Raw genomic sequence first — 72089 nt, forward strand, 5'->3', positions numbered from 1 at the left:
TTGAATCGCAATTTAAAAATCTGGGGTAAATCTGCAAATAAATAAAAGTAAAAGGACTAATTTGAACGCGCGAATTACATAGAGGGGCTGGAAGGGAAATTTTCCCTTCTCCTCTAAAATAGCGCCGTTCAAATGGATCTGATTGGAATTTAAAATAAATTAAAGGCCAAATTAAAAAAATAAGAGTACTTAATTGGAAATATATAAAAAGGCAGAGGGGCTAAAAGCGCAATTTGCCCCTCCGCTCAAAAAACACGCGGATCCTAAAGTGGATTGGGTCAGAGTCGGGTCGGGTACTCAAAACGACGCCGTGTTGGGCGTCTGAGGGCTTTCCAAAACGACGCCGTTTTGGTGCCCTATAAATACCCCCATTTCTCCAAAAAAAAAATTCATTTGAACCCATTTTAAAAAAAAAACAAAAAAAACTTTCAGAAGCTCTCTCCCCTTTCAGTTCGTCCGGCCAGAGGTCCGGCCGTCGGCCACCGCGCCGGCCACCGGCCACCGGTGGCGGCGCCACCATGTGTGGTGGTCGGAGAGCCGAAAATTTTAGATCTGACCCTTCCAAAGCCCTTAAAACCGAATCTAGCCTCAAAATTGCCAAAATCTTGACGGAGAGGACCCAAATCTCAATAAACTCTTCGGCCTCCGACCGTCTATCCTCGAGATTTGTTACCTCAATCGCCTGCATTTGTTTGTATAAATCGTGGTGAGCATTTTACATTTTATTTCGATTTATTTTAGTAAGTAAAAAAATAGAAAAAAAAGTAGATAAGAAAACGAAGAAATATCAACCTTTTGATTTCTTGATTGATTTTTGGACTCTCTTAGTATTTGGTTGTCTATGAAACTATTTGTGTTTTTTTTATTGATTTCTCAAAAAAATCCCCCGCTGTTACAGTGTGTTTTTGGCTTTTTATAGCCGAAATAGTAAATCAAAGAAAGGAAAAAAAATCTGATTCGCAAATACATGATTTTTCCTTCCATATACTGTTTGATTTCTTTCCTTGTTTTGCAGGTGAAGATCGCACGGGGATTCGGCTCTTGACTGCTTGGTGGCTGCGGCGCGAGGCTCCCTCAGAAACCCTAGGGTTTCTGAAACTGCTTTGGGCCTGGGTCTAATTCTGCTTATTTCAGTTTGGGCCTTGTTGCCCGTTTGTAATAAATTTTTTTCTTTTACCCAGGCCAAAATCGAGTATTACAGTTATATTATTAAATTTCATAAAATAAAACATTTTTGTGATTCCAAACTCTTCTCTCTATTCTTTTCTAAAATTTTCCTGCTAAATCTGTTGATAAGTTTTTCAATTCCACCAGTAATTTATGAGGCAATTTGTTTATTTATCGTTATATCGTGCGTTCGGGTGAACTCAATAAATATGGTTGATTAAGGTTTTTTTTTTCTTTGAAAAAAACAAAGACATTTCATTATTTCATAAAAGAACAAAAATGTGAAACACAAGGGATCGACTTTCACGTAAGTGACAAGCAAAACATTAGATTAACGATCACAAAGAAGATATAAACATTGACATATAAAATAAAAATAATACCAACAAGATTCGGGTTTTTTTAAAAAGGGGTCTAATTTCTATTTTAGTACTCCCGCTTTTAAACTTTCATGCAATTTCGTCCTGTGTTATTTTTATTTTGTTTTTTTACCCCTTTATTTTACTTTCTTATCATTTAGTCCCCCGATTTGCCAAAAGAACGGTGCGTATAATGGGGTTTGGGATAATTCCCAATTTGAGCCCTTTTTATTTTCTCATTTCTTATTTTAGTCCTTTATTTACTTGTTTATTTATTTTATTACAATTTATTCTTTTAATTTCATTTTAATTCTGATTCAGTCCTTGGCTCATTTTAATTTCAACCTTTTATGAGTTTTTTTATTTATCGATTTGTTTATTTATTTATTTACTATTTCTTTACCTTTTTTAATATTCAAAATTCATGTTATTTATATTTCTTTTTATTGTGCATTTTCACCCTTATTATTATTATTATTATTATTATTATTATTATTATTATTATTATTATTATATGATTATCGCTATTATTACTATCATTATAGTTGTATTATCGTTACTCACTAGCATAGCATTTTCATTTTTTATTTTTTATTTAATTATTTGTTCATTTGTTTACTTACTTATCATTTTAATATCATGATTTCATTTTTACCCGTTACTATGTTACTTTATTTTGCTAACATCCGTGTCGTGTATCACATTAAAACGTATTCGTCCATTTTGTTACTAGGCCTAGACAAATTAAAGAGCATATTGTTAAAAGGTTGCATTCGTTTTACCATATGAATAGAAAATATTTTAAAGGAAAAAAACCAAGACAATATTCATTATTTTTGGAATTAAAGGAATCGTGCTCCTAACTTACGGAGTATGGCCTCTTTCTAAAACCGAAATAGTTGAATATCTATTTTTAAAAAAATATAAAAATGGGATTTAAGTAATGATCAAATGACGATTATTCTTGTTTTCGAGGATTTGAGGCATCGTGTCGTAATTTATAGGGCATGACCTTTTCTTCTCGATTAACTTGAAATAAGGCATTTTCGTGAAAATTAATTTAGTTAAGCGATATTTTAATATCATGCAAAGAGGGATTATATTTTAAATTTACTTCGAATTTTCAATTTTCGACATCAAAACATTGAGTAACCAACTAGATACCAATTTTGGGCGTTATGAGGGTGCTAATCCATCTTCATACATAACCGACTCCCGAACCTACATTCTTGGATTTTGTAGACTAAAAATTATTGTTTTAGAAAAATCTAACATTTTATTAAGATAGTTAAAATTTGAGGTGACCCGGTTACATCTAATAAAAAAGATCGGCGGCGACTCCATTTTTGTTTTTTTAAATAAAAAGTCGATTTAGAAAAAAAAAGGTTTTGACAGCTTGGCGACTCCACTGGGGACAAAATAAGAGAGTCAAGCCGCGAGCTGATTACTTTTTGGTCTTTTTGTCGAAAGTTGATGATTTAGTTTAAATTATCGATCTCTTCATTGCATTTCATCCTTCACGTTTTGTCTTTGATATCTCGAGTTACATGGCGATCTAGTACATCTGTTTTATTGGTTTGAGAGTTTCTCTTTGAATGTTTTTACATATATTGCATTGCATAATTGTTCTATTTTACCCTTTTTGATATAATGTATATCAAAATTATGTTGAAATTGAAATATATTCATTTAATAAAAAAATATTTATAAATATTATTAAATGTGATATACCAGGTTTGCTGATGAAGTGTATTCAACTAAAGATGCCAACGTCACTTTTGTAAAATGAGATTAACGTGGGAGCCAAAAATAAAAAATAAAAAGGTTGGATATTATATGAAAATATAATAGCTATTCATGGTCATGTCGGGTCACCACTTGAAAGCTTCTTTCTTTTACTTAGGTTAAGTTTTAACCTTGCCAATTTAAATATATAAAACATTTGATTTAGGGGTTAAAGAATTTAAATTGCAAGAAGTCTCTGTTTTAAGTGTGTGGTGATGTTTTAAGCCTATCATCATCATCATCATCATCATCGTGAGTCCAACCATGAAATCCTAATATTTTGAATAAAGAAAACACAACCTACCAAAATAGTTTACTCCACCCAAAGCAAGCATGGTGCAGACAGAAAGTGACTGCGAAACTGATTCTTTTTAGTTTTCTAAGGCATCAATGGTGGAAAAAAGCTAATATATGAAAGCAAAAGCTACCTACAGTTACATAGATTCTAACAATGTTTCAAATTAGAATCTTTGACGCGAGATTGAATCTTATCCTACAAACCTCTCATGTTTATCCACTTGTAAATCACCATGATTTATTATATTCAAGATTCTACTCTCATGTTTTCTTCATAAGTTTTTAATCTAAAAGGTATCTTTACCATGAAAAGCTGGTGCCATTGGGATTATTATTATTATTTTCTTGAAAATATCCATGTTTGATGGATGTCCTATCATAATTTATTTTACCATAGGTTAGGATTAGGTTAAGAGAGAGGAAAGAAAATAAAGATAATAAAAAACTTAGATAGAAATTTTTTATTTAAGCAAGGGAAATTAACAATCTATTTTATGGTTGTGTTTGGTATAGAGGTGATCAGCCGCCCGGCCCGACGACACACCTAAAATATGGGAGGGTTTGAGTAAAAATATAAGCCTGAAATATAAGTTTGGGTAAAAAAAAGAGGCCCGTTTAGAAAACGGGCCGGGCCTCGGGCATCACTTTTTTGGCCTGGGCCCGACCCGGCCTGGCCCGACCCGGCCTAAATATATAATAAATATATATTTTTATTTTAAAATACTTTTTTTTATTTTTTTATTTAATTTTTTATATTTATTAAAAATGGGCCGGGTCGGGCCGGGCCGAGTTGGGCTCGGGCTTAAGACTTTTTCCCGGGCCAAGCCTGGACAAAATTTTAGGCCCATATTTTGGGCCGGGCCGGACCTAGGATGCGGGCCGAAATTTTTTTCTGGGCTCGATTCGGCCTGGCCCATGTGCACCTCTAATTTGGTATGATGAAAAATAATTATTATTATTTTTTAAGTTTAGTTAACTGAAAAGTGATTTCAATGTTTGGTACGTTAAATTTTATTTACTCTATTTAAAATCTTTCCTTTTCCGTAAAAAAAAGTTATTACCTCCTACTAAATAAAGTAAGCTTTTTCTCCTGATTTTATTTTTTTCTCAACTACAAATTGGATTTATCACTTGTATTTGTATGAAATATTTATTAATTTTTGTAGAATATGGACAGAATTGTTCCATTTAATATTTGCAGAATCGTAGCTTAGACCGCCTATAGTTTTATATTCTTATGATTTAATTATTTGTAGTTTTACTTGGAGCAATACTGAATCAATTTTTTTATATTCCTATGGGTTAGCTTTTAGCTAGAATCAAACGTGGTTTCAAGTCTTTTTTTCATTTATTCTAAAATAAGTTTTATATATCCATAATTTATATATGTAGTATTATATTTAGAAAATATATGCAAGATAAAATTTGAAATAATTTTGCTTTCAATTAAAATTATAAATTAAAAATAATTTAAGAATTATTGATTAATTTTATTATTAAATATTTAATTCAAATATTATTTAAGAATAAAGTTTATTATAAGAATTAAATACATGAATATTTTATTTTATTTAATAAGGGTAAATTTGTAAATTATCATTACATTCCCATTAAAGTACTTAGTGAAACAAAAGTAATAATGTAACTTTCTTAAGATTTTAATCAATATTTTCAATATATATCAAACATTGTAAAGTAATTTTTTTGGTGATCACATTCCAAGACATCACATTCTATTGAAATCATAATACAGGAAAACACCAAATGATACGTATGTTTGAATTGAAAAAAAACAAGAGCAAGGAAAGAAAAGTAAGGGAGTTAAATATCCTTCACTTTCCTTTTAAATTTTTATTAATTTAATCCAATCTAGAGGAATGCCCTCAACTAAATGAAGTCTCTCATTTTTGTCAAAAGCCAACTTAGCAATACAATCTGCTTCAACATTTTCTTCGCGAGGAATATGTTCGAACTTCCAACGACCAATATTAGTCAAGAGCTATTGAATATGCTTGATAAGCGTAGAAGAAGAATTTTTTGAGAAGGGGTCATCAATAGCCTTAAGCGCTTCTTGGCTATCTGATCTAATCACCACTCCATCATACTTCCGACTCTATATAATCATCAATCCATCAAGAACACCCCTAATTTAGCGTTGAAGACTGAACAGTGCCCCTAAGCTCTTGTTAAACCCAAGTATTCAACCCCCATGTCGATCTCTCAGCACACCTCTAGAAGCGGTCATTTCGAAATCTAACTTCACAGCACCATCAGAATTAAGATAAATCCAATAACCTTCTTCATTAGCAAACATTTTAGTCTTTTGTCTCAAGGGATGAGAAGCCTTAAGGGAAGAGTTCCATTGTAAGTTCCAATTGTATGATCCTTTAATAACATCATCAACACTCCATGATCTCCTTGAAAAATGAATAGATTCTTGTTCTTCCAAATACGTCACAGAATTATGCCGAAGAAACACTGCCATTCCACTCCCTTTAAGGAGAAGTTGTAACGATTCCTCAAATTGGATTCCATCCAATTCTGAAGATTACCTGAGAAGAAGCTATCTTGTTTTTCCACTGGTATCCTTTTGCAGTGAAACAATTCCTACCTCAAATTGGGAAAAGATAGGGAAAGAAAAGTGATTTTTCCTTTAAGATGCAAAATATCAATTTTATCCTATTAACTTTACATAAATTATTTTATATGAAGGATATAATTGAGAAAATTTATTATAAGTGATCATTCCCCTAACTTTTCATAAAAATATCATTCACTTTCCTTTGCTTTATGAATTTTAACTATCCAAAACATGTATCATTCTCTTCCCTTAACTATCCCTTCTTTTCCTTTCCTTTCCTTTCTTTTACAATTATTTACCCAAATATATTGTTACTATGGCGAAATTTTGAAAAACACAAGTAAAAAAAATAGTAAATTAAAAAAATAGTCATCTAACTATGCTTTTAATTTTATTTTGGTCACTAAATTATTAATTTTTTTCTATTTAGTCATTCAACTTTTCAAAATCAAATATTTTAACCACTCTCTCATTTATTGCCACTAGACGAGTGACGGAAAGCTGACATAGGCCTTTTTTTATTAGCCTAATAACAAATTTAGCCCTCCAATATTTACACATTCTATCAATTTGATCCTAAATTTAAAAATTTTACAAATTCACCCCTTAATGTTTACAAAAATTATCATTTTTTAGCTCTAAGTCTAAAAAATTCAACAAATTTAACATTGATCAACATTTACATTATTTATTAATTTAGTTCTAAATCAAAAAGTTTTAAAAAAGGAAAAATATTTAAAATAATTCATATGAGAGAGAAACTCATAAAATCTTCATGTTGAAAACTCCAAGGACCCAAATTGAAATCTGGGTTTTCCATACCACCAGTTAGTCGTTGCAAAAGGCAAATCCAGTTATTCTCCATGTAGAAGTTAGTCATCATCAACAAAGATTTATAATAATAAGAAAGAAGAAAGGGTAGCGCTGACTTTAGATGTGTGTTAGAGAATTGTGAGATGAAGAGATGGATGAATATATGAGAGGGAATACCATTGTTTATGTATCGATTCAACAGTTTTTTTACAGTTTTCACTTCAGGAAATAAATCATATATGATTTCTTACTCTGTTTTTTTTAATTTTTAGAATTGGAACTAAATTGATAAATTTTGTAAATGTTGAGGGCTAAATTTATTGAATTTTTAAGATTTGAATTAAAATAACAAATTTTGTAAATATTGAGGATTAAATTTGTTTAGTATTTTAGATTTAGAGTCAAATTGATAGAATGTGTAAATATTGAAATACTAAATTAATTATTAGACCAAATAAAAATTGCCCACATCAGCTTTTCATCACTCATTTAACCACAACTAAGATGGCTAAAATATTTTATTTCCGAAAGTTGAGTGATTAAATCAAACAAGTTAATAATTGAGTGATCAAAATAGAACCAAAGGCATAGTTGGGTGACTCTTTTTGTAATTTACCCAAAAATTAAGAGATGCAAATTTTGTTTTCAAATTTTAATAATTTATCTTATGAAAAGTTATAATTATAAAAAATTTTATAATAAATCTTTTCATTTTCTTATAAAATGTTATTATTTTTATTATTAATTTTAATAAAATATTTTCTAATCTTCCCTTGCTTTAACCGTCCATTCTTTTAGTTTACCCTATATTTGATAAATATTATTAAGAGAAAAGAACCTTATAAAAGAAAGGATATATATATATATATATATATATATATATATTTGCTTGGATAGTTAAAATTAATAAAGGGAAGGAATTTTAATATTTTTATTTGAATAAGTTATTGAAAGAAAAATATTTATTTTGAGTAAAAATTTTATATTTTCCTTTTCATAAATAATAGATAATAATAAAGTTAAATTAAAAATTATAAAAACACTAATATTATTAAAGTGATAACATTTTTCTTATTTAAAACAAGTTGATTTCATCAAATTAAAATAATCAAAGCATTTTATTTCAATATATAAAAATATATTTTATGGATGAAATTAATCTGGACTGCACAATCCATGTGATCATATATATATATATATATATATATATATATATATATATATATTATGGTTTGGGCCTTTAGGGATTGGTGTTGCTGATAGTTGATTCAACTGTCTTGGATATAGTGAATTTATCCCTGATCCATAAAATTTAAACGGATAAATATCACAATTATATATCAACATTGATTCAATGTGTAATTTGATACATGAATTTTAATTTGGTGCATTTATACACATAAAACTTTGATTATAGTTCAAACATATGTATGAAACTTTAATTTTGATTCAATCAAGCACATTTAAATAAATAAATACATCAATTTATTATTATACCAAATAAATATAATGATTTTTGGGCAAATATACAAACATAAAATGATGCAATATCAACAATATTGTTAATAATTTGTAAGGATTGGATCAAATAAAAATGTAATGCCCAGAACTCTAATTTCTGATTTCTTAAATTTTATAATAAATAAGTATTTGTTTTAGTGGTTAAGTGTCTTGATTGTGTGTTTAAGGTTTGGGTTCAAGTTGCATTTTTTAGGAAAATTCAATTATTTTTGTTCTTAAGCCTATTTCTGTTCGTTGGGTTTAAATATTATTTTCGGTCAAATTGTGCTAGAATGAACCCCGTTGGTTTAATGATAAGGTGTTAGCTTACCCTTTAATCCCGTGTTTAAGTCCCTATTTAAGAAAAATTGACATTATTTTGTTAGTCCTCAAAGGTCAAATTGAATTAAAACTCTTGAAAAAGATGATAAGTTATAAAGGGGTTAATTGGTTAAGATTTTGTTTTACTTTAAATTTATAATAGTATAATTATATTAAAGATTATTATTTTTTATTTAAAAAATCTGCTCCTATCTTCTCACGTTTTTCCCCACGTATCCCCATTTTGTTTTTCTTCAGGTTCTGTTTTTTTTTTTTTCTTTCCCTTTTGTTTGTTCTTTCGTTTCTTGCTATCTTCTTCAATTTTTCTTGATTCTTGTCCCATTGCTCCCAATTGCGTTCTTGCGTTTTGGTGTGGATCATCTTCTACTCTCTCTTACGATTTTATTTTTCCGGGTATTCGTAAGTGTTTTCTGTAGATTTTTGTAAGGGCTTTTGATTAATGGCTTCATTATTCTTTTGGAGCATGAGTTAACCTCGTGAATCTTTCGTTCTTAGGCGTTAATCAAGAAGGCCAGAATTTTCCTTCTACAATTTAGTGGTTCTAGGACTACCGTGTCTGTTCGGGTAAGTGGTTGAGCAATAGAAGGCTTAATTTCGGTTTATTAAGGTGTAATACCACCGGTTGTGATTGGATGAATTATTGGAAATTGGTGATTCAATGCTAAATTGATCGTTTGTATGACTTTTTTAGGTACTGAAAATTTCGTAGTTGATTATTTGTCAAAATCGGATTAGGTGTGTAACGAAAATTTGAGAAAATAGAGAACCACGAAAGCTGAAAATTTAAACTGTCGACGCCATACGGCCGTGTGTTGGACTGTGTGTCTCACACAGTCTGAGCCAATTGGGCCGTGTGGGCCACACGGGCATGTGAACCCAAAATCTGAAAGATTTTCCTAAGGTCATAAACGTCATTCGGATTGAATGTAGGTCTTCTGTAGGGTCTGTATGTTATAAATTAGACTATAAAACATGATCTCTGTTAATATGTTAGCATAAAACTTAACATAAATACGTGTAAAGTAGTGTAATTAATATGTAGTGATACAATATGTATTATCTGTTATACAATTTGTCTGATCTATTATTCATCAAGCATGATTTGCATCTGTTATATAAACATGTATGATATGTAAATTTTGACATTTGCTATTTTTGTATGTGCATTAGGGTTAGGGGTGAGCAAAATCCGATTCAATTCGAAAACTCGATAAAAATTTTAAATTTTGAATTAAATAGTTTGAGTTATTTGAGTTAATTGAGTTATTCAGATCAACTCAAATAAAAAAAATCAAGTTTTTCGGTTTAACTTGAATATGAATTACACAATTCGTATTATCCGAAAATTCGAATAAGAAAAGGCAAAACCACGTCGTTTTAATAAATATTTACCTTTTCTAAAGTTAAAAGTCAAAACCATTAAGTTAAAAGGTAACATTTTGATAAATATTTACCTATTAAATTAAAAGGAAAAATCATTATATTGTTTATGTAGTTAAATAATCTTGTATTTCGTCTACTAGTTAAATAATTGGTTCATGTAAATGTAACATTGAGTATAAATAATAAGATTCGTTAACACGACTGGACTTGGCTCAAAATTTTTTGACTTGATTCGATTCGATTCGAAAAAATTCAAATTGAGTTCGGTTGCTAAAATAGGATTCGTCAACTCAACTAACTTAAAATTTTTTGACTTGATTTGATTCGACTCGATCGAATACTCACCTCTAATTGGGGTGGGATATGTGTTATGGAGGAATGGGCAATATAATTGCCTACCAATTTTGGTGGCTCAGCCATGTGTATCTCTATATTTGGCGATAATTCGCCTATTGATCAGGCAACTAAGCTGCAAATATTTTGAAAAGTGTCATACTGACACTAAGCGGTGTGTAGGGCTGGATGTGTATTTAATGCCCTGTATAGTGTGTAGGGATGGTTAGAGATGGTGTGTAGCAAATGGGGGTAGAAATATAAATCTGTATCTTATATGTTCTGACACTGTTTCTGTATTTGAGATATGTCTGAAATTATTTCTGTTGATTTTATGATATGTTACACACTAAGTTTCGAAACTCATTCTCTGTTTGTCTATTACTTTCAGGTAATCGCCAGACTTAAGACGGGTCGGTGCAATGGGAGCTCAGTTTAACGATTTAATTCAGTATTAATTAAAAAAAGTTGATTTATTCTGTTTTGGTAATTTTTGGACTGTTTTTGAGGTTGGATGTTATTTTGATTTTCGTTTTAAATTACTTCGACATAATTTCTGTAATACTCATAGGATTTGCAAAATTATGATTTTTTTTTCCAAAAACAAATTAAATTAAGAATTCCGTTGCAAATTTAAATGTTTTAAAAGTAAGAATAATCAATGGCTTTATCGAATTGGTTAAGAAAGAAATTTTTGCTAATAGTCTGAATTTTTACTTAGTACGTAAGAGTTAGCGTCCACCTTATAAATCAAACTGTTCTGGGGCTTTCAAATGTTTTACAATAACATTTTCGGATCTAGTCGAGGTCATGTTTTGGGTGTTACAAAATAATTTATGTATAAAATCACATAAAATCAAAATTTATGTATATAACTAAAATTTATATATAATTTTGATATTTATCGAATGAAAGTTGTAGCTATTGAGACAAATTAAATGAGCTCTATCATTGTTGGGTAGAATTCAAAATTTTAAGCTAAGGAATGAACTCAATTCGAGTGTTGTAATGATTGGTTTGTTGGTTATAAGTTTAATGATTTAATGCATTTTATTTTAATATATATTTTATATTCACTTAAATTCAAACTTAAACACAAATAATTAAATTTAAAATTCAACATGAGATTTTAGTTATATTTAAACCAACTTAAAAGTTCATATTTATCTCTTAACGTGCTTAAGTAATTTGAGCTATTGAGCATCTAATGCTTAATCCTCGAAAATAATTTTTATTCACCTAATTATTAACATATTTCTGTTTTGATCATTCAATTATAAAAAATTCAATTTTATCACTAACGTAATCATTTAATTCTGTTTTGGTCACCTGTTAAATTATTAATGAAAATATTGTGGTGTTTTATAATTAGTACATTTAGTCTTCAATACTTACATATTTGATTAAATTGGTCTTAATTCTAAATTATTCAACAAATTTAATTTATCATATTTACAAATTCTATTAATTTAACTCTACATGTTTACCACTAGAGGATTTCAACATCAATGTGTTCTAAATGTGGAAGCCAAATGAACCTTAGTTCATTATCTTTTGGAAGGATAATACGAGAAGGGAGATGGAGAGATGGAGGTGGGCACGGTTAATAGAATGGTTTATTAAGGTGGAACCATGGTCAAGTTTATTTTTTATGTCAGGAAGACCAACTTGGCTCGTGGTATTACAAGCTTGGAACCAATCTATTTTCAAAAGAACTGCACGAGTATGAGAGGAAGTAGTCTGCTATGGTGCTGATATATTGAAAATGAATGATTTTAGTCATGGGTGCAATTTGATAATCACCGATAAACTGAAACTTGTTTAAGGAAACAATCATTGTTGAGTGTGGAGATGAAAACTTTCCTATCCATGTATGGGAGTTAATGTGGGAGTTGAGTTGAGTTGAGTTGAGTTTTTATATAACTCATATATTATAAAATATTAAAAGAATATATAATTTTTTGGATAATAATAGTTGATTGAGTTTATTGAGGAAAAGAGGGGTTCAAAACAAATTTTCAGTCCTTAGAAATAGAACCTTGAAAAATCGAAAAGTAAAATAGTATTCAAGAACATAATAAAAATTGTAGAGAAATGAACTGACTATCCCCTTTTTTTAGCAAAACTTAAGTTCAATCGGCACTAATCTCCTTGGCCAGCATCATAAAACGTTGAAGAAAACCAGAAAAGAAACGAGGAAAACAGATTAAAGATTATTCCCCAAAAACTTCACATGTACAATTGATCATCAAGGTGAGTCCATATATTGACGATCGGTTGCAGCACGATTCAAGATTAGTGATGACGCATCTTCTACCAAGAAAGCCTCCCCTTGCCTAAGCATCCTCTCTGATGCCATTGCATGTGCAGTTTGGTTACCATTTCTGGTGATAAACTCAAATCGACAAGAAATGAAGCGTTTTAAGAGTCTCTTCACATAACAAGTAAATGAGTTTATCTTCGATAAGTCAATTTCCTGCGAGTTTAATTTCGAAACAATTGATAATAAGTCACTTTCTATTATCATAAGATGGAAGCCTAAGTCAATAACAAATTGTAGCCCCAATAAAATACTTCTTGTAGAATATCAATAGATATTTCAACCCATTGTTTTCTATTACAAAAAAAATGAAACACTCCATTAGCTCATAAATCATGACACGGATTAAATCTCTCTATATCTATGAAAGAAAGAATAATAATAAAAAAAGATTTCTTTTTTATTCTTTATTGTTTCTTTTTCGTTCCTACTCTGCTTTCAGATCTGATAAAACCACGAATGGGGCTTAAACTAAAAAATAGTAAAGGATTATTTCGTTCCTGATAGTCATTACTTTAATCGGCAGATAGGAGGATACTCTAGACCAGAATCATGGGAAGTACTGCCTAATCATTTCTACGAATTTAAAGCCCTAATTAGTATTCTTTTTATGTTATCCAGAAGCATATTTTTATATAATTTGCATAATCTCCATTATTAATCCTTTATGTATTTCGGTGCACCACCGCTAAAGCCTCTGTCGCAAAGGTGGAGCAAATACAGTAGTTTTTTCTCCAACAAGAGACTAAAATTTGGCCCTCGTTATCCTAGATAATCACTCCTAAGCATGATAGTTTGTTTCTAAGGACAAAGTTACATCTACATTAACTTTGACATACTGTGATATCGGTGGAAACCAATAAATTTCAACTTAAATTTTTTTATGCCATCATTTTTTAATACAATTAACAAACAAATTATTTTATTTCACCATGGGTATATAAAATAATAATTAAAAAAGAATTAATGCTGATATGTTTTCAAGATTAAATTTAAACAAAAATATTTTAAATTCAAATTAAATAGAATCAATTTAAAATTTAGAAGAAAAAAAACATGTCAAAAACCCGACCCATACGGACTGGGGCAGGCAAACCATCCGGCCCATGTCTAGTCGCAAGGTGCATCAATATGATGTATTTCTAAGGGTCACGTCAGGGGTGCAAGCAAGCGCCCTATCCCCTTAAAATAGGAAAAATTTCCTTTGGCCCCACTAAAATTCATAAAGTTTAAGTTTGTACTTGTTACTTCAAGAATAATAAAATTATGGTTTAGCCCCTAAAAATAGTACAATCATAAGTTAATATGATGATAAAATTATATTTTAAATCTCATAAAATTTTTAATTTAACTTTAACCCTTTGTTCCTATATATTTTTAAATATTTTTTTTGTCGTAATCTTCTATTAATAACAATGATTAATCTCTTCGCTACATGTGTTCTATGAAGAGATAAACAGTTAATTATGAAATATGTTTGATTTTTATGAACGGAAATCAAATCCCCAACCACATAGATAAAATGAGCAGCCACCATATGATTTATATATTTTGGAAGACATAAGCCGTATAACCATCCGGCAAAACTACCACCGTAAAATGACACAGGACGCTCTAGAAACGGCAAAGTGTGTACAGTAGACGTAAACACAATTTTATCTCACCACCAACCCAAATCAACTGGCCACGTCAACACAAAGATTCGTAATCTGTGAATATCCAACAAATTGCCACCTCAATCTACACGTCTTATGATCCTGGCTTCTTTAATTTTTAAGATTTTAGGGGTAGTCGTTGAGATCTTGGCATGTTGCCCCAATAACCCACAAATCTTTCACTTTTTCTATTCTCTCAATATTTACAGACACGTGGCATAAGAATAAGGCAGATAGGATGAAGGAGAGAGGGCTGCCCGAATTGGGTAAGCTACTTCTCCCACGTGGGCCAATCAAAACTACCCACGTATAAGACATTGAAATGGTTGACTTTTCTCTTCTTTTTGTCTGCCAGGTTGATTATATTTATATTTCCCTCAAGTGCACGTCTAAGTAGTGCATGATATTATTCAAAAAAATAAAATAAAATTGCATGATATCTAAGGTCATGGGACAATGTTTGACTTATTCATTTTCTTCCTCTTTAAATTTCGTAAAGACAACGAAAATTGAATTAATGTTTTAAATCTCTCTAAAATTAATGTTGGACATAAAAAATCTTTCTAAAAAATTAATGTTTTGAATCTATAACCCCAACTAATCTTTTTCATTTTACAAATAATTTTAAAATGGTCATATACCTCTTTTTTAAAATTTTTATTTTAATATTTTATTATACCATTATAGGATATTTATTAACCCCTAACATTGTTTGTGGAGTCTAAAAACTCTACTAGCAATGTATCAAATAATTTTCCATATATACAATGTCTTTTCTTTCATTATTCCATAAGTTACCTCGGCTAAATTTATTTACTTTTTAGTTAAGAATATTTTCGTTTAAAATATTTAAAACATTAACAATATAAAATATATTGTTAAACTATTTGAATAAGGTGTTTTAAATTTGAGATAATCTTAATCACTAAAATTTAAGAAAAATAAAACAAATTAAATGTTCAATTTGTATTAGATATTATAATTATTTAAGTTTATTTTTTACCTAATTAATGTTTGATATTGTAATTATTAAACTTTATTTTATCATTAAAAATTATAAATCCTATAAAAGAAATCAACTTTGAAAAACTTTTGGGCGCCAAACACTAAATTTTACTTTTTTAAACACTAATTCTAATATTAAAATAAAAAAGTTTAAAATTCAAAGGGGCCTAAATTTTTTTTTACAAAATTTAGGGGCTGATGCCCTCCAATCCCCCTATATCCGCCTCTTGCTAAGAGGTCAAGCCATATGTGCTTTTGACCTTCTTCTTTCTTTTCTTTTTTTTTTTTGTCAATAGGATCTAATCCATAAATACTTTTAAATACATCTTCTAAATATATGGGTTAGTAGTATACTTTTTTATTCCACAAACAATATTAAAAATTGACTTGTGTCCCTTTTTTATATATTTATATATTAATATTTTACTATATTCTTATAATACACTTATCATTATCACCACGACTTTACTTACCAGGCTTAAAAACTTTTAGGGAAATATACTGAATAATTTTTTCGTCAATATAACTACCTTAAAATAAAAATCCAAAAATTGTTTCCTTTATATAAGGTTCTCTTATTGCAATTCGATATGGAAGGTTGGTTCCTCATATACGCAGCACATTTCAAGTAAATTCAATATATAATATCAATATTTTCTTTTTTTTAAAAGAGAGAAATAGAAATAAAGGCTAAGGGCTTATATGCATTAACGGTGTTAAACCAAACCGATAATGTCATCTCATTACTAGGTTTTAGCCTGTTTATTTAATGGGGTGAAATCATGATTTACTCATATTATATAAATTTATGAACAATAACGGTATAAGGACTCAAATAGTTCTCAAGTGGTTAACAAATGTATGGTAATATATGGAGGATAAACTGTAAAACCAAAGGAATAAATGCAATGGAAGAGTGGTTGACTTTTGACTTTCAAACCTTAAGAAGATATCGATTTATGAAATGCACGAGCTTCATCACTTTGCATCGTTCAAAAGCAAAAACTCCCCATTGTCCACCGCACCAAGTTGTACCCTATGACCCAGCTAGCAAATATATTTTGAGTCGGTCCCAGTACCCTATTTAAAGCCACCCCCTCTCCCTCCCCTTTCAAAACTATCTTCAATACCAACGATGTCTACTACCACTCTTTTCTTCATGTTTTTGCTCTACTTCTCCCTTCTTTTATCTCCCCCCTCTCGGATGACTGGACCGAGTTCTGGGACAATCGTTGCGGGTGCCATGAGGCCGTTGGCGTCCAAGGCTCAAGACCTGGTCATGTTCAAGCCGGAAACCAGTACGAAACATGGTTTCCAGAAACAAGACGTGAAGGGTTGCTTGCCTAAAGGGTTTCATCGTACGTCCGCGCCTAGCCGGTACATAAACGGTCATACTTTTGGTTCGACAATGTGTTCGACGACCTCGGATGTCTCGACCAAGCCATGAGAAGGTTGATCAATTTAGATCGAAGATGAAGAATATAAGCTTTGTTTGTGTTATATATACAGTTTCCTTCAAAGTAGATATGTGATATATGAAGATATATAATGAAGAAATGAATGCAGATGTAAGTAGATATATATATAACGAATATTTGATGAATTATATGATAAGGAATTTAAAACGAAGTTCCTTTTGATTTTATTTTTCTCCTCTGCTAATCTAGAGATGTCATGACTTTATTTAGGATACTCTTTTGTGTTGAATTTCTATTTTCACTATACATTAATCAAAAGTTATATAAAACCCTTGCTTTATCTTAAAGTCATTTATATAGATAAAATTGTATGAAAAGTCTCATGAATTTTCAAAATACAATTTTCCCATTATTTTATACAAGTTTTCTTTTGTAATGTACAAAAAATAAAATCGAGAGTGTATATATATGCCATGTCATTGCATTTATAAAAATAAACCATGTCAAATTATTTGATAGAGTTAATGGAAAAGTTTGAACTAATGAGTGAAAATAAACATTCCGAAAATAGAAAAACTAGAAATGACCAAATTGTAATAGAGAAACTAAATTTGTTAAAACTAAATAGTAGAAGGACTTTATGTAGAAATTGCCCAAATATATATTGGTTGGGGAGGGATGTTTGAACTCTAGTGTTAGAATATACCACCAAAAATTTAACCATTACTTCCTTATACTATTGGATATATATATATACATACATTGAATTGAGCTAGGATGAAAATATTTCCAATTCAGCTCAAAAGTATTGCAATTAATCAATAATTATAACATTAAATAAATATTTTGTAATATTTCAAAAAACATATATTAATATTTTAAAACTTTTCAAACAATGGGTGTTGGTGTTGAACATAAGTATTTTAAGATGAAATAAAAAGTTAGGATGGTAATAAGTCCTCTACTGAAAAAACCAAAAGGACAAAACAAAAAATTTATGCTTCAATAGATTTAATAATTCGATTACTTTTGTATTTATATTTTTGGCTTCATATTATCATATTTAATGTAGTATATATAAACAAATTTTAATACATTAATTATCATATTTTGTATTATATTTTTAGTTTATTTTTCTTGCCAATATTTTAATTAAAACTTCAACAAAAGATAAATAAGACTTTCACAACATTTTGCATATATAGAGGTATACTTAAGCAGAGGTCAGCCCTACACTTAGAACTTTAACTTTTCAATTTTATAAATTATAAAATTTAAGTTAGAATATAATAAAATTGTACTTTAATTTTTAAAATAATAAAATTTTAAATTTTAAAAAAATTATAAAAATATAAAATATTAAAATATTAAATTGCATTTTAACTTTTATACAAATATAAAATTAAAAGATGATTTTATATTTGATATATCATGGGTGCATAAATTTGTACACTATTAGTGAATAGAAATTATTATTGGTCGAGTTAAGTTCGGGCCTACCTATACAATATTAATACATTTTATGGCTATCCAAGTCAAGTCTTATATTAAATATGGGTCTTAAATTTTGTCAAACTTATTTAAATTTGTAAATGACTAACTCAAATCCACTTTAAGCTTACTCAAATTATTTTTATAAAAAAATATACTATAAAAATATTATAATATTAGGAAGAAGAAAAACTCCTCTAAAGAACTCTTCCACCTATTTATATATAGCCTTAACTCACTGTAATTCGACAAGTGTCATTTTAATTAAGAGTTTTTCTTACTTAATAGTCTACAAATTCTAAGAGTCAGTGACGGAGCCAAAGGGTGCAGGTAGGGGCCCCAGCCCCCTAAAATGGAATTTTTTTTCATTTAAGTCCTTTTATAACTTATAAAATTTTAGAGATATAGAACTTAATTTCACCCCTCTAAAAATATTTTTTTGGCTCTGCCACTGCTAAGAGTAACATTAATGAAAATAAAAAATAAAAAATAATATCAAATTATTCTACCAAGTTGATTCCTAACCAAAATATTTACAATGTAACTACCATAGTAACTCAGACAAACATGGTGTTCAATACCCTTCGCGCTGTCTCCAATCATCATTGTCCCTTTACAATCACCAAAATCTTCCTTTTTGCATAACAACGCATTATGATATAAGTCTTGTAACACCCATTACCTGTATTCGACACCAAAATAGGGTACGAGATATTACCGGAGTTTGCTAATTAATTTTCAGACATATCATTTTTATCTAGCATTCATATTTATAACAAATCAAAATCAAAACATTAATGAGCTAACGTTAACCAATTTAACTTATACATGCCATTATAACCAGAATCAAATCATCCAAAATTACCGATAGAACCAATGGATACTATGATATATCTCCAACAAGCTTCCAACTCAATTGAGCTTCCGATAATCATCTAAATGCATCAAATAATTATACATATTACCAATAATAATTCAGTTCAATAATAATACACATATATATAATATTCATTACCAAATAGCATTCACTTCAATTAAAATTATATAGAATATAACTCATTCGAGCTTACTGGACTAAATTGCGAAATACCAAAATTCATGGATATTTTGAAAATTTTCTATTTTTCTCAAAATTTCACCCAATCTCGATCTAAATTAATATTTCATTCAATTTACTAATTTAAATAATAAAACAATTCATTTCATGCAATTTGGTCACTTTTTGACATTTTTACAAATTTACCCTTAAAGTTTTACTTTTATTCAATTTAGTCCCTGCGCCTAAAACGTGCAAATTATCCATGCTAGCTGAATATTCATATATATAAATTTTCCTCCTCCTCCTCTCCATTCCACATCCTTAATTTATATAATATGCTTATAAGTAACATTATCTATGATTTCACTATTTACTTGTAAATTTATTCAAAACTGTCCATTTGAGTCATAGCCACTAAATTATTTTTATCTTGAGCTACAGAACTCTAAATTAGGATCCGCTAATTTTCCCTAAAACTAGACTTACATATATTCTTACCATAAAATTTTCAAAATTTTTGGTTTAGCCAATAAGTACAGTTTATTCTTTAAAGTCACCTCTGTTCTGCATCTTGAGCTACAGAACTCTAAATTAGGATCCGCTAATTTTCCCTAAAACTAGACTTACATATATTCTTACCATAAAATTTTCAAAATTTTTGGTTTAGTCAATAAGTGCAGTTTATTCTTTAAAGTCACCTCTGTTCTGCTGTCTAACAGTTCCGACCCTTCTTCACTAAAACTTAATTATCTCCTTGTACAGAATTAGGATGATATCACTGTTTGTTTCTATTGAAAATAGACTCTCTAAGGATTTTAAGCATATAAATTATAACCCATGTTTATTTTTGTACAATTTTTGATGATTTTCCAAACTCAAAATAGGGGAACCCGAAATCATTCTGAACTTATCTCACAAAATCTATTATATCTCATGATTTACATTTCCATTACTTACACCGTTTCTTTTATGAGAAACTAGACTCAGTAAGCTTTAATTCTATATTTTTTTCATCCTCTAATTTCATTTCCACAATTTATGGTGATTTTTCAAAGTTAACCTACTGCTGCTGTCCAAAACTGTTTTAGTGCAAAATGTTAATTACTAAGTTTATAACTTCCTTATTCCCTTCCTCTATAATATTTCTCATCACTTTCACTTATTTCTCTTCACTAATATATCAAGAACATAAGAATTTATATAAGAAAAACTCTACTATAACATCTTTTCCATGCTATTTCAATAATATCAAACTTAAAAATATATTGAAATCTCAATGTTCTTACCTTGTCCTATTGATTTCAACCTTTAACTTGATTTTCTCTCTCCTCCGGCTCCAATTTCTTGAATCCAACTTGATATTCTAGCTCCTCATAGTCTCCTTATCAATTTTCTCTCTTGGTGGCTATGGAAAATTCTTTGAATTCTAAGTGAAAATGGTGAATTTTTTGTGAGAGGACCAAATTGTAAAGAAAGCAAAACTTTCTTTCTTTCCCTCTTCTTCTCACGTTAATGCATGGAGAAATGGTGGGGATGGTTGCTTTTCATCTTTCTTTCCACATATATATACTAAATAAATTAATAATAAAATAATAAAATATCATTTAAAAAATCAAATTAAAATATTAATAAACTAATATTTATTTATTTATTAATCTAAAATATCTCCAACATCATCATTATCTTCTAGATTTTTCTCTCTTCTAATTGACCATTTTGCCATTCATAATCTTTTAAAATTCCATCTTGAGTATTACTTAATTTGGTAAAATTATGATTTAGTCCCTCAAACTTCTTCACCTTTTTCAATTTGGTCCTAATCCATCCATTTTTCTTAGTTTCTAGATCATTCCACCCTTAAAATATTTACACCATTGGTCCTTCAACTTTTTCTTATTTACACTTTAACCCCTCAAATTTCAAGTATTTACTATTGGGCAACAAAGCTTTTCTCACTTTTGCGATTTAATCCTTTCTTGAACTAATATGTCATAATATACGTCCCAATGTTGACATAACTCCAAAATTTCCCCTTTTCGACACTTTATTTTCTTATTTTATTATATCAAAGATAATATCTTACTGTAAAGATTTTCAGGGTATTACAAGTCTCAACTTTCAACCCTGACCACTACTATATGCCCATTCCATACGTCAAATTAGACAATTGGGCGAATAACACTTCACCAAATAGATTATTTTACGACTACCTGCCAAAAACCCAGAACTCGCCAAAACTGGGGTGTTACATTATTAATCTAGAATCAATAATTTATAGGCTTCTCTCGAAGCCACTTTGTTCAATTTTTTAGTCCATTTAACATATGTCTATGTTAATTTAATGTCAAGATTACACTTGCAAGCACCATACCTACAAGATTTTGCACAGTAACAATATATGTCTATATCATTACAAATGTAAAATCAAAGAAGTTAAACATGCATTATTGAAGTTTTACGTCCATTAATCACAACGTTTTCAGAATTAGCAATTAACTCAATTACCCTCTAATGTTGATCAGACAATAGCAAACATTAAAAATGAATAACACTTGAATGAATAAATCTCACATTGCAACATGCATCCTTAGCAAAGTACCAATAATCTCATATTAAAGTTCCATAATTATTCTAGCTAATGAACATTTTGCCCATAATTGTCAAATTAACAACAATTAAACAGAACTCAACCATGGTTCAAAATAGCAAAGAAACGAAATAGAAGGCAAAAGAGAAAAATGAAGAGATGTTGAGCTAAATAAGGGGATTCTCCTCAAGTCGTTCTTCTTTTTTTTCTTTCTCTTTTTATCTTCTTCTCTTCTGATTTGCTTTCTTTTGAAAATTGATGTTCTCTTTTTGTTACTAGGTGACTCCCACCTTATATTTTCTGAAAATGGGGTATTTATATCCCCAAAAGATTGTAGGCTAGGTCAACTCCTTTTCCTAATCCATTTTTGTCCTCTTGGGAGTGTTTAGGCCTTTACATTTTTTGCATAACCTATTCTTTCTGATTCTTGGTTATCAACTGCACTTGATTAAGAGAGGGGGTTAAGCCCAAAAGCTGATATGGCATTTTTTAAATATGAAGTCTCCAATTTGTTCCTATCAAGCTCGATGTTGTGGTTTTGCTGCAGCATTGAGGCTTCAATTGGTGAAATTTAGCATATTCTTTTCTCCACATTTCCAATGTTTCTACTAGCCACCTTCAAGGATAAAAATTCACATTTTCAATATCTCATTTGGTAGAAATTCATTATTAAAATAAAAGCTTAAAAAATTAGCTACTTAATATAAACATAATTAAAATAACTACAAAAACACTTTAAACCACTCTTATCTTGATTGAAATATAAGCTTAAAAATAATAAAATAACTCTATATCCTAGAGTTATCACATTTCTAGCAAAAATAGTGGAGAGTCTTACTACAAGCATAAAATGAATGGATGATCAAATCGCTTTGATGATGGCTCAAATTGATCATCTAGGTGGAAGCAACCAAACTTCTTCCAATGAAACTCAACACCAAACTTTTCAAGAAGTTGGTGAAATCAAAGTTGTTGATAAACGACTTATCAACTCAAGGATCTCATCAAAGATGAAGTTGAAGCTGTTGCTCCACATTGATATACATATTCAAAGCCATACATTTAGTGGATTGATCATTTGAAGATGCTTGAAAATTATCAACCTCCAAAATTCCAACAGTTTGATAGTAAAGAAAATCTACGTCAACATGTTGTTCACTTTGTGGAAACCTGTAATAGTGTCTATATTGATGAATATCTCATAGTTAACAATTTGTTCGATCAATAAAAGAAAATGTCTTTGGTTGGTACACTGATCTTAAGCCTAGAATGGTTGACAGGTAAGAAGAACCTGAAAGGCAATTTCTCAATCGATTCTATAGCACTCGTCGCATTGTCAGTGTGATTGAGCTCACAAGCTCAAAATAGAGGAAACACAAGCCAATCATTGATTACATCCATCACTAGAGGAATCAAAGTTTACAATGCAAAAAGAAATTATCATAATACTTTGCCATTGACATGTGCATACAAGGCATGATTTGGGACTTGCACTACATTCTCCAAGGCATCAAACTGAAGTCCTTTAAAGAATTAGCTACTCGAGCTTACGACATAAAGTTAAATATGATAGACACTAAAATCAAGAAGCTCTTGAGCAAGTAGTTCACAAAGGGGGGAATTTTAATAGATAATGAAGTTGTCGATCAATCCATGGCTATAATGTGAAGCTTATTTATGCTCAATTTGAAGGTACAACAAGAGTTACATTGAAGGAGAGATAAGAAAAAAAAAGTATCATTTCCTTATGCTGATGTTCCAAACATGCTTGAAGAACTTTTAATAGCTAAGTGAATTGATTTCCAAGAAAGAAAAGACTTGAAGAAGGCGATCGAGTAATTGATCCCAACTATTGCAAATACCACTGATTGATTAGTTATCCTCTCAAGAAGTTCTCTATGTTGAAAGACAAAATTATGCAACTCCACTAAGAAAGGAAAATCAAGTTTGAAGAAGAGTTATCATCATCGAACTTGATAACAACCATTATGATTTCTCAATAAAATATGATGCGTAGAGCCGAAAAATTTTCTTTTTAAATCCTATTACACAGGTTCCAAACATAAGGAAGGCAATGGATTCCATCCATTTTTACTATTGAGTTCTGACATGGTTAATAGAGTAATTATATAGTAAAAATTTAATTTTACTATTTTGATAGTTTATATATTTATAATTTTTAAATGATTAAATCAAAATTTTATCATTTGTGGGGCAAATTGTAATTTTACTATTATTAATTTAAAATTTTATAAATTATAAAAGACTTAAATAGAAAATTTTCTATTCTAGGGTGTCAGCCTCCTGGCTCTACCATTGCATATGTACTCCAGGCTAACGTAACAATATTTAAAAATTAAAAAGTCCTAAAAGTAAATAATTTTTTATGCTTATTTAACAATCAAAAGAATTTTTATATTTATTTAAATTTTTAAAATAATTATTTTGTTTCATTTTTTTCTATTACGTGGAAATCCACGTCTGGGTAGCATTTTGTAAACACATGAAACATTAGTAGCATATTTGTAAGTTTTAAAAGGTTGATGGCAAACATTCATGTTAAAAAAAAATAGTGGCATTTAGTGTAGTTTATTATTATTATTTCAAAATGTTATATAGATAAATTTTTAAAAAATTTAATAATGTTAACCATTAAACTTGAATTATAAATTTTAAAAATAAAGAATTAAATTCTTAAAATAGAAATATAAAATTAATTTTAAATTTATAAAGAGTATTATACTTATAAAATATTTTTCCTTAAAAAGGGAAAAACACACACATTATTTTCGGGAAAAAAGAAACCCAATTTAACATAAAAATAATTATTCTAGGTTACGACAAACTTGCCTATTGAAAACCGTTAATCAAAAAGTTCAAACATTTCAGTCGAAAACAATCAGAAGTTAACAATTATCAACACTTTATTTCTCCAATTTTCATCATCTTCTTCTTCTTCTTCAATTCTTACCTTCGAGTACCAGACATGGCGGGGGCCGCAGTTGGTGGAGCCTTTCTCTCAGCAGCTCTTCAGGTTCTGTTCGATAGAATGGCTTCTCAAGGATTCCTGGATTTCATTAGGGGAAAGAAACTGGAAAAGGGATTGGTGAAGAAACTGAAGCCAACGTTGATGTCTGTCAAGGCTGTGCTGGATGATGCTGAAGACAAACAGATTACCAATCCAAATGTCAAAGATTGGGTTTCTGAGCTTAAAGATGCTGTTTATGACGCAGAGGACCTGGTCGATGAAATTGCTACTGAAGCACTTCGAGCCAGGTTGGAAGCTGAGGATGAAATTGCTTCAACGAAGGTAATTCGCGTTGTTTCGTCTTTCAATCCTTTCAGTAGAGGCATGGAATCTAAGCTAGAAGATGTTCTTGAGAGGTTTGAATCTCTAGTCAAACAAAAAGAAATCCTGGGTTTGAAAGAATATTGTAGAGGGGAGAAGGCATTTCAGAGACCTCCTGCAACTTCTTTAGTGGATGAATCTGGTGTTTATGGTAGAGACAATGAAAAAGAAGCAATAATGAAGTTGTTGTGCTTAGAAAATGCTAACGGAAATCAGCTGGATGTGATACCTATAGTGGGGATGGGCGGGGTTGGTAAAACCACCCTTGCACAATTGGTCTACAATGACAAGAGAGTGGATGAATGGTTTGACATCAAAGCATGGGTGTGTGTTTCTGAGGAATTTGATGCTTTCAGGGTAATCAAAACCATTCTTGAAGAGATCACTTCTATCTGTGATAGTAGTCAGAATCTAAATCAGCTTCAACTTAAACTAAAAGAGAAGCTGTTGGGAAAGAAGTTCCTATTTGTATTGGATGATGTTTGGAATGAGAAATATGTTGATTGGGAAGAGTTGAGAAGTCCTTTCTGTTTCGGGGCGAAAAACAGCAAGATTGTTGTAACTACTCGCAATGAAAGTGTAGCATCCATTATGAGGACAGTTCCAACTTATCATCTTAATATCTTATCCGATGAGGATTGCTGGGAGTTATTTGCAAAACATGCATTTGTTGATACAAGCCCGAGCATGCATCCAAATTTGATAGCAACCAGTGAAGCAATGGTCAAAAGATGCAGAGGCCTCCCCCTTGCAGCAAAAGCACTTGGAGGTCTTCTACGGTGTAACCTGGATGTTGATGAATGGAATAAAATATCAACCAGCAACCTGTGGGACATTACAGATGGTATCCTTCCTGCACTAAGGTTAAGTTATTATTATCTTCCTTCACATTTGAAGCGTTGCTTTGCATATTGTTCACTTTTTCCAAAAGACTATGAGTTCAAGAAAGAAGAACTCGTCCGATTGTGGATGGCTGAAGATCTTTTATTGAATTTCAAGTCAAAAGAAGAGATGGAAGAACAAGGTAAAGAGTACTTCAAAGATTTAGCATCAAGATCTTTTTTTCACCAGTTAAGCTTAGATAAATCTTGTTTTGTCATGCACGATCTAATTAGTGATTTAGCTAAATCTGTAGCTGGGGAGTTCTTCTGCAGATTGGAAGGTTGTGATAATTTATGTGAAATAAATCAGAAGGCACGTCATTTATCCAATGTCCAAGAAAATTATGATGTGAGAAAGAAATTTGAGACTTTACCTAAAGCCAAAGGGCTGCGCACATTCCTAAGCTTAAAGTCTTTGCCTTGGCATTCTTATGTTACCAACAAGGTAATGCATGATTTGTTGTCGAAATCGAGGTTGCGAGTACTTTCTTTGGCTAAATATCGTAATATCAATGAAATACCCAAAGAAATTAGTAAGTTGAAGCATCTGCGAAGTTTGGATCTGTCAGGCTCTTCAATTAAAAGTTTGCCTAATTCTTTAAGTACGTTGTATAATCTGCAAATGTTAACTTTGTTTCATTGTAGCAACCTTGTTGAACTGCCTAAAGATATGGGGAGATTGATCAACATGTATTATCTCAATATCAGGGGAACAACGTTAGCAAGGATGCCAAAAGGAATGGGCAAGTTGAAAGATCTTCGAACATTAACAGATTTTGTTTTAGGTGAGCAAAATGGTTCAAGCATTGAAGAGTTGGGAAAGCTCAAGCACCTACATGGACAACTTGCCATTTCAGGTCTAAAAAATGTTGCATGTGCTAGGGATGCCAAAAGTGTCAATTTGAAGGACAAGATGAATCTTAAGGAGCTGGAATTTAGATGGAAGAAGCACACTTATGGTAGTGAAGTACTTGGACAATTTGAGGCTGATAAAGAAGTTCTTCAACAACTGGAGCCTCATACAAACTTGGAGCATCTTGTAATTGGTTTTTATAGAGGAACAAGATTTCCAGAATGGGTGGGACATTCTTCATTCTTAAATGTAGTATCTGTGCACTTAAGAGGTTGCAAATTTTGCCACTCCATGCCACCGCTTGGGCAATTATCATCATTGAAATCTCTCTCCATTTCTGGATTTAGTGCGGTAGTAAAAGTCGGTGATGAGTTCTATGGGAGTGGTCATGCTTTGACTAAACCATTTGGTTCTCTTGAAAATCTGAGATTTGAGGATATGCCGGAGTGGGAAGAGTGGTTTTGTTTCAAAGTTGAAGCTTTCTACCTTCTCCAAGAGCTTAGCATAATAGATTGTCCCAAGCTAACTAAGAATCTACCGAAACACCTCCGGTCTTTAACGAAACTGGAAATTAGAAATTGCGAGAATCTTGAAAGCTTGCTTCCAAGGACAACAAGCATTCGCCAACTTAATTTACGGAGATGTAATGCACTGCGATTGGGGCCATTGCCTTGTGGGCTTCAAAAGTTGCAAATTCGAGATTTGAATATTGATGATTCCATGTTGGAGAAGATGGTGCAACACTGCAGTCATCTAAAAAAGTTAGCTATTTTGGATTGTTCTAAACTCAAAATCCTTCCTGAAGGTAAGCTACCTATCACTCTGAAAGAATTGAACATTGAAAGGTGTCCTGTCTTGGATTGTTCGAAGATCCTCTTGTATACAGCTCTTGAATCCTTGATAATAGAAGGCAAGTGTCATAAACTGGAGTCTTTCCCATTAGGATCAATGCCTATGCTAAATTATGTTTCTATTTGGGAATGTGAAGACTTGAAGTCAACCTGTGCATCAAATGGCTCTCACCAGCATCTCTCACTTCTCAATTATCTGCAAATCTACCATTGCACTAATTTTACATCTTTGCAAATTGAAGATGAATTATCTGCCACCAATTTGACCTCGCTCACACTTTGGCATTGCATGACTTTAAAGTCATTGCCTGAGCAAATGCGCTCCCTTTTCCCATCCCTTGAGCATTTGTCAATACGATATTGTCCAGAGATAGAGTCATTTCCAGAAGAGGGTTTATCCTCCAAATTAAAAACTATTGAAATTGGAAGAACTGACAAGCTAATTGCTAGCATGATGAGGAGAGCATGGGGTTTGCGAACACTCCCTTCACTTAGAGGTTTTGAACTCTCAGGTGCAGAATTAGAGATGGGGTCTTTTCCAGATGAACATATGTTGCCATCTTCTATAACATCTCTCACCATCTCTGATCTTCCAAATCTAAAGTTTTTGGACAATAAGGCCTTTCAACACTTCACCTCTCTTTGTGAGTTGATTATCGACAGCTGTCCAAAGCTCCAATCCTTGCCAGAAAAGATTCTCCTTACCTCTATTTCTTATTTGTCCATTAACAATTGCCCCTTGCTGAGAAAACGTTGCAAAAAGGAGAAAGGCAAAGATTGGCCCAAGATTTCCCACATCCCTGTCATTCACAATCATGGAGAGCTCATCATATAGCAGGACTCAGAAGCTGAGTGTCATAAATGTATCCTTTTGCCATTATTAAAGCAGCCAAACTCAGGTACACCGTTTTCTTTTCTTTTCACTACTTATTGTAGTGTTTTACTTAAATTTTTTTTTTTCAGAAATTCTTAAACGTTAAATACTGTATTCTCATCCTTGTTAAAGTTTTTTGACTTTGTTATACTATTTGCTGTGAATTGCATGTGTTGTTTATTTTTACATTTCTTTTCTCCCCCAAACACAGTTTTGTTGTCAGTATTTCAATAATTATCTTATTGTTGTAGTAAATTTGATCAGTTCAGCTTCGTGCTGTTAAAAATTTTCCGCTTTACTATAATTACCTGATCAAGAGGTTCCCAATATCTAGTGGCAGCAGCTGTTGTGTTTTGATCTGCCTCCAAAAATGCAATGCTTTCTGTGAATAATTGTAATTCGAAGATATCCAACAATAGCTTTTATCATCCGGAAGTGTTACTAGGATGATCACGTCTTGTTGGCAGCCTCCAGGCGTTGATATGTTGATTTTTAATTCGGATGTCCTTTCCATTAGTAATCAGGGTTTACAGATTGTGGTGGGTTCTCAGGAACCATGAGGGGGTTTTTTTTGCAGTGTTCTCGTATCCCTTTGGGATTTGCAATGCTGATGAAGCTGAAGTTGGGGCAATAAGGGCATAAAGGTTGATTGATGCTTAATTTTCCTGCAAATTGTTTTCTAGCCAGCCTGCACCCTTCGTTTGCAAATTTATTTCATGATTCCCCTGCAAATGAAGTTCCTTTTACATGACAAAGCAGGATCTCAAGTTTCAGTCCCAGAAGTACCTGCAAAAAAATTTCAATGCTTCGAAGGTTTGGCATCAAGCTCTTTGTACTTGGTTTCGGAGAGGTGCAATGATGAAGTTGTTAAAATTCAACTTTACAAAGAATAAGGATTTCCGAGCTAAGGCTTACATTGTTCGTACTCATTGATTGGGATTTATGGTAATCCGAGCACTCTTCGTTTTTCTTCTAAGTAATTATTTTTGACACTGGAATCCATTGTGTATTGAGATCATAGGTTATTATCAAGCATTTGGATGGCAAAGAAAACTACTTAAGGTGTCATGAGAACTAACCATTGGTGTTGCATTTGGATTTTCCAATTTTGTATTTATAAAAATGTTGATGTATCATATAAATATTATGGCATTCCGTACTCTTCTTTTCTTCAAGGTTAATTATTTTCATGTTATTTCATCTTTTGTGTAATATTTTAATATAATAAAATATTAAAAAGAAGACACATGATAATTTTTAAAATATACTGTCAAAATATCAAATACTTATCTTTATATTAAGATTATTTTAGTAGTGATTAAAAAAACAATTTTGATAGACTTATATTAACGTAAATGCTTTTTCATTTCTATTTGGTACACTTAAATCAAAATTCTCAAGTTCAATCTGTAGTTTCCTATGAAATTTGTGTTACAAAATATGATGAATTAATATATCAATCAAATTTTTTCTTTTACTTTCTTGACTTTGGTGCAAAATTCAAGCTTTCTTTTCATTAATTTATGAATTAAATGATCAATCAAACATATAGAAACAAAGTCAAATAAATTCATAGCTTTAACACCGAAAGCAAGTAAAACACACTATTAACTTTCTTTTCTTAATTTAAAGTGAAGTCAGGCTAACCCTACTCTTTCTTTTACTTTATATTCTCCACATTCATAAACTTCGAATAATAGATGTGAAAAGTAAAAAAATATTAATATGATTAGCGAAAATATTCTTCACATTCTATTTATGAACATTTCTATGTAATTTTTCATTCTTTTACCAATATATATAGAGAGAGTTTTAAATTTTGTATTCTTTCATCCGACCAAGTTTTTGTATTCTTTATACATTTAAAATTTATCCTAATATTTATATATTCAAAATTTATTTTTTATTTTTAAATTTAAAATTTAAGTTTAGTGCTTAATACCATTAAAATTCTTCTTTTAAGTTTAATGTCGTGGTATCTTGAAATTAGAAAAAGGATTCACTCGATAATTATGCAATAAAAAATAAATTTAACAAAGAATTTTCAGGATGTTAAACATTTTAATCAAAATTAAACTAATAATATTATAAAAGTTGAGGTTATGAAGAAAAAGAATTTAAATATAGAGATTCATCTTAAATTTCATGTAAATTGGATCGCAGGTCATTTTACAAGTCCCGTTAGCGGTGATGAAGTCCTTTCATCTTTATTGAAATTAAAGTATTTCAAGTTAAAGCATTCCCCCTCTCATCTTCGTCTCATATTTTCACTCTTACTCTCAGTCTTTTCTATTTGCTTTCACTTTCACTTACTTTCTTCTGTTTCAAATCCTTCATCTCTGCAACTTTCTTCTCTTTGCGTTTACGCACTCTTCTTTTCCATTATTTGCAATTACTTCCTCTTCATCTTCTTTTAAACCTTTCTTTGCAAAAAAAAAAAAAAAGTCTATGGTGGGTGAAGCTTTTCTCTCTGCGTCCATTGAGGTGCTGCTTGATAGGATTGTTTCTGGAGATGTTCTGAGGCTTATCAAAGGAAAGAAACTTGAACCTGTGCTGCTGAAGAAACTGAAGCCAACCTTGATGTCGGTGAAAGCAGTGTTGGATGATGCTGAAAATAAGCAGATTACCAACCCAAGTGTCAAAAGTTGGACTGATGAGCTCAAAGATTCTGTTTATGATGCCGAGGACCTCCTGGACTAGATCTCTACTGAAGCTCTTCGGAACAAGATCGAACCTCAATATCAAACTACTGCTATGAAGAAGGTTAGTAGCTTTTTCTCTTCTTCCAATCCTTTCAAAGATGGGATGTAGTCCAAGCTGGAGGGGATCCGTGGGAGACTAGACTACCTACTCATCCAAAAACAGATTCTGGGTCTGAAAGAAAACTATAAAGGAGAAAAGGCATTTCAAAGAACGTCTGCAACTTCTTTGGTGGACGAGTCTGATGTTTATGGCAGAGATGATGAAAAAGAAGAAATAATGAAGTTGTTGGATCCTCAAAATCTGTCTGAAAATCAGATAGCTGTGGTCCCCATTGTGGGTATGGGTGGGCTAGGCAAAACCACCCTTGCCCAATTACAACGACCCCAGAGTGGATAAATGGTTTGACCGCAAAGCATGGGAGTGTATTTCAGAGGAATTTGATGCTTTCAAGGTAACCAAAACCATTCTTGAAGAGATCAAATGTAGCTGTGATGGAAACCAGAACTTAAAACGGCTTCAACTTAAACTCAAAGAGCAACTGTCGGGAAAGACATATCTAATCATTTTGGATGATGTTTGGAACAAGAATTATTTTCATTGGAAAGAGCTTGCAAGTCCCTTCACTTCTGGGGCCAAGAATAGCAAGATTATTGTAACAACATGTGATGAAAACGCTGCAACAATCATGAGGAACGTTCCAACTTATCGTTTAGATGTGTTATCAGATGATGGTTGTTAGAAGTTTTTTGCAAAGCATGCATTTGATGGTTCAAGCCCCACCAAGCATCCAGATCTGATGGCAATCGGGGAAGCAATTGTTAAAAGATGTGGCGGTCTCCCTTTGGCTGCAAAAGCTCTTGGAGGCCTTCTGCGTTGCAAACCAGATGCTGGTGAGTGGAAGAAAATTTTACATAGCAATTTTTGGGACATTCCAAATGATGCAACTAATATTCTTCCAGCGTTAACTTTGAGTTACCATTATCTTCCTTCCCATTTGAAGCGATGTTTTGCTTATTGTTCAATTTTCCCTAAAGATTACGAATTTGAAAAGGAAGAACTTATTCAATTATGGGTGGCTGAAGGTCTTTTAGAGCTTCCCAAAGACAATGGAGATCTGGAAGAACGGGGTACCGAGTACTTCAAAGATTTAAGATTGAGGTCATTATTTCAACAATCTGAAAAAAAAAGAAATCTTCTTTTGTCATGCATGATCTAATTAGTGACTTGGCTAAATCTGTAACCGGAGAGTTCATTTGCTGATTGGAAGGTAGTGGAGGTGGTTCTTGTGTAATAACCGAAAGGACCTGTCATTTGTCTAATGTCCAAGAAGAATATGATGTGCGACAAAAATTTCAGAGTTTGGCTAAAGCAAAGGGTCTACGTACTTTCTTAAATACAAAGTCAGTCTAGTACTGCTCATTTGTCAGTGATGTGCTAATGCATGATTTGATGGTGAAATCAAGCTTACGAGTGCCTTCATTGGCTGAGTATACAAATATCAAGAATTTGCCAGAAGACATTGGTAATTTGAAGCATCTACGAAATTTGAATCTCTCAAGAACTAGAATTAAAATGTTGCCAAACTCTTTGTGTACATTGTATAATTTGCAAGCATTAAAATTGCGTGGATGCAACGACCTTGATGAGTTGCCGAGAGACTTGGAGAGATTGATCAACATGCTATATCTTGATATCAAGGGAACAAAGTTAGCAAGGATGCCAGAAGGAATGGGTAGGTTGAAAAATCTTCGAATAGTAACAGATTTTGTTTTAAGCTGTCAAACTGGATCAAGCATTAATGAGTTGGGAAAGCTCTAGCATCTACGTGGAAGACTTTCAATTTCGGGATGGGTGGGGCATTCTTCCTTCTCAAATATAGTATCTTTGGGGTTACATGATTGTAAATTTTTCATATCCTTACCACCGCTTAGCCAATTATCATCTTTGAAATCTCTCTCCATTTCCGGTTTGAGTGGAGTGTTACTAGTTGGTGATGAGTTCTACGGGAATGGACATGCTTCAACTAAACCATTTCAATCTATTGAAATGCTAAGCTTTAAGAATATGGCCGAGTGGGAGGAATGGTATTGTTGGAGTGATGAAGCTTTCCCTCTTCTACAAGAGCTATGCATTAGAGATTGTCCAAAACTAACTAAGTCTCTTCCCAAACACCTCCCTCGTTTAAAGAAACTGAAGATTGTAGATTGTGAGAAGCTTGGAGGCTTGCTTCCAACGGCACCAAGCATTTTGGAACTTGAGTTACAGAAATACAAAGCATTGCAGTTGGAGCCATTGGCTTGTGGGCTTCGGGAGTTGGACATTAGAGATTCGAATATGGATGATTCCGTATTGGAACAAATGTTGCAACGATGCACACTTCTTGAAAAGTTATGTTTGTGGAAGTGTTCAGAAATTAAATCCCTTCCTGAAGTTAGGGTGCCCATCACGCTGAAGGGATTTAGCATCAATTCATGTGAAAACTTGGATTATTCCAATATCTTCTTGTATACATCCCTTGAATCCTTGGATATAAAAACAGTTGGAAATGTCATGGACTGGAATCTTTCCCATTAGGATCGTTTCCTATGGTAAAGCATGTTAATATTGGGAGATGTAAAGACTTGAAGTTTATTATTGTTGCTTCAGAGGGCTCTCACCACCAGCATCTAACATGTCTGAATTCTTTGTATATATGGAGGTGCCAAAATTTGATATCTTTTCAAATTGAAGATGGATTATCTTTCACCAATTTGACCCAACTTCGACTTTTCCGTTGCAAAAGTCTAAAGTCATTGCCAGAGCAAATGCACTCCGTCTTTCCATCCTTGTGTATTTGACAATAACTGATTGTCCAGAAATAGAGTGGGTTCCAAAAGAGAGTTTGCCCTCCAAATTAACAGAAATTACAATCGGACACAGTGATAAACTAATTGAGAGCTTGATTAAGAAAAGGGAATGGAGTTTGCACACACTCCCTTCTCTTACATCTTTCACAATCCTGGATTCAGATGTAGAAATGGAGTGTTTTCCAGATGAACATCTGTTTCCCTCTTCGATTACATCTCTCCATATCGCTGTTCTTCAAAATCTAAAGAGTTTGGAGTATAAGGGGTTTCAACACCTCACCTCTCTTTGCCAATTGTGGATTTCGAATTGTCCCAACCTCCAATCCATGCCCCCAACATGCTTCCACGCTCTCTTTCTTATTTGTGGATCGGAAGTTGTCCCAAGCTCCAATCCATGTCGCCAAACATGCTCCCTCCCTCTCTTTCTCATTTGTACATTAGTGAATGTCCTTTGCTGAAGGAACATTGTGAAAAAGGTAAAGGTAAAGGTTGGCCCAACATTTCCCACAACCCTGTCTTTGTAATTGATTATGAGGTCATTATATAGAAGGGGCAGTGACTGAGAAAACAAATGTTCTGACGCAGGTATTTCGGTTCATTTTTTACTTTCATGACAAATGTATTTTTGCTTCTTCTTTTTTTTAAAATAGAATTAGATCTGCACAATATGTTTAAGGGAACTTGTTTTGATTTGCATGATTGTCATTCAAATGAAGGTTTTTTGTTTGGACATTAATTGGATCATCTTAGAATCCAAAGGTAATTAAGGTTATTATTATTATGCTCTTAAGGGAAGTTGGGATCATAAATGTGGGTGATTGGATAATTTCCAATCGCAGCTTTGCGTGAATGAGCTTAAACTTGGTTGTAAAATGTAAAGGGGTTTTTAGTTGAATCATATTGGCTTTCAACTACTGCCCATGTTTACTCGCACCTTATTTTATTTCTCTTAAATGTTTTTGAACACGCTCTTAACAGACACCAGGCTCAAATTTCTTCTGACAATCTTGTGTTAGCTACCATGATCCGCAATCATGCCATCAACCTCAAATTCCCCATATTCAGAAATAGAGATGGAGTGTTTTCCAGATGAACATCTGCCTCCCTCTTCACTTATATCTCTCAGGATCTCTGATCTTCCAAATCTAAAGAGTTTGAAGTATAAGGGGTTTCAACGCCTCACCTCCTTTTGCAATTTGTATATCTCAGACTGTCCCAACCTCCACTCCATGCCGCCAAACCTGCTCCCTCCCTCTCTTTCTCGTTTGTAAATTAGGAGATGTCCATTGCTGAAGGAACGTTGTGAAAAGGAGAAAGGTAAAGACTGGCCCAACATTTCCCACCTCCCTTTATTTGAATTGACGGTCAACTCATTATATAGAAGGGGGAGTGACTGAGAAAACAAATGTCCTGCCGCAGGTATTCCATTCATTTTCATTAACCCTCATCCCTTCTTTTTCTTCTCTAATTTATTTCTTGATTCCTTTGCTTTCGTTACAAAAGTACTTTTTCCTTATTTTCAACAGAATTAGATCAGAAACTTAAGAAATGAATAAGTTGATGGAAGTTGGGATCATAAATGTGGGTGATTTGTGGGTTAATTTCCATTCCCAGCTTTCTGTAAATTGGAGTTCATGGAATCTGATCTGACTGCATTTTGAGGGACTATTTCGCATATGCACAAGGTGAAAAGGTCGAGATTTTGCTCAGAATCATCATGCCCATAAAGATATGGATAGCTAGCTACCTGATTCAATTTGGTAATTTTCATGCAATACATTTTGTGTATGTCAATTAAGAGCACTTTTTCTTCACCAATTTTAAACCATTTCTTGTTTTTGTCAACCTTGTATGCATTGCTAGGTTAGCTTGAACTTTGTATGGTTGAGATAATAAATATTGATGCTTCTCTCATTAGTTTCCATAATTAAGAAGCAGAGTCGTTTGCGAAATGGAAGACCTGCAATCAATGATCTTCAATGGTTGTGCATTGTGTTCTTGAGCTGATAAAGAAGCTTTGAAACCAGTACATCAACGGTTCCTCGGATTTTCAAACACTATAAAAGGTCAATAACAAGAAGAACTGCAGTTAGTTTCCAGGCATGCAACACACAGGAAAATGCCAACATATCCAACAGAATGCATGAAAACAGATATTGAAATGCTTATCTGATGCATATTCTTTTTCCTTTCAGCAATCTTGTGTTAGCTACTCTGATCCACAATCATGACAGGCATCAACCTCAAATTTCTTGGAATCTTTCTGACGACTTTCTATCAATGCGTTTCTTGTAGTGTTCTAAACTAAAAAGTTGAAGTCCTTTGTTTCAACTTTTATAGTGGATTAGAAATTTTATCTGTCAATAATTGATTATCATACATCATAACATGGTCTTCTCATTCACAATCACCCCTTTGTTAACTCCTAACATTATTCTCTTTCTTTACGTGAAATATGATATTATGGTTTTTCCTTTTGAATTCATATGGTATACAAAGGTTGAGTTGTGCATTTTTCCCCCTTTATTCAAAAAATGCAAATTAGTCCCTAAATTCATATGATGCATTTTCTCTCTAACCTAACGTGTAAAGACTAATTTGCCCATTTTCTCAATAGAGGAAACAAAATGCAAAATTTAGATAGTTTGGCAATGCTTTTGAAAAGTGCTGTGGAAAAGTGCTTTTCAAGAGTACTTTTGAAATGTTCATTTAAACATGTTATTATCAAGTAACAAATATGAATTTAAATAATATTTAAATTAGTTAACATTATTATATTTTAGTAAGAATATAAAAAAATTATTATAACTTGTTGTTAATATTTTAATATATAAAATATAAATTTTAAATATTTTTAAGCAATAAATATTAATTATTTATAAAATTTAATTAGAATATATAAACTATATTTTGAATATTTAAATATAACCATTAAATATTTTTAATTAGTATTTTAAAAAATATTATTTTATTTTTAATTAATGATTTTAACATATTTGTAATTAAGCACCAAGAAAAAAAAGTACTATGTTATTGGAGGGATGAAAAAGTAATTAAGCACTAAAAGTGCTTTTGGGAGAGGAAAAGCTAAAATTTTTAGCCTCTCCTCTTCAAGAATGCTTTTGAAAAGCACTCCTGAAAAGGAGAAGCTAAAAATTTCAACCAAAAGCAGTTTGTTTTGCACAACTTTTCTTCTAAAAGTGTTTTTAGAGTCAGAAGTGTTTTTTTTAAGCAATGAAGAACTGGCCTTTAGGTTGGGAGAGATTGATGAACTTGGTCTCAAAGTTTCAGGTCTTTTCTCTTTCAAATGCTTACATGTTCACACTACCTATATCACTTGGGCTCAAGTATGAAACTGTGAATACAGGTAGTCTGACACGGGTATGCTCTATTATTTTCCTCAGATTTTCATATATTTAGAGAATCGTTGAAGACCATATTCCCGTATTTGTGTACAGATATGCATCTAATGTTGGACATCGTTTCTTGAAGAACGGAAGCAACTTAGATTTGAGGTATGTCTCATCACTTGCTTCCTGGTGATTGAAGACATCGATGCAAATTTAGTGTATTAGTACTATTTATTTGAGTTCCGTATTGGATCTAACATGAAAGTTTGCTTTGTCTTAAAGGTTTTGCACCATGAAAATGTCAACTGGTCTTCTACTGGCTTCAGCAGGGGGTTGAATGTCTTTGTAACAAGTTGGTCGAATTTTTGGATTGTGAAAGCAACATGGAGGATGATCTTATATTGTTAACTCTTCACATTGGTTTATGATTCGAAGATTGTTCTTTTCGGAACTGTCCGAGGTTCATAACAATCACCATCCACCTTCAAAAGACCATGCCAGTGCCAAGCAAGTCATTTTCGAACATTAAAGAGCTATTTTATTCGGACTCAAATGTAAGCGTCAGATATGAATACATGCTCAATCAAGAAAAAAGGTGGAAGAAAGTCCATTTCGAACACATTGTATTGCAGAGTTTGAAACTGATTTGCTAATGTGATTGAATTTCAGATGTCGATTCTGGGTTCTTATTCCATATACAGAATTTTGCTAGCAATTTCATTCCCTGTTTAATTGTTAATTTCTTGTAAGCTTATGCCTAAATTAGTCTCCAAAAAGTAGTTGACATAGTTGGAGCTTTTAAGAACATACGAAACCATAACATACATCTACATTTCCAGACTGAAATGCCCAGTCTCGGATGTGGATTTGTTGTATGTATTATATCAATATATTCAAGTTTGGGGGTTTTTTCTTCATTTATTTGAAGAATATTGAAGAATATATTTATACGGATAAAAACAGCTTCTCTCCAACAGAAACAGACAAAAGAAAAGCCCAATCTGACAGCAGAAAAACAGTGCAATTCAATGTTGATTAATGTCTGCCCAATCTAACATAGGACCCCACGACCTCTAAAGCCTGTCTAAAATATTATTTCCTGAAAAATCCTGAAACAGGGTTTTAAATTTTATAGATTCACAAATAAAACCAACAATTCCTTTCTTGCAATGACTTCTCAATCATTCACCTTAAGCTTCTCTCCATCTCTTAAAACTCTAATAAATTCCAATTCTTCTGGAGACTGTTTACCTTGTTTCTCAGTATCCTTCTCGAAAAAAATCCCTTGTTCAAGCTTTGGGTTTTGTTTGAAGAGAAAAATATTGGGTTTTGATGAGAAAATTAATGGGTTTGGAGGGAACTTTGGGATCTTTAGTGCTTGGAGAGAAGAAGGGCAATTGGAGGAGTTGGATGATGCGCCATTGACAGTTGAATTACAGCAAATTTGCAGTGAGAGTCAGTTCGATAGAGTCATTGCAGAAGCTCAACAACTTGAGGAGTCTTTGATTATACTGTGGTATGTATATTTCTGGGTTGTTTATAATATGGTTTCTTGGGTTTGTTTTGATTTGTCTACTTTTTATTGTTTGTTGAATCGGAGAAAGTTAAATTTTCCCAGGAAAATGTCGATGCTTGAAAGTTTTTGTTGAGAATCTGATTTATTCATTAAATCAATTCTTATTCCCATTTAATGTGAGTATTTAGATAAATCTTTTCCCAACCCTTAAACTTCATCCGCCATATTTAAACTTATGGTATCTCCAGTTCCAAACATGGATTTTTCCCATTTAATGAGATTGATCAACATTATGTGGTTTGTTTACAAAGAAAGTGAAGGGGAAATAACTAGATTGCTCGCACCCTTCATTTTTTAATTGCCCTGTGATCCTTAAAATACATAGAAGAACATTAAAAAGTTGAATATAGATACATAGTACAACTACACATACCCTTATTGGACACTTGCACTCCAGTCCGAGTAACATAAAAAATAGATTAAAGTTGGAGATATTCTGCCATTCCTGTCCTGGTAACGTGGCCTAATGTAGATGAGACTGAAAACCAAGTAGTCTCATCTATGATGTTACCTACACCTAGGTGAAGAATACGTTAACTTGGACTCAGTGTGAACGTTAGATACAGTTATATGTTCAACTTTCTTTATGCTTCAAGTTTTTTCCATGTATTTGAAGATCCTTGTTGGCTCATACCCCATACCAATATCCATAGGTGTCAAATATGGGTGTTAAAAACAGATAATTTAAGAAAGATAAAGAGTTGGAACAGTGTAGGAAGGTATTATTGTTTCAAAGCTTAATTGTTACCTTGAAAACTACCAATACAGAATGTTGAGTTGAATTAATGTACAAAAAGCTTCTCCTCTTTGCAGAATGCAGATCAAAATATTTTAGCACTTAATTTTCTTATTAATGTATCGAGTTTGATCATAAAAGAAAGTGATTTGAACTTGTAGGATGGCAAGCTGGTGCAGAAAGTGTATATATTTGAAACCAAAATTGGAAAAGTTGGCAGCTGATTTCCATCCAAGGTCAGCTAAATTCCATTTTAAATCAGCAAACACTATTAATCTGATCTATCGCAACGAACCTAGTGTAGCTTCCTTGTTTCTCAAATCATTTTGGTGTATGTTACTTGAACTCTATTTTTCATGAAATATCTATGTCCGATGTACATTCAAACATGGATATGGGGATATATCTCTCCAAGGACATTCTAAAAACCCTCCAAGTATGTGGAAAAACCTAGAAAAATGCTGAACATATCCATATAGGACATTTTATATCCGACACTTACCCCCAAGTTTGAGTAACATAGATTTAGGTATAGTTACTATTTTGTTCCTGCACATGTATTTGGATGTATAATTATTAACTTACCTGTAAAAAGGAGTATACTTGTAGATTTTTGGCAAAAGCTGATAAATACCTTGATCAACTTCATCCATCTCCTTGCTAAATTCATAAGCAGTATCTTGTATAAGTATTTAAATCTCCCTGTTCTGGCTTTAATTTGAAGTTAGTTAGGGGAGCCGAATCTTTTCTGACCATTCATTTGGACCAGGGTCTCTCTCGACTCATTTAGTGAAACAAGTTGCTTTCTAATTGTTCCAGAGAACTAGCAAACGAAAAAGTTCATCCTTAGTTTGCAACTAATTTGGAGGAATTCAGCATCTCTTGATCTCATGATGTTCATTCACACGGCTTAATTCTTCTAATCCTTGTTACCACATATGATAGATGATGGAGTTGAGCAACAACATATCCAGATTCATATAAATTAAGGGTTCAGATTGTGAGCCTTTGACTTGTTTAAGTACAGCTTTGCATTGCTTCCTTCATGTGGAACGTCAGGCCATGAACTGATCCTCTTTCTCCTTAGATAGTCCGCAAAAGCTTGCAATTAGTCCATCTTTCTGGCTTGTTGATTAATCCGGAGATGTCTCTCCCACTAAAGTACAAGGAGCAGAGTGGGAATCTCGTAGTGCCTAACTTTGAAGTTTAAACTTTTGATATACGAATTTGTTGCATGCTGTTGCCTCTGAATTTTGCAGTATTTTCTAGGCTACTTAAATGCTTCAATTCATCAGTTCCTTCTTCTTCTTTTTTTCAATTTTCCTTTTGTTTGTTGCTTCTACATCCCCAGATGATCCAATGGCTAAAATTTATACCGGAATTCTGCAATCTCATATGTATAAAAAATAGTCCTTATCATGTAGATTTTGTTTCTTGTCTGAAGTTGTTCATGTATGAAATCGAACAAGCTAGCTTGGTGATTAAGGACATTAATCTCCTTTCGAATGGTTCTTGCAGATTGCGATTTTACTGTGTAGATGTCAATACTGTTCCGCACAACCTTGTTGCTCGGGCTGGAGTCACTGTAAGTGTCACATAACTCTGACGTCTGTCAGCTTAATAATTATGTTTTGAACTGTCTGTTGTCAATACAACTATGTTTTCTGTAGTTAAAACACCGATAAATCACTCAAATCTTTGGCGTAATGTAACAATACAAAAAAGCAGTTGCCTGTAATCTTGAAAATCACAGTTGCCAAACTTGTTCTTCAATCCTTTGGGTAGAATAACATTAGATTCTAAAGTCATGTATCCTACAACCTCTATTACTCTGACTTCATTTTTTCCTTTGTAATGCTCGTCTCATTTCTGGATATAGATGGGATATGATTCAACAAGGACCCCTAAAATACATGGAAAAACTTAGAAGAAACTGCACACACCTATATAATACATACATGTACCCAACATTCACACCCAAGTCCGAATGATATAGCCTACAACCGTTTTTATATGAGCTCTTAAACAGAGATAGAAAAGCATCTAACATTTGAAAACTCATGTTACGAAGACAGCGATCATACCCTTGAATGTTCATGGCATTTTCGTGTTTCAACACTTACCCACTATGAGTTCAAAGGATCTCTTCTAATACATGCATGATTCGTTTTATTAACAAAAATTATGAAATTATGATTAGACTGAACTGATTATTCCTTTATGCATGTTTCGATTCATCAACAACTCTGCAGAAAATGCCAACGATACAGGTTAGTATCAATTCCTTGGTAAATCATAATTTCTACCTTGATTTCTATGTTATCGAAAAACCCGTGTCCAGCACATATATGGATACAGGTACGAGGATATGACCTTACAAAAGCCCTCCAAATACATAAAAAACTCGAAACGAAAATTGAACATACTCTTCTCAGATACATACATGTATCTGACATTGCACCCGAATTCAGGTCACATTTATTTTCCTAAAGATCCGCCTTGGCACTTTAGCAAAGCAACATTCAGCTGAACTTTAAGATAGTTTGATTTGCTTGCAGTCTTGGATACATTGGTTTTTAACCTAATAATGGTGTTTATTACAGTTATGGAGAGATGGCAAGAAACAGGCTGAGGTGATTGGTGGCCACAAAGCATATTTGGTTGTTAATGAAGTACGCCAAATGATCGAAAACGAATGTACTGCATGAATGATAGCACTTTTTTTTAAAGAAAAATTGATTCTACCCGTATTGGTTACATACCTTATCTGATACTCATTTCTGAATCCGAGTAACATGGGAAAAATTTTGATCATATACTTCAATTTATTTCTCTTTTAATGTCTTCAAATATAATGCCATGAATTGATTATAAGGATGCAATACTAAACCCTTCCGCTGTTACGTATACCTCAGAGACTTAAAAATCTGCAGATTCGCCTTTGAAATTTTTTGTTCTAGCAAAAGCAGTATACAGGTTTCCATTGTGTTCTGTTTTTGTACTAGTACGTATCGGTATCAATGTTTTCCGTTGTAATATTTTTGGTTTATCAATGTGTATAATATATAAAAATGCAAATAGACTTCAATTACATGCATATAAATCAAATATAAATTTTAAAATTATTAATTAATTAAAAATATAATTTTGAAAAACAAAAATTGTCTAAATATCGAATCTAGTATCAACCAAGATATATTGATAGAGGCCAATATTGACCAAAAGAGACTAAACAATCGAAATGCATTAAAATTTTGATAGAAAAAGGACTTTAAATTAGTTGATACCGATTTAGGATTAGGATTAAAAAGAAGCATACTAAATGGGCAGCAAAAGTTACGATACACGTGCTCAGAAAGTTAAAACCATACATATGCAGTTATGAACATGTTGTCATGTGGAATTTTAAGACAAAGAAATTAAAATCTCGAACGGAAGATGGTATGGTATTTTTGTTTTATCAAAAGCGTACACATCGCCGACAAAAATTTTAAACTCCCTACAAATGAAGGCCTAGTCATGGATTCATTGTCAATGCCAAATATACAATCTACATGTATGTAAGGTAGCTGACTATTTCGTTAATGATATATAATAAAGGCGATGCTCATGATGTATTTTTCTGGTTGAACATTACAATCATTTAAAACCTGGTTTAAAATCGATAAAAATCCTCATAAAATATAAACATTATCTTTACAAAATTTTCATAATATTAAACATGTCGTGTTCATCTCCAAAATACGTTAACATTCCTCAAACTCAAATACTAGTAAAAATAAATAAATGAATAAATAGAAAGAATCACTACAAACTTACAATCAGGATGCTATTAAACTACTAGCCTATCACCAATTTGAAAAATTAGAAAATAATGGAATAAATGGGTCTGGAAAGGTCATATATATATGTATGTATATATATATTTGCATGTACAAGGAAAGAATTGAGGTACCTTTCTCCAAGGGAAACCAACACTTTGAAAGAGACCAAAGATAAAAGGGTCCTTTGAAAAGAGGTTTAGAGTTAAATTTATGGCCACCCAGATCAGCCGTTCTCTTAGCTTCAAAGCATCCACCATTTCTTCTTTTTCTTACTCTCTAACATCAGCAGTTCTGGATGTAAAAAAAGCAACATTTGTGTCAATACAAATATGCATCACAATTCAGTACAACATGATATTGTCCAAAGACAAAGAACGAATTTGTAATTGGAAAATAAGTCCTATGTTATTGGGACCCAGATGAATCTTGAATATGAGTATTGGTACAGGTATGCTCACTTTTTTGGAAGGGTTTCAATATATTTGGAGGTTTATGCCCAGCACTCAGATTATAAATATGTCGGACATAAGTCAGACATGGATATCTCAAAATATGAAGAGTCTGGACAACATTGCATAAGTCTATTTGGAGAAACAAAAAGCCCATGTTCGCTTCTAAAAGGTGTTGAATTAGGTTGTTTTTTCTTTTTATACCAGATTCATGTTATGATGTTGACTCCAAGGATTCACCAAAATTATCAAAAATTTTCAGGGTTATGTTTTCAGTTTTCATCTATATATTAAGTTTAAATTAAGAATCGCAACTGATTTTGAACAAATGTATGTTGGTGTGTTTACTGTTTACCTTCTTCAGGACAAATTGAATTGTAGTGCACCTCAGCCCAGAAACTCAAGAAAATAACTGCAAAAAATCACAAATTATAAACAAGCAAAATTGAAGCAAGTATCAAATCAAGTACATGACATCAAAATATCCAGAACAACCATATTAGAGAAATATAGCATTATGTAATTTAATTCGGCAAGGTGCAGAGTTCCATAACCAGCTAATCTCCATCTAATCTAATGGCAGAAATATCTACAAAAACTACATGGTACTTTCCAGCAACTGCAGAAAAGTCGAAAACATATTTTATACAAATTCAAGGGGCCGGGGGGGGGGGAATGCAAATTGATGATCAATTTGGACCGTGATAACTGATATGAGAATGAAAGTCTTGCAAAACTCTAACCACATCAGAACTTCATCCACTTCTCAATAATTGGGAAACATAAACTACATAAAATTAATTCTATGCAAAGATCAAGAGCATCCAAGATTTCAACAGCCTACAACGTTCACAGGCTTAGAAAGTATGGGTATACTTTTCTTTCACACATCTGAATTTTGGGTTTTTTAGTTTTGTATTTGTATGTGCATTTAACAAGAATTGCAACTTGAGTTCGGCTTTGAAACTTTAAAATCTAATGATATACCTGAACATCTTACCTATAAGTAATGTGATCAAATATTATTGCTACTTCTCCAATATTAGACCCAAGAAAAAGAAAAGGATATAAGCATCAAGATCTTACTTCGTTCAGACTTTTGATCATGTGGAAGGATCTCAATGTAACATGTATCCTTGAATGAAGTTAATACAAATATCTTTACGCCATACTGCAATTATACAGAAAGTTTACATTAGTTATCTATTAAATGGTCCAAATCAGAATAAGCAAAACATGCTATTGCAAAAATGATGCGAGATATGAAATGTTAAGTCTTAATTTTATTTATATATATATATCTGTAAGAATCACTCTTCATAGAAACTTGTCAAGCATCCCATGCATGAACCTAACTATTTCACTTCACAATTAGTAAATGCCTCGGAAAAAAAAAAAAAAAACTCAATCCTCCGTTATTTTCTAAAATAGAACTTGAAATTGATTGATAAAAAAATATTATTACACTATGAGCTATATTATCACCCAATCCTAATAGCCTTAAAATCTAACAAATTGAAATGAGTTTTACATTGATTATAAAGTGTATGTCTAACATGGGTATGTGTCAGACTCATGTTCATTTTTTTCCAAGATCCCATGTATTTGGAGAGTCCTTGGAGGTTGGACAGGGCATTTCAAGAAAAATGAAAACTTAGAGCAGCATATCCACAAATTTGGGACCACTTCCATGTTTTTAGGCAATATGAACAAAACATTGCCCTCAGATAACTTTCCAACCATTGGAAAGCATAAAACTCATTATGGTAACAAAGTTCACCAGCACAGGTAAAGCTACATGTTAATACTTCTGTCAGAACCTAAACATGCATATAGAACTGAAATTGTAAATATTTCATAAAAAATAATGTAAAAGGACAATTCAGTTTCATATACTAGCAAAGTTTAAGCCCTACAGTTGTACAAAAGTAATGGTCTACATTCAAACTCTTGCAGCTCAACAAACTGGGGTACAGAATTAAAGTACAATCATGTTAGAAATTTAAGAGTTTGGTCAATGGCATACCAAATCTGCAGCTGCTTGCAATGTAACGTGATCACCCCATTCACCATTCCTGCTTCATCAATATAAATAACAATAATAAGCATGAAAGTATTCATAGAAAGTTTTTTAAGTAATAAAATAGCACTGAAAAGAAATTTTTTACTTGTTCATTTTCTTCAAATAGTCACCATAAGCCATTGGAACATAACCCTCATACATCTCTGAATTTGATTTAAGCTAATGAAATCGACATATCATGAGGGGAAAAAAAGAGCATAAGACCAACAAATTGAACTATACACCAAAGAACAAAATTAGCTGTCTAAAGTGGAACTTACAAAAAGGCCAACCAACCTGGTAAACAACTTGCTGCCTCACAAACTTGTGGTGATCTTGAGAACGGTAAAGTTGATCTGATAAAGAACGAAACTGGAACATGTAAAATAAGAGAAGTTAGTTAATGAACTGACAAAGAGGTCTAATGAAAATTACAAGTGAGGCTCTGTGGTCAACAACTTCATTTTTGTAAAAGATAAGCATTAATCACAGAATTGAGAAATAGGCCCTAAACAATGTATCACTATTTCATAACTAAAATTGGTAAAAGGGCATATAATTTCAATTGGGAATTACAGACAAACCAAATGAAACCAAGAACTGTAAACTGATTCCTCTAGTTATATGCGCGCATGCACACACACATATATGTTTCCATGTGTTCTAGTTTGTTAGATGTATGATCTAAATTCTCAGTAACTAAAAACCAGAAGAACCACCATAGATATTGTCAAGGATTCAAAGAAACATACAGAACTCTTCAACCTTGTAGAAAAGAATCAGAGGAAGACAAACGAAAATGATGTTTCCCCATTTTCATTATTTTAGAAGTCTGTACAAATTCAGGGTCAAACTGTTGGCATTAGAATACTGTCCACTAACTTGTGAACAGCAAAGTGATTGCTAGAAGACATGATTTCCACCATCCTGAAATAATACTATGCAGACACTATAGAACTACCATGAAGATTATAAACAGTAAAGTGTCTCAACACATTCATGGTATTAGCACAAAACTTTTTCAATAGTACCTTCGTCCAATGTGTTTATGCCTAATTAATGCCGCTTCCAACCAATGTGTTAGTATCTATATCTCACAAATTCAGAAGAGAAAATACTTGTGCATATGACGTATCTTTTTATTAGAGAAATAAAGTAAAAACCAACCTGACAGTTACCATCACCTTGAACCTTATTCTCAACCAGACCATACAACTGCAACCTGATGATAAAATAATTAGTCCTAAATTTAAAATGCTATTAAAATCAAACATTCACAAGAAGGAAGAACATAACCAAATAACATTACTGCAAAAGTATTTCTTTTAAGAAAAAGGAGAAGTGGAGATGCATTTTGGTAAAACAACTCAATCAGATAATATTTTTGGCTAAAGATACCGTTGAAAAACGGTTGAGGAAAGGGAAAAAAAAGCAATTACTTTACCAAAATGGATCCCAGGGAAAAAAGAGCAATTACTTTACCAAAATGGATCCCAATACAAGAGTTCAAATATTTTACAAATTTACAAGAAAAAACTCCTAAACAAGTAATCTATCACTGTACTTTGAAAAAGGAAAAAGGAATAAGGTGCAAAGCCCCCCCCCCCTTTCCACCAGTGGAGAACTAGGGTGATAAAGTTAATTGCCACAAAATAACAGAATAAAAAAAATAGACCAAGATGCCATTAGCTATATAAAGGAAAATTTAAAGCCAAACCTATCAAGCAGCCTTTGATGGTCAGATGTCTCTTCATCAACTGATGGTATTACTCCATTAATTTTAGGTACATGCTGCACAGTGCAAATCACCAAATTAGCAATGTCAATTCTCATCCAACTCATTGTTATTGGGTTAAAGGTCAAGAAATCACATCCATATAAGGTAGTGGCAAACCTTGAAACACCTCAAGCAGTGCCAACTTACTAAACACTACTAATGCTAAATTGATGTGAAGAAAATATATCAAAGGAGTTAAATTCAGCATGTGATAAACAGAAATCTTTCCATTCCCAAAGTATTGTGTACCAAAAGCATAAACCAACTCAACTAAATTTCATGACGTTCATCAGAAAGTTTGGTAATAAATTCGCAAAAAATTACACTGATCAATTAAATTGAACATGTTAAGCACATACTTTTTTTTCAATGCGTAGGGAGAAAAAGAAACATAGGCAAATCCTAACTAAAAACACAATGACTTCATCAAAATTATGATAAAGATAAAATCAACTAGATATTGAAAGCAAATTATGTGGCAAGTGATGCTTCCACTACCATGCAGTGGAACTTCAGTTAAAAAATAACAAGAAAATCCTTCAAATCCTAATAAATAACACAACTTTCCAAGACTTGTACTCACAGGAATAGCAACCATGTCATTCAACCTCTTCTCTACTTGACCATCAAGATCAGATGACTGATCTATTATATCAATACGCAACATATCTTCACCAAGAGAAATTTTGTCACCCATGCTAGAGGTGCCACCTTGTTCACATCTACTTAGGATAGAATCATCTAAATCGCACTTCCCCTGATTAACTTCATTTCCGTGTCCCTGGTTATCATCTATGGTTTTTTGGTCATCTTCATTATCTACACAATTCAACACTTTTACATTAATAAAAGCCAATATAATAATTGAGTCAGAATGGCAACTTCAGAAGTTCCACTACCAGGACTATGTCGCCTTCCTGTAAGGCCAACCCAATCTTGAGCAAGAATGGAATCTTGGTTAGGATTGTTAAATCCGGATGCCTCTGCAGCAGCAACTCGTGAAAGTTCCTCTTGAAGCGCATGTGCAATAACCGCATCATTCTCTACATTTACAAGTTCAGGTTCATGATAACCCTCTCTAATATACCCAGTTTGACTACTGTCTTTTTCATACTGAGTTACACTTCCACTGGCACCAGAGTGGCTAAATACACAAACTTGTAGGTCTTGGAGACCCCATCGAACAACATCAGGATCTATATCACACGTAAGCATTATTAAAACTTATAAGAGAGCAGCGTCCACTTTCCTAACTGAATTTGTATACTCCCCAAAAGAAATTCTGCAGACAATAACATAAAGTAAATTAATCATAATTAGCACATGATAATATAAACCATCCCAAATAATAATAACAATAACAATAATAACAAATGCAAAATGTCCAAAGAAACTAACTTAGTAATTTCTTAACATAGACTCGAGAAGCACAAATAACCTAAATCCAGAAAAAGCAATCATTTCGTGCAAGAACAAAAAACCCTAAAGAAATAAAAACACAAAACCAATTTCGGAACTCCAAACTCTAAATTCTTAAAAGAGAACCAGTGAAAATTAATGTATACAATAAATCTTAATCTCAACATTTAATCTTTTCATCATGTCTTTATATTTGACTATTTTAATCTCATTCGAATAAGAATTGTGATGAATTACACTTTAATAATAATTAATGAATTATTAAGTCCAGATTTATGTCTCCATTTCAATAGTATCACAATGTTGAAATTACAATATAATCTAATTAATATATATAAATATATTTTTTTCCAAATAAGAGATTTTGGATTTAGATTCTTTTCATTTCTCACAGTCTCATTAATCATTCTTTTCCTCACATCCTTATACTACAAGTTCTACAATTAAAAGAGACAAATCAATCCCACCATATTTTCTAATATCCTTCTAGATTCGATTCTTTTAACAGATTATTAAATTAAATACCATTAGTTTTGCCTACATATCTCTAAATATAGCATGCTTCAAAGGTTCCAAGCTTCAATCTTTCTTTTCTCATTCCAACAAAAACTCATTTAATGTTCTAGGTTTCCATCAAATTTACGAAAACTTCCAATATCAGAAACTTTAAGGGATAATTTTTAAAAAGAAGAAAAAAAAGGAATTGAACAATGAATTAACAAAGAATCAGAAAAAAAATGGTGAAATTGGGGATTAAAAATAGGATCTTGAAATAAAAAAACGAAATGAAATTTAATCTGAAAAAAAAAAGATAAGTAAATAATTAAAAAATACCTGAAATAAAATGATAGAAGCGAATGAAGAGAAACGTAAGCATGGAGGAGAAGCCGAAGCAAAAGCTAAGACCTTTTATACTTATATCGACCCGACATCCCTCCGACTTATTATTTTATTAACGATTTCTTTTTTATATCGATCAAAAAATAATTGATAAAATAATTATTAATCAAGCAAACTCAAATCCCAAGTTTTTTTTTTTTTGGTTGAAGAACTCAAATCCAAAGTTAATATGTTGTAGACAGCAAATATAAATAAATTTAACAACGTAAATTTTGATATTACTCACTGTATTATATATAAGTTGAGGATTTTGTATTTTATTTTAATTTAATTATTTTTAATTTTTTATTTTTCGAATTTTAAATTTTAGCTCTAAATAAATTATATTTATTAAATTCATTAAAAATAAATGGTATTTATTAAATTCATTGAATTAAGTTACATTATTTTTAAAATTTGATATAATAAATTTATTATCATAAATAATGCCATGTCATGTCAACTTGTTTTTATAAATATTACTCAAAATTTAAACATGGTAATAAAATTGACAATTGTTATTTGCATTAAAATTAAAATATTGAAATTCAAGAAATATAATGACTAAAACTTATCAAATTGAAGAGTATGGACTGAATTTATAACTACATATAATAGAGTAGCAATAGTAGAATTTAGTTGAATGGATTCAACTACTACCGTCTGATTAGAACTTAGAACTAAAAATTCAAAAGAGTATATGAAATGAAATTAACCAATTCAAAAAAATACAGAAACTAAATTTGATCAAATTAAAGTATATGAACAAATCTACAAGTTATGCAGAGTACATGGTCTAATAGCAGAATTCGATAGAGGTGTCCATGGGTCGAGCCAGTTCGGACTGGGCCTAGAAAAAATTTGGCTAGCCTCCTAGGCCCGGGCCCGACCCAGCCCGAAATATGGGCCTGAAATTTTGTCCAGGCCCGGCCCGGGAAAAAAATCCTAAGCCCGAGCCCGGCCCATTTTTTAATAAACACCAAAAAAAAATTTTTAAAAATAAAATAAAAATAAAAGTATTTTAAAAATATTTTAAAATTAAAAAATAAAAATAAAAAATATATATTTATTATATTCGGGCCGGGCCCGGGCCAAAAAAGTGGTGCCCGAGGCCCGGCCTGTTTTCTAAACGGGCCTCGTTTTTTCCCAAACCCATATTTCGAGCCTATATTTTTACCCGAACCCTCCCATATTTCGGGTGGGCCGTCGCCCATGGACACCTCTAGAATTCGACTATTTTGAAAAACAAAGATATTAGTTTCTTGAGCTTTAGCTCAAATGGCATTATTGTTAATACAACAATTAAGAGAATATGGATTTGAGTGTGCTTAAAAATATTTTTCTTCTTATGAGATTATAGATAAAAATAAACATTTAATAAAAAATCAAGAAAAACATTTTAATATTTTTCTTTTATTTTAATTTTCGAGAAATCTATATTTTAATGTGAGTATCTTAATGTAATAATGATACTGTTATATAGTTATAATGATTGTTAATTGAATATTAACTCAATTGATATATGTAGTAATTTAGAATTTTAAAGCAGTTTATTTGAGCTTGATTTAAGAATTTATAAATAATCTAATAATTGTATAAAAACTTATTTTTAAAAAAATTTCACTATAAATTTTAAAATATTAAATAAAAATAATTATTAAATATGTTGAAGTGTTATTTTAATGTATTTAATAGCAAAATCAACAATTAGTAGATAATAGTTATACAGTAGTATATAAACATATCGGCAATCTAATAGGAGTAAATTTCAACATGACATTTTAAATTTGAATAATTTGATAGGTTTAATTAAAATGAATATGAGCCTTGATATTTTTAAGTAAAATCCGATTATGTTGGAATTATTATTTAATTAATAATTTTTATTTAAATTTAATCATAAAATATAAATATAAGTATAAAATTTGGCTTAATGCACATTTTAGTCTATAAAATATATTTGCTTTTTCACTTTGATCCTTAAAGTTTTATTGTTAGTCCACTGCACATTTGAGGAAAACTGGTTAGGATATCCAATCAACCATAAATTGTCATCGGCATGTATTGGTGTTGTAATGACATCATCATTTGAAAAAAACATAAAAACTCTTTAAAAATATAAAAAATACAAAATAATTATAAACAATATGAATAAAACTATAAAAAACATAATTGTTTAAAATTTTAAAAATTTATAAAATTATTAGAAATTGTAAAATATTATTAAAAATAGTAAAATTGTTATTGGATAATTAAAATTATTATTTAAATATTTTGAAAAAGAATTATCCAAATTGATCATCTTAAAAATCTACCAATTATAAACTCCGATCATTGAATTATAAAACAATTATCATAAGTGGTATCATTCAAAGAGATAATGATCTCATGTTCAAGCTCTAGTAAATGTTGTTTGTAAAATTTTAAAACATTTTTCTAATTTTAGTAATTTTATATTTTATATATTTTGTATTTTGTAATTTTAAAAGATTTTTAAAGTTTTTGAAATGAAGATGTCACAATGGTGTCATTATATGCACATGGCAGCGACTAAATATTTTAATCGTTGGGTTTTATCATCCAAAGAATTGAATCAGGAACGCTTAATAACATTAAGGATTGAATTGAGCCCAAAAAAAGTTTAAGAACTAAAGTGATAAAAATGATATATTTCAGGTAGTAAATTTGTGCATTAAACCTAAAAGTTGTGTAGCATTTTAATATATTTTAAATTATAAAAAAAAAAGAGGAGATTTTCAAACTTAGGAGATAAAATCTAAAATAGAAAATTTAGTAGACAAACCTAATGCAATCCGAAGGAAAACAATAAAAAAGAGAAGGCTGAAAACTAAAAATACGTTAAATATTAGGTAATGGGCAAATAAAATGCAACAAACAACATGCCATTGCCAACAACTTCCTACTTAATTCTTGTCTTATTCCCTTCTTCCTTATTATACGTATAGAGAGAGAGAGAATTTGAAGGTATTTGTATTCCACCATTTTATATAATATAGAGAGAGAGAGAGAGGAGGATTGTCAAGCGATAATGAAAATGGGTCCATGTCTTGTTTGCCATTTGCTTCCATGTCAATAGAAGGGAAACTTAGGAGTGAAGGTTGAAAATTCCCAAGCTTCAAACAAATGCATTCCATACTTTTTTAGCTTATCAGAGATGATATATGCAAATCTAGCTGTGGACTCCTTACTGGCTTCACTATTGTTACAAGTCAAAATCAGGGAATTCTGTCCAAAATAAAAAGGAAAGGTCAAAATCAGACAATTTTGTCAAAAGAAAATCAAATTAGAAACTTCAAATTTGGAAATTTTTGTTGGAAAAATTTTGTCTCAATTTATTTTGTTCGTAATGATCAAAATATAATGTACAGATTAGTAAAAAGATAATTTTAAAATATATTTAATTTTAATTTTATTTTTTATTATTTATTATTTATTTGTACCAAAAATAATTTTATTTTTATTTTTATTGTTTATTTTGGGTTTGTGGATAGATTATATGTATAGCTGAGATGACATTATTATTTAATTTATAGAATATTTTTATTTTTATTTTAGATGATGAATTGTATTTGTCAAATTTATTAAATAATATTTTATATAATTGATGAATTTTTTATTGTAAAATTTATAAATGATGATATTTTTACCCATGCCACCAATATTTTAAAAATATTTTGTCTCTTCAACCAAAATTTTAAAATGTCATGAATTTTATATTTAAGATTTATTTAATTTTGATATTTGTAAATATTATATATATATATATATAAAGTTCTTCAAAAATAAGAATAAATCTAAAACGGTGCATCAAAACAGATGGATATTTGTAAATATTATATATATATATATATATATATATATATATATATATATATAAAGTTCTTCAAAAATAAGAATAAATCTAAAACGGTGCATCAATACCAGCAGAAAAATAATATCTATCAATACAGTACTAACTATCTTGATCTAAATACCATTCAAACTGAACAAAGAGAAATTATTTTATGAACCCTCATTATCACATGATTCATCTATCAATTGAAAATAAACACATCACATTTCGTTAGTCCAACTGTACATTTGATGTGAAAAGAAAGATAGATGTGTTTATTTTTAATTGGTAGAGACCATGAATGATGTGTTAAAGATGATTCATAAAATAATTTTTATTCAGTACACTTGTGGCTTAAAAAAGAAAAAAAAGAAAAAACTCCAACACAAATTAGCATCAATTTAAAAAAAAAATTGTCTAAAGCTCGATCCTCGGAAAGTAATTCGAAACACAAATCGTGTTTGCTACAATTTCAGAATTCTGGTGAAGAAAAAAGATTAGGCAAACATGGATCATACAACTAAGTTAGAAATGTACCATCAGGGGCATAAACTGAACATTATATTTCAGTCTCAGAATGATTTGAACATTTTCTTTTTCTAGTTGGCCATTTCACACTATTGAATAACAAAAATGCAACCTTACAACTGTTTCACTGCTTCATTGGACAAACATTCATTCTCAGTACGTTAATGACCGGAGTGATCTGACAAGTGTTCGACTTCAATACCAAGTTTCTATTCTTCAATGGCGTTTCCTCCTTCATCCAACTGTTTTTCTTGTTCTTGTTGCTCTGAAATGCACAATAGTTGACACCGTTAAACCATATAGTATACAACTATATATGAAAGCTAAAACAATGAAAAGACAAGTAAATACACACCAAGTTTCCTTTTTTATATTCTTTTCATACAGTACAATGCTCTTTAGCTCGCAATAAATGTAAGCTATATTACTTGGACTTAGGTGTAAGTGGTGGACACACGTAAGCAACCGACACAGATGTGTTCAATTTTTTCTAAGGTTTTACTTGAACTTGGAAAGTCATATCCCATACCTATTTCCAATGTGTCCAACATAAGTGTCAGCTAATATATGTAACAAAAATAGTTTGATTTGCTTACCCATAAGTTTGAAAATAGCCTTCTGTGTACGCCTTTCAAGCTTATCGAGCTTCTTCTGCACATCCCTTCGAAGATCCCAGTTCGGTTTCTTGGGAGCAATGTTGACAAATGGATCCTACACCAATCCACAATTAGAACAAGTAGAAAGAAAAGCAGTTTTCGATTAAATGTGATATTGAAGATAAACAAGCACCTCTTTTTCTTCAGATGCTGGAGGTGCTGCTGCAACAGGGTCTTCAAATTTCGGCAGCACTGGGGGAGCAACCTTTCCCTCCTGAAGCTGTTTATCATGAGGTACATAATTTCGAAACTTCATACTGGGGTTACTGCAGAACAAAAAAATACAAGCAAGGCATACATGTTAATGATCAAAATTATCAGTGAAATAACCACAGGCAAACATCCATCTAAACAGACATTGTGTATTTGTAATATTTTCAAATCACTAAGCTAGAAAAAAGATCCCGCCTTTCTTAGAATCCAGGGGGTGAACCAAGGACTGTGCCCTGTTTGCAGAATTTCTCGTGGAGTGGAACGAATAGTAAGAAATAGGATCAGATTTATAACATCAAACCCCTCCAAAACCCCAACTTATTCAGTTTCTGCAAATTGAGAGCATAAGATGGAAAGGATAATTATCATAATATATTATCCTTTTCTTTTCATTTTTTTTTATGACAGGGAATATGGAAAGGTGAAAGGATAGGGAACCTTTCAATCCAATGGTTAGGTTGCACAACATTCTTACCCATAAGCTATAATACTCGGACTTAGATGTAAGTGTTGGATATAAGAATGTTTCTAACATAGGTATGGTCAGATTTTTCTAAGTTTTTCCCTGTATTTGGAGGATTTTTGGAGGTCATATCTCCATATCCCACATCAAACACAAGTATAGGATATTGGTACTTCAAGAAAAATGAAGAGATAGAGTAACATAGCCCATAAGCAAAATGTTTTCTTTACTTTCAACCTTTTCATCCTTCCTACCATGCATGACTTGGAAAAGGGTATAGCTGCAAAGGAAAGAACAAGTTATAGTCCCTCCATTCCTTCCCTATCCTTACCCGAACAAGCGCATCGCAATCTTTTTCAGATAATCCAAATAAATGAAACCTTGGCTTCTCCTGTCCCCACTTCCCTACTGTTCCTCCTTTACATCTGCTTTATTTTCCCTTCTAATTCTCAACATTAGGTTAGGGCTATTCTAGCAGGTTTGTATTGACTATTAAATTCAAGAAAGTAATTTTCATCAATTTTAACTTCATATTCATACCGACCATCCCTGCATTCTAAAACATCGATATTTCAAGAGAATGGAAATCTATTATGTATCAATTTCCATGCCCTAACACTATTTTAGCGCCAAATTGGGGGGAATGGGAATTGGCATGGCAAAGTCATGCTAGGTATTCAAAAGACAAGTTATACACGTTAATTTTTGAAATTTTCAGTTCAAGGGAAGCAAATAGACAACCATTGAAATATAAATTCTGCGAGTCATTTTCGAAAACCTAAAATTTATTTGGATCTATGTGAAGGTTGGAAATGGAAGAGAATCAAGGAAGAACAGTGCCCTTCTATTTCAAGAATGTTATTGGAAGGGAATGAATAACAAGGGTTACCTGTCCCATTTAATACCTAAAAATCCCACATATGTCCAACTTACAAAAGTTGAGATTATTTGAAGGAATAGGATCATTGCCTTATTCATTTATTCTCCTCTTGATGTAAATGACTGTGCTTGATTGCGAATGAAAGAAAAGTGGAAGGATAGGAAACTTTCTCCAAAGTTTGAGTTAAACAACCTCATTCCTACTACCTTAGCATGGATGGTCACTGGATTAAAAATTCCACTAATCCACACAAATCCACATCCTACTTAACAAGCAAAGCCTCTTTATAAACAGACAAGATCACCGGTCTTTTCTACCAAAGGTCTACCTTACCTTCCTCTTTTCCAAATTATCCAAACAAAGGAAACCTTAGCCTCTTTGCTCTTCTAGTTCTCAAAAGGACACCTAAAACCAGCAAGCAGGTACTTAATATGGAAGTAATTTTTCACACCAAGTCCTATTTGGTGTTGTAAGCAAGTCAAGCAAGTGATCAATCAGAACCCCAGTATCTTAATACTTGAATTAAACAATTCTTAAGGCTCAAAGGTATATGACAATCCAACATAATCAAGCCGAATGAAGTGGAAAATTCTCTTAAGGCTCGAGTTTCTAACATAATGTTTCTACTCAGCTTGAGCCTTTTAAAACCCTAGGTACATCAGTTAATTATAATTATGATTCATGCTATTCCTATACCCTTGGTGCAAAACAGCCAGATTTTTACAAGACAAACAGAACCCCATCATGAACCCAACTATTAAAACATAATCCATAAAAAAAAAACAATGAAAAAAAATTTCTGGGTTGGAAATTAAACAAAAGATGTAAACTTCTACGAGTCATTCGTATACCCATAGTGCAAAACAGCCAAATATCTTCAGAAGATAAACAAAACCCATTGTTAAACCAATAATTAAAACATAATTCATCTTATTTTATGCTTAAAGAGAAGAACAGAAAATTATAAAAATAAATAAAAGATGTAAGCTTTTTAACTTACTTTTCTTCATTAGTATCATCCGTTTGATTCTCAGCAGCTTGAGAAGAATCTTCATCTGGGGCATTCAACAGCTCCTGAGCTGCTTTAAGAGCTTTAAGCCTCTCTCGACGTGACGCAGCTGCTTGCTCTATCGATTCCTCTTCGGTAGCCATATCCGCTGGTTTGAGCTGAGGCGATTCAAGTCGAGTTGGGGTTTCTCTGTTTTAAATAGGATTTGCGTGATTTTAACTTCTGGCAAATTTTATTGGGCTTTTTTATACAAATCCGAATACTAAAACCCAGTGTTTGAATCTGAATTTTCCTTTAGTTTAACATCTCCCAAGGTTTTTTTGTTTTGTTTTGAAATTGGATAAACTATACCCAACAGTCCTTAAACTTATTTAAAATTATATTTCAATCATCAAACTTTCAAATCTTGCAAAATTATCACTAAAGTTATTAGATTGTTATAAAATGATCACCCAACCATTTTATGTGTCAATTGGTAACATGCATATGATGTGGCACGATAAATATTTCACATATTTTCCACTTGTTTTGTCACATAATTATATTACATTTATTATAGAGATAGTATAATTTTGGTTTTTGAATTGGATAATTAGGTCTACTTTGATATTTGTATTTTTTTTTTCACTTTGGGTACTTGAATTTGACAATTAGATCCATTTTGGTCCCTATATTTAAATTCCGTCAAGATTTGATAATGTAACTAATGTTTTTGGAACATGATTGGATTAATTGGCTAAATCGATTCAATCATGGTTTAGTAATTAGAACATTGCATGTGACACTCTAAAATTGCACTAAGCCATCATCCAGAAATTTATATAATTTTTTTTTTAATTTTCAAGTGATGATGTGTCACAATCTCATAGTGTCACATCATCAAATTTTATATTTTTCAAGTTTAGGAACCAAATGAATTTAGTTGTTAAGTCGGTGTCAAAATAGATAAAAAATTATAAGTATCAAAGTGGACCTAATTGTCAAAATCAGAGCGAAAAATAATATAAATTGGTTATTGTATCTTATTAATTTTTATTTTATTTATTTGTTAAAATATTTATATATTCATTTACCATTTCTTTTCAATTAGTTCATTGAAATAAAAGTCTTAACCTCATTAACCTTAACTTTTTTTTTAATGAGGAATATAAAGGTTCATTTGTATACAGAGTTTAGGAAGTGTTAAATTGTGTTGATTAAGTTTAGTTTTATGGTTTATTGAAGAATCTGAGTGTTGCTTTAAGGGTAAATCTGTTGAATTTTGGGTTTTTTTTTTTACTTTCGATTGGTTCAACAAAGGCTTTGATATTTACACAATGATTTTAAGATTTTTAGAGTTTGAGTTTTGTTGATATTTTGGATTAATATATATGGAAATTTTTAGGGTTTGAGTTTTGTTGATATTTTGAATCAACGGATATAGAAGTTTAAGGAAAAGAACTGTAATCCAACATTCAAGAAGAAAAGCATTCATCTTCTTGAGATGTTTGTAAAATCTTATTATATAAGGTTAACGTGATATTTTAATTATAATTATATTACAGAGATATCTTTTTGAAGCATGGCTTATTAAAAAAAGCTCGCAAGGAACAGAGAAATGGGAACTCAAAAGAGTGCATAATTTCCAAAATATCTTGAAATTTCTGTTTATTCATTGACGTATGTGATTGATGGATTGTGTAGAAATGGGGATGCTCCTCTTCTCAGCTCTTGGATCAGAATTCTGGTCCAAAGTATCAACAAGTTTAAAATGATATTATTTTGTATTGTGAAATGATGTTGAATTTGTAGGTATATTTGTCTATTTTGATTTTTTTTTAAATTTCATTTACAATTGTCTAACTAAAACATGGTTCTATATCTGATATTTGTAATATATTGGATTATAATTTTTATTCTTTTGTAGTTTGTAAATCCATTTTGATTTTGGATCTTTTAGGATTTTTCTATATATATATTTGTATATATGATATTTGAATAAACATGTGAAACTACGGATATGATCTGCTTTGCTATGAAGATTTTATTTGAGTTGTAAAATAATATAAAAATACACACGTGGTCTATGATTATTATTGTTGTTGTCATGTAAAACATATGTTTATAGTGAAAAACAATAGCATATGACATGGTTGCTATCTGCTTAGTGGATACAAAACTATTACGTGGATCATTTTTGCCATGTGAAATGTATTTTTCTTTAATTAAGACGCTTTATTTGAAGATAAAAAAGTTAGATCATTTTTACTATTGTAATTCATCATGATGGGTGTTGATGTAAGTCTCAATAAGGAAACAGTTAAGAAAGAGAAGATGATTGTGTAAAAGAGGTCGATTTACCGTACAAGCAGAGAGCTGAAGAAGTACAAAAAAAGAAAAAAGGTTGTTGTGAACTCTAAGAAGGCTGAATGCTAATAGTAAGTGATCAAGGTTGCTGGTCAGGAAGAATTTTTTTTTTTTCATCGTATTGGATAGTATTTATAGGAGATATCCCTTGTTTGGTAGTGGTGATGTGACAAAGTAGTTATCATCATGGAGCGGACATGAATGGTAGGACACATTCTGTTGTTTCATTTGAAGGAGTACGAGTTGTTATGTTCAGGTGAGCTCTATGATCCTTAAAAAAAAGTGTTCATATTGAAAAGCGAGTGGCTAAACCATAATAAGTAAGAAGCCTAATGAAAGGGGATGTTCCCTCTATCAATAGGCCGTAATCTCACAACAGGTGGTTAATTTAAGAAATTAAACAATTAAGAATGGCTTGATTACTAGGAGGTGGAAAACCGTCTTCAAACGTTCACCTGATGCCTTTTGGAAGTGTCACGTGTCCAACCCAAGTGAGGATGAATACCGGATAACTTATAGGAATGATATTGCTTACTTCCATGTTAGCGTTTGAAATATGTGACAAGTTACATTTACCTGATCCACCGAATACCGGGAACTATTAGGAGGAAATCAACCAAACCATTAGGCTTTTAAGCGGTGATGATGATGTTCTACTTATGGTGAATAGCATGCTGAGGGATCATTGCATCCACATTTATGTAGAGGAAAAACCTATATCCTAGAAACATACAAGCATGAAAATAGACATACAACCCTACAATAATCCTCAAATACATTAAAAAAATGAATAACCAATAAATATTGGATGCAATGTGTCTACCCACCTTTGGATCACAACACAACTGTAGCCAACACTGTCCCGAACCCGAATAACTTACCTCAAGAAAACCTTTACAATGGTTTTTACCAAGACCGTAATTTACAGGTTTTAACGAAATTGAAACAACGGCTTCTTAACAAGTTGTCACAATCTTTGGCCACATCAAACACCCTTTACCCCCAGGTATTAGATCCAACAGCCTTCTTCTTAAGCTCTCTGTTTTCGACAATTTAAAATTGGTGTTTAGATTTGAACACTTTAAATCCGATTGGGGCATCACCATTTCAGCTGATTCAACAATCCCATCCACCATTTCCAGAACTTCACTCATTTTGGGTCGCAATTTAGCTTGGCGTGTCAAGCATTTGTTGGCCACTGCTGCAAGTTTATGAGCCGACTTGAGCGAATACTTGCCATCAAGCCTAGGGTCAATGATCAACCTGAACTTTTTTATATTGGAGATGTGCGGTCGCACCCATTCCAAGAGCTTTTCCTCGCCTTTGGGACGGTTCCGATCCAATGGACGCCTGCCAGTGATGAGTTCATAGAGGAAAACTCCATAGCTCCAAACATCACTTTTGATTGTAAGGCGTCCTGTTTGAATGTATTCAGGTGCTGCATATCCAATGGTTCCTACAACCTGCTCATAATAGATCACAAATTTATACATTCCATGGTATTTAAAGTATTGCAACAACCATGCATACTAACAAAAGATTGCTCAGGGTGGACCGGCTCTTTCGAGAGAAGTCTTCGAAGTGTCGTCCGCTAGGTAACCGACCTCCCCAACAACTGAAGGTATTATCCCCCGAGGAGGGTTTTTGTCCCCAGCCTCTGTAGAGAGCACTTGTTAGGTGGTTGTACACTCACGTAGAGTCGAGGCGCCCCTCTCCATGAACCATACACAACTCTCCACAAAGGTTGGGGATAAAAACCCTCCTCGTGGGACAATACCTTTGCCTGTTGGGGATTCAGTCGGCTACCTAGCGGACAACATTTCGAAGACTTCTCCCGAAAGAGCTAACCTCCCCTCAAGAAATATCATCTGTAACAACTTTTTTTCAACCTCTTTCACGTATTTAGAGGATCATGTCCTTATAGTCATATCTACAATATAGCAATCTAAAACAACAAAATATATTTAAAAATAATTTATAGCTACTTTAAACCTACCGCAGTTGAGACGTGGCTTAATCCATCTGAAGGCCCTAATCTGGCCAACCCAAAGTCTGAAAGCTTAGCATTCCATTGTTCATCCAACAGTATATTTGAAGACTTGAAATCTCTGAAGATAATCTATTGCAATCATATCATAAAATACACTTCTTATACATACATATAATGTGTAAAAATATCAATTTACATCATATTACCCTAAAAGTACCTGAAAATCCATTTCTTCATGGAGGAAAGCTAAGCCTCGGGCGGCATCTCTGGCAATTTTCAACCTGGTTGCCCAAGAAAGAGTTGTTTGAAACCGAGCTGACAAATGATCCTGCACACTTCTGTTGGGCATATATTCATATATCAGTAGTCTCTGTATTCCTCTTTCATCATCCTCAGCACAGTAACCCACTAATTTCACCAGATTTTGGTGTTCAACTACCCCTAAAACATTTACTTCTGTCACCCATTCTTTGTGTCCCTATAAACAATAAGTCGAAACAATATACTCAGGCTCAGGTGTGAGATTTCAGATATGGATATGTGCCCGAGATTTATATGTTCAATTTTTACCAAGTTTTTTAGTGTATTCGGAAGTTTTTGGAGGATCATATCCTCATATTCATATCAGAACATAATTCAAACAATATGAGCAGCTAGAGAAATATAGAGTACTAGGTTAAAAGAAATCAAATTGTGAAGTTTCAGAAGTCATTTTTGTACCAACGATTTTTAAAAAATGCAGAAAGCTGACCTGAAACCCGCTTCTACTGAGCTGTTTAACAGCAATATCAATTTTCTTGTGGGAATCTTCAGAACTTCGGATTAGACCCCTATAAACAGCACCAAATCCACCTTCACCAATCATCAGGGATCGGCTGAAGTTCTTTGTTGCAGTCTTCAACTCCAAGAATGTGAACTCTCTCAGATTACTTCGTCTTTGAGACATAACAGCAAACGAGTTCTTGGTTGTGGATGAACCTGAGCTAAAATCTGAGACATTCTGGGAATTTGACTCAGACCCAGATCTTCTCACATCGTTATCTGTTGACATGGAAACAGGAGAGGTGGAGGACTGAATTGAAATGGACTTCGTAGTTCTTGGTTCATCATTTTTCACTTTACTATTGAAATGAAAGCACTTCATTGCCGCAAAGAACCAAACAGCTTCACTGCATTTTAACAGGATCAACCAAAATTTATTTCAGATCAGATGAACTTCTTGGTGAAGCACATAAAGTAATCAATGCAAAATTACAATTTCCAGGAAATATTCAGAACATGAGACAAAACATCACGATGAACTCAAACGACAGTAAAGCTTAAAAGTCAAACATGACAGCAAATTTCCAATGTTCTTTGTCTGCGTTTTATGTTTCCAGCAAAATTCAACCACCATGGCCTAAATCAAAAAAGAATTCATCTTTTACACGTAACAGTCAAAACCCATTTTCTAGAACAAGTAAATCTTGAAGAAAAAGATGTAAGCTCTTACATCTGCTACTATGAAATTGAACATGTTGAACTTCAAAAGACCAAAGAACAATCTAAACCATTTTTGTCAGAAGGGAAACAAACCAACCTTTTACTAATGTTCTGCTTCAAACAACCAAAAAAATAAAATCAATAACAAAATGCTATAATTTACAGGTTATGAAATTAAACAAATACCAAGAATGCCAAAAAGGTTAATTGAAAAGGGATTGTAGCTCACCAGCTAAGAACCCTCCAAAAAGAAAAGCTATAATAAAAACCAAATCAGATTATAGCATTATTCTGTGTAGGACTTCTAAAAGAGAGGAAAGTAAGTTATTTAGAAGGTGGAAGCCATTAAGGCATTAATATAGCTTAAAAGCCGTTGGCTTTAAATTGTTTATTACTTTATTTACACCATGAATTCAAAGTGAAAAGCCAAAAAGACAAACCATAAGTCAAAATTTATGAAATCTATTGTTGTGTAAGCATAAGCTGTTATGTTCTATCATTTTAATATGAGGAAAGTCAATGGATCATTGATTACAACTTTTATGATTGTTTTGAATTTCCATAATTAATATGATTGTTTTCTCATATCCATGTCCATCATCACATTCTAGCCACTTTTTATTGCTTTTGAAAGTTTTTAATTAATATAATTCAGTCATTTATTGCATGAATTAATTGTTATATACAAGGTAAAAGTATTAGGATATCCAATGTATTTAGGATCATATTGTATTTTGATTCTTCTACTGAAAAATGAGTAAATTAATTTTATACATTTCAAACGTATAAATTAAGCTTTTCGTTCAATTTTTTCTATTAATTGATGATTTGACACGTTAATTTAAATGATTAATTATTAATTTGTTCTCTGAACTATAGCTAAAATATCATTTTGATTTTTTAAAATTTTCTTAACAATAATTCTAAAAATTGAAAAAAAAGTTAAATCATTAAAATATATTTGATGATGTGGTAGTGGTATACCAATCAATAGTTGACATGTGTCAATTAATTTTATTTTTATTTTGTGTAATCTTCTATTTATTTGTTATTAAATTCTAGCCCAGTGACATGTTCACACGTGGTAATATAATTTTTTAAAATAATTTAAAATCGTTAACTTTTTAAAAATAAAATAATTAAAATCTAAAAGTATTTTTCAATATTTTTAAAATCAGAAAATAAATTTCAAAACACCTCAATATTCTTCTTGACATACTCACAAATTTTAAATCAGAAAGGTGAAAGAATGTGAAAAGATTACCAATGAATATTAAAAACCCAAATACTAGTTGAACAATGAAGAAGATGAAGCAATACGATGGGGTTTTTTTTCTCTTAATATTTCCAGATTTGTAAATTGAAATATTTTAATTTTTTTCAAGATTTAATTATTTTTAAAATGTACCTTTTATTTTAAATATTTTTCCCAGATTTGTAAAAATAAAATTTATTTTTAGAATTATTGTTAATAGAAATTTTAAGAAACTAAAATGATATTTTAGTTATATTTCAAGGACCGAATTAGTAATTAATCATTTAAATTAACATGACATGTCATCATTTAATGGATAAAATTTATGGAGGGCTAATTTGCATATTTCGATAAAAGGATCAAAATGTAATCCACCCCTAAGTACAGGGGTTTCCCTGGTACTTTTACCTTATAAAGAATGTAATGTGGTGAAGTTCTGCTGGCAACATAAATAAATAATAGGGTTGAAAAAGAATGACAAAATAAAAAATTGATCGGAATTCGTATGGTTCAATTTTGTTTCTATTAAATATAATTTAATTTTAATTTAAATAATAATGAACTTATTTCTGCTTTTAATTTAATTTTTTATTCATAAGTTAAAATAATGTTGTTTAGTAGTCACTCAACTATTAGTAAATATTTTTTGTCCACTCAACTATGAAAAGTTATAAATTAGTCACTCAATTATTCAATTTTGTCTTTTTTGTCACCAAATAGATTTTAAAATTAGCATAATAGCAACTTTAACCATCAACATTTAAACATTGTGTCTATTTAGTCTTGATTCCAAAAATTCTAACTGTAACACCCTTACCCGTATTCGACATGTAAATAGGGTACGAGGCATTACCAGAACACATACACTTGTAAACGTATTGAATCGAGTTATAAAATTTCATCTAAATTAAAACTTTTAGATTATTAACATGCTTTTATAATTCTTCACAATATATCCTCAAAATATTATATTCAAAATAAATAGGGCCTACGAGACCCGATACATACTCATGCAATTCAATGTTTCATTTCTTTTTGTTCAATTCACAATTTCTCATGCTCATAATTCAAATCCTATCACTAGCAATTTCCATTTAATTCACGTACAATTCAATATTAGTAAGTTCAATACTAATACGTATTTACCATTTAACTCAACGTTTATCGATTATACCATTCATTAACACATTTATGAAATTCTCAATTTTGCAATGAAAATATCACTTTAGCTTAAATAACAACATCAATTAAACTCATCATCCCCTTTTTCGTCATTTTTCACTTCAAATATGAACTTACTATTTCATTATCTTTCCACACCCGTTTCCTATGCATATCACATAAGACATAAGCATATCATTCAACCATAGTCGCAAGCTAATGCATTTAAACATAATTCTTTTTTGGAATTAACCACTTGATAAACCATTTCACTAGAGATTACATAATTTAAACCTTACCACCCCTATCATGATCACAAGTATATTTCCATTTAGGCACTTACCATCTCAATGCATAACTTATAAGTTTAACGTGGCATAATTCAACCACAACTTGGCCAAAGCCTAAGCATGTACACCAAATATGTTAACCAAATAAACATATAGCATAAGCATTATAAGCATAGATAAGCACAACATTTGTTCATGTATCAAACTTACCAACATGTGTTAATTCATAAACCATTGATGACATTACCTCAAGCCATATCATATTCTAAATATACCATACACACATACTATGAAACTTTATTTTCCTACATGAGCTTAAACCATGACCAATCATGCGCAAATATAAGCATCATTTCTATTTCATCGTTCATTAATCATAATCGAGCATATGACCAATTATACACAAATCATTCATATATTTTCCAATTTTTCTCCTCCTCCTCTCCATTCCACATCCTTAATGTGTATAACACACTTAAACAACATTATCCATACTTTCACTATTTTCCTATATGTAAATTCAAACTGTCTGTCTGAGTTAGAGTCACTAATTTATTTATATCTCGAGCTACCGAGCTCCAAATTAAGATCCGTTAATTTTCCCCGAAACTAGACTCACAAATCTTCTTACCATAAAATTTTTAGAATTTTTTTCTTAGTCAATAAGTACTGTTTATTCTTTAAAGTTTCCTATTTCACTGTTTGATAGTTCTGACTTTTCTTCACTAAAAATTAATTATTTCATAGTACAGAATTCGAATAATGTTCTCATTTGTTTCTTTTGAAAATAGACTCATTTAGGATTCTAAACATATAAAGTTTATCTCATAATTATTTTTTACAATTTTTAATGATTTTCCAAAGTCAAAACAAGGGATTTCAAAATCATTCTAGCCTTGTCTCACTAAAATTTAAATATCTCATAATATAAAACTCTTTTGCTTGCTCTGTCTCTTTTATGTGAAAATAAGCTCATTCAAATTTAGTTTCATATATTATTTAGCCTCTAATTCAATTTACACCATTTTTGGTGATTTTTCAAAGTCACACAACTGTTGCTGTTTAAACTGTTTTGTTGCTAAATGTACTTTTTCATAATTTCACTTTTTCTCACTTTTCTTTTTTTATTGATTAAAGTCAATTTCTCATCTTTCTTGATTTATAATAACACATTTAACTTGTTTAACATTTAAATTATTCAATTTAGTCCAAAAATCTCACTTTGGAAAACTTACATTTTTGCCCCTAAGTTTCACAAAATTATGATTTTGCCCCTAGGCTCGTAAAATAATTTTTATTCAATTTTCTTGCATTTTAGGCCTAGCCGAACCATTTTCATAACTATAGCAGTCCACAATTCTCACTTATTCACACACTTGTGACATATTTTATAACTTTTACAAATTAATCCTTTTAGGCATTTTCATCGAAAATCACTTAGTAAAAGACGTTCATCACACTCCAAACATTCATATTATTCCATAAAACATAAAAATACATGCATATAATTCATGGGTAAATTTTTAAACACAAACCCTAGTTCAAAATAATGGTAAAAATAGATAAATCTTGTTACGAGGATTTCAAAAACGTGAAAATCATTAAAAACGGGGCTAGAACGGACTTACAATCGAGCCTGGAAGCTTGAAAAACCCTAGCCATGGTTTCTCCATGCAATTTTCGGGCCAGGGGTTGAAGATGGACAAAAATTGGCTTTTAATTTTGTTTTTAATTCATTTTAATAACTAAATGACCAAAATGCCCTTAATGAAAAACTTTGGAAACATGTCTAACCATGTCTATTTTTGTCCACCAACTTAACCAATGGTCTAATTACCATATAAAGACCTCTAATTTAAAATTTCATAACAATTGGACACCTCTAACATGTAGATCTCAACTTTTGCACTTTTTACAATTTAGTCCTTTTGACTAAATTGAGTGCCCAAACGTCGAAATTTTCGAACGAAATTTTCACGAAATCATTTTGTGAAATCGTAGACCATAAAAATATAATAAAAATAAATTTTATCCTCGTCAAATTTGTGGTCTCGAAATCATTGTTCCGACTAGGCCCAAAATCCGATTGTGACACTAACCCTTAACATATACACATTGTTTTTTTTTTTTTGCAATTTTGCTCTCTTTTTTATGATAATTTCACCTAGAAAGCTAAAAAAAATAAATTTATAATCTAAATTTGATTGAAAATATACAAAAAAAATAGAAACACTTCAAAATCCAAGATACTAAATTTCATCATTTCTTATTCTTTTAAAATTAACCCTCAATGTCACAAAAAAATGTAAAAAGACTAAATTACACAATGTGTAAATGTTGATGGTTAATTCTTTTCGAATCAAGACTTAATTGGCATAATTTATAAAATTGAGGTTAAAGGTTCAATTATGTTAATTTTAAAAGCTACACAATTAACCAACTAGAAAAAAAAGACATGATTGAATAATTGAATGATTATTTAGTAATTTTTCATAGTTAGATGACTAAAAAGAAATTTACTATAATTGAGTGACTACTAATGTAATTTATCCGTATATTTTTAATTCATATCTATGCGACGTGAATATTTAAAATAAAAGAAATAAAGATTCAACACCTTGAAAAATAAATAAATAAATAAAGATTGGACAAGATAGGTGACAAAATTCTCATAAAAGATATAGTAAATAAATATATACAATATGATAACATCTTAAACCATTTATTAAATTTAAAAATCATGTATATTTTCTTAAATTTTCTATTTCATAATCCTTTTGAATTTAGTACTTCAGTATTTTCTTTTTCCCAAGTAAGTATCTGTTATTTATTTATTTATTTATTTATTATAGTACATGTATCAAATATTCATTGATTATTTAATCTAAATACTAAATTGAACATTAAAATTAAACTCGGTACAAACTGTTATATTAACTAAAAATTATATATATTCATGTATTAGAGTAAAATGATATTTTTATATTGACGGACAAAACTGTTAATATAAAATATGATATGTTGATTCAATTATTGCAAGTTACAATTATGCAAAAACTATTAACATTTAATAAACAATGATATATAATACTATAATGTAAATGTTAAAAATACATATAAATTATTTGTGTTTAAGAATTGAAAAAAGGAAATATTAAATTTAAAATAACATTTTTTTAAAATAATATAAGTTTAAAATGAAATTATGCTAAATTTGAAACTCATATTTTAAGACGAGCCAAGCTTATGTAATCATATATAAGTTTAACTCAAATCCGACTCACGGACACCTCTAGGCTTTAGTCTTAATGCATTGAATTCTTGGAAAACAAAAAAAAAATGTCAACCTATGACTATGAATTATTATATAATAAAAAAATAATTTTATTTAAATTTAAAAATTACGTATGAAATAATGTTAATATTTGGAAATATTGAGATCTTAAATTTGAGTCTCACGGTTGTGTAAACTTTTCATATTTAATTTGGGTTTAAATCCTACTATGGGTAAGTGTTGTTTGATAAAAAAGGCCTCTTCTATCTCTTTTAATTTTGATATTGGGTAAATTGGTCCATCTTAAAAAAAAACAATTTAGTCTCTCTCAAATTTAAATTTGAACAACTAAAGACAAATAATCATTGCGTTCACTTTTTTCAACAATTTATCCTACTTTTGATTGCTATAATAACCCTCAATGTTTATACATTTTGTCAAATTTGTCCCAATTCTAAAAAATTCAACAAATTTAGACCTAAATATTTATACATTTTATCAATTTAGTTCTGTAATTTTTTTATATCCAATAAAGGCTAAATTTGTTGAATTATTCGAATCAATACCAAAATGACAATTTATAAACATTGAAGGTTAAATTTGTTATTATATCCATAAAAATAGGATAAATTGACAAAAAAAGGTAAAATTGTAATTAATTATCTTTAATTGCTCACTTTTAAAATTGACGGAAACTAAATTGTTTGACTTTTTAAAAACAATTTGTTCAATATTAAAATTAAGAGTGATTTTTTTACCATAATATGCAAAATTATTTTAATTTAGGCTTAGGTATATACCTTCTTTTCAATATGGCTCAATAATTTAGTTTTTTATTGAACAATATCATTATAAGTTTTGATCATTTATGTTATTTTTGAGACAATATCTAAAATTACCTATAGGCCCTTCCTAACCCATAAATGGAAGGATAATACGCTTCAGCATATTTGAACTCAATCCTCTTGTATTGACAACAATACTAATACCAATCGAACTGAGACTCAATCCACTACTCAATAATTTAGTTATAATTAATAGAATATCTATACTCTAATTTGATTATTGTTATAACTATTCTTCTATTGTTGTTGTAATTATTTAGAGATTTATTATTTATGATTTTACATATAATTATACATGAAATTTTATTTTAAAAATAAAAATATTGAAATTAAATTTGAATTTTATTTTATTCAATTTAAAAAATGCGGCAAAACCAAATATTGTTTTGTTTTCTGGTTATGAAGAAAATTTCCAATAAAATAAAATAAAATTGAAATTCTATTTTGGATGTGTGCTGAGTGCCGACAAATCTAACGCTAATTTCAAATAACAACACTTTCAATCGTGAAACAGTACCTCATTTGATAAAGACAACACTGCAAACCCAACAAATCATTTTAAACAAAAACACAGATTACTTTCCCTTTTTTTATCCTAACCACCGCCGTCAGCGCCACCGTCACAACCACCGCAAACAACCAATTCCCACCTTATAAGTTATAACCCACTAAAGTTCTTATGCAACCCACCTTTGAAAAACAATAAATTTTTTTTTTTGCTTCCTGATGTGCAGATCTAAAAAAAGCACAGATGTAATCCGACCAAGATCATCAAATTCAAAAGGACCATCTTTTTCACCTTCATCTCGAAAACCCAAAACCTTGAAATCTTCATCTTCTTTGTCTCAACCATCTTCCTCCACTTCCATAACCAACAATTCAGTCCTTTCTTCGGGCTACTTCGATAACAACTCTTCATATTACAACTCATTTTCAACCCAAGCCTCCAAAAATCTCTCATCTATCAGAGATTCTCTCCCTGAAAATCCCCATATCTATGATTTCTCAGACATCTGCTTGGCCACCGATAACTTCCGGTCGAACCGGTTTTCATCTTCTTCGGCTTCGTCTTCATGGCTTTGTAACCTTCAAGGTAAACAAGTTGTCATTTTCCAAAGGAAAATGAGACGTCCGATTGAGTTAGCTGACTTGGTTCACAAGTTATCTGTGATTTGTAGGAGCCACCATAGTAGTTTGATCAAGCTTTTGGGTGTTTCCTTATCAGGGAATTATGTTTATCTTGTCTATGAATATGTACATGGAGTTAACCTTAGGGATTGTTTGAGAAACCCCAAGAACCCAAGTTTTACTGTACTTTCTTCTTGGATTTCTCGTATGCA

General features: G+C 31.3%; 7 protein-coding genes, 1 long non-coding RNA gene and 1 pseudogene across 13 annotated transcripts in view; 6 read left to right on the forward strand and 3 right to left on the reverse strand.

Moving 5' to 3' along the window:
- The first annotated feature begins 24883 nt into the window (after positions 1-24883).
- On the forward strand, positions 24884-30058 carry LOC105770928 (putative disease resistance protein At3g14460). 4 transcript variants are annotated; one of them, XM_052631479.1, is made up of 2 exons: positions 24884-29527; positions 29643-30058. In XM_052631479.1, exon 1 carries the CDS (start codon positions 25062-25064, stop codon positions 28842-28844), a length of 3783 nt encoding a protein of 1260 aa, XP_052487439.1. In that variant the 5' UTR covers positions 24884-25061; the 3' UTR covers positions 28845-29527; positions 29643-30058. The 4 variants fall into 4 exon arrangements, with proteins under 4 accessions (XP_052487439.1, XP_052487437.1, XP_052487438.1 ...); XM_052631477.1 differs by having other exon boundaries at positions 24884-28908; positions 29218-30058; XM_052631478.1 differs by having other exon boundaries at positions 24884-28908; positions 29461-30058.
- A 988-nt stretch (positions 30059-31046) lies between these two features.
- On the forward strand, positions 31047-36917 carry LOC128032026 (putative disease resistance RPP13-like protein 1; annotated as a pseudogene).
- Positions 33024-34160, forward strand: LOC128041028 (putative disease resistance RPP13-like protein 1). The gene is made up of 2 exons (XM_052630312.1): positions 33024-33318; positions 33466-34160. The coding sequence occupies exons 1-2, from the start codon at positions 33024-33026 to the stop codon at positions 34158-34160; spliced, it is 990 nt and encodes a 329-aa protein (XP_052486272.1).
- Positions 36918-37480: 563 nt separating the features above from the next.
- Positions 37481-38594, forward strand: LOC105766948 (uncharacterized). The gene is made up of 3 exons (XR_008195912.1): positions 37481-37799; positions 37891-37947; positions 38065-38594. It is a non-coding gene; the product is annotated as an uncharacterized LOC105766948 (long non-coding RNA).
- Positions 38595-38812: 218 nt separating this feature from the next.
- Positions 38813-42908, forward strand: LOC105770930 (thioredoxin-like 3-2, chloroplastic). 2 transcript variants are annotated; one of them, XM_012592303.2, is made up of 5 exons: positions 38827-39298; positions 40256-40330; positions 41613-41679; positions 42347-42364; positions 42698-42908. In XM_012592303.2, the coding sequence occupies exons 1-5, from the start codon at positions 38952-38954 to the stop codon at positions 42800-42802; spliced, it is 612 nt and encodes a 203-aa protein (XP_012447757.1). In that variant the 5' UTR covers positions 38827-38951; the 3' UTR covers positions 42803-42908. The 2 variants fall into 2 exon arrangements, with proteins under 2 accessions (XP_012447758.1, XP_012447757.1); XM_012592304.2 differs by lacking the exon at positions 42347-42364 and having other exon boundaries at positions 38813-39298.
- An 840-nt stretch (positions 42909-43748) lies between these two features.
- LOC105770929 (OVARIAN TUMOR DOMAIN-containing deubiquitinating enzyme 9) lies at positions 43749-50625 on the reverse strand. The gene is made up of 11 exons (XM_012592300.2): positions 50460-50625; positions 49106-49488; positions 48790-49025; positions 48147-48220; positions 47597-47651; positions 46727-46801; positions 46536-46609; positions 46394-46442; positions 45454-45538; positions 44723-44779; positions 43749-44209 (listed from the first exon to the last, which is right to left on the reverse strand). The coding sequence occupies exons 2-11, from the start codon at positions 49419-49421 to the stop codon at positions 44160-44162; spliced, it is 1071 nt and encodes a 356-aa protein (XP_012447754.1). The 5' UTR covers positions 49422-49488; positions 50460-50625; the 3' UTR covers positions 43749-44159.
- Positions 50626-54736: 4111 nt separating this feature from the next.
- Positions 54737-58393, reverse strand: LOC105770932 (uncharacterized). The gene is made up of 4 exons (XM_012592305.2): positions 58098-58393; positions 55675-55807; positions 55482-55596; positions 54737-55150 (listed from the first exon to the last, which is right to left on the reverse strand). Exons 1-4 carry the CDS (start codon positions 58247-58249, stop codon positions 55095-55097), a joined length of 456 nt encoding a protein of 151 aa, XP_012447759.1. The 5' UTR covers positions 58250-58393; the 3' UTR covers positions 54737-55094.
- Positions 58394-61210: 2817 nt separating this feature from the next.
- On the reverse strand, positions 61211-64314 carry LOC105770997 (serine/threonine-protein kinase PCRK1). Of its 2 annotated transcripts, XM_052630824.1 has the most exons (6): positions 64154-64240; positions 63935-64035; positions 63194-63611; positions 62660-62920; positions 62449-62571; positions 61211-61915 (listed from the first exon to the last, which is right to left on the reverse strand). In XM_052630824.1, the coding sequence occupies exons 3-6, from the start codon at positions 63584-63586 to the stop codon at positions 61409-61411; spliced, it is 1284 nt and encodes a 427-aa protein (XP_052486784.1). In that variant the 5' UTR covers positions 63587-63611; positions 63935-64035; positions 64154-64240; the 3' UTR covers positions 61211-61408. The 2 variants fall into 2 exon arrangements, with proteins under 2 accessions (XP_052486784.1, XP_012447838.1); XM_012592384.2 differs by lacking the exon at positions 63935-64035 and having other exon boundaries at positions 64154-64314.
- A 6957-nt stretch (positions 64315-71271) lies between these two features.
- Positions 71272-72089, forward strand: part of LOC105770934 (lysM domain receptor-like kinase 3) — a 2047-nt gene continuing 1229 nt past the window's right edge. Inside the window, exon 1 of the mRNA XM_052630791.1 lies at positions 71272-72089. This exon is cut by the window's right edge and continues 1229 nt beyond it. Coding sequence (XP_052486751.1) covers positions 71476-72089 — 614 coding nt within the window. The 5' untranslated portion in view covers positions 71272-71475.

This window comes from Gossypium raimondii, chromosome 5, assembly GCF_025698545.1.
Source record: "Gossypium raimondii isolate GPD5lz chromosome 5, ASM2569854v1, whole genome shotgun sequence".
NCBI lineage: Eukaryota > Viridiplantae > Streptophyta > Magnoliopsida > Malvales > Malvaceae > Gossypium > Gossypium raimondii.

Bases quoted from the DNA above. Each gene is read 5' to 3' on its own strand.
- LOC105770928 (XM_052631479.1), top strand. From the start codon at position 25,062: ATGGCGGGGGCCGCAGTTGGTGGAGCCTTTCTCTCAGCAGCTCTTCAG.
- LOC128041028 (XM_052630312.1), top strand. From the start codon at position 33,024: ATGCATGATTTGATGGTGAAATCAAGCTTACGAGTGCCTTCATTGGCT. The intron at 33,319-33,465 runs GTAGGTTGAAAA...TCTCAAATATAG, and splicing joins AAGGATGCCAGAAGGAATGG to TATCTTTGGGGTTACATGAT.
- LOC105770930 (XM_012592303.2), top strand. From the start codon at position 38,952: ATGACTTCTCAATCATTCACCTTAAGCTTCTCTCCATCTCTTAAAACT. The intron at 39,299-40,255 runs GTATGTATATTT...TTGAACTTGTAG, and splicing joins GAGTCTTTGATTATACTGTG to GATGGCAAGCTGGTGCAGAA. The intron at 40,331-41,612 runs GTCAGCTAAATT...TGGTTCTTGCAG, and splicing joins GCAGCTGATTTCCATCCAAG to ATTGCGATTTTACTGTGTAG.
- LOC105770929 (XM_012592300.2), bottom strand. From the start codon at position 49,421: ATGCTTACGTGTGATATAGATCCTGATGTTGTTCGATGGGGTCTCCAA. The intron at 46,443-46,535 runs GTAAAAAATTTC...TTGATGAAGCAG, and splicing joins TATTTGAAGAAAATGAACAA to GAATGGTGAATGGGGTGATC. The intron at 44,780-45,453 runs GTAAGATCTTGA...GATTTTTTGCAG, and splicing joins TGATCAAAAGTCTGAACGAA to TTATTTTCTTGAGTTTCTGG.
- LOC105770932 (XM_012592305.2), bottom strand. From the start codon at position 58,249: ATGGCTACCGAAGAGGAATCGATAGAGCAAGCAGCTGCGTCACGTCGA. The intron at 55,808-58,097 runs GTAAGTTAAAAA...TTTGTTCTGCAG, and splicing joins GATGATACTAATGAAGAAAA to TAACCCCAGTATGAAGTTTC. The intron at 55,597-55,674 runs GTGCTTGTTTAT...GGATTGGTGTAG, and splicing joins CAGCATCTGAAGAAAAAGAG to GATCCATTTGTCAACATTGC.
- LOC105770997 (XM_012592384.2), bottom strand. From the start codon at position 63,586: ATGAAGTGCTTTCATTTCAATAGTAAAGTGAAAAATGATGAACCAAGA. The intron at 62,921-63,193 runs GTCAGCTTTCTG...TATTGTTTATAG, and splicing joins TCAGTAGAAGCGGGTTTCAG to GGACACAAAGAATGGGTGAC. The intron at 62,572-62,659 runs GTACTTTTAGGG...TGATTGCAATAG, and splicing joins ATGAAGAAATGGATTTTCAG to ATTATCTTCAGAGATTTCAA.